The 55,892-nt window shown below is 43.3% G+C and overlaps 1 protein-coding gene across 1 annotated transcript; it reads right to left on the bottom strand.

The window, feature by feature from the left end:
- Positions 1–4,726: 4,726 nt before the first annotated feature.
- LOC100454559 (olfactory receptor 2V1) lies at positions 4,727–54,394 on the bottom strand. Its single transcript, XM_002832903.4, has 2 exons — positions 52,676–54,394; positions 4,727–6,928 (listed from the first exon to the last, which is right to left on the bottom strand). Exon 2 carries the CDS (start codon positions 6,905–6,907, stop codon positions 5,960–5,962), a length of 948 nt encoding a protein of 315 aa, XP_002832949.4. The 5' UTR covers positions 6,908–6,928; positions 52,676–54,394; the 3' UTR covers positions 4,727–5,959.
- Positions 54,395–55,892: the final 1,498 nt, after the last annotated feature.

Genomic DNA, 55,892 nt, shown 5'->3' with positions numbered 1-55,892 from the left:
CACTTTACGGTCAACACGGGCACGTCCACCCAATAGTGTGTGTCCGCAGGAGGCGCCAATGTGTGCTGCTGTGTTTTGTGTGTGATGTGCAAAGTACTGGTGTTTGAGGAGATGGGGGCTCATTTTTATTTTCTACAGCTGTCTTTTATAATCTAAGGAGAGGAAAGCTTCTGTTGATGAGCACATGTGGCTGCAGGAGGGTTGTGGTGTTGAGTGTGCTGGCTTTCTGCAGGGGCCGCCTGGGCAGGTCAGCTGCTCTGCTGGCTCTCAGGGTTTGAGTTTCACAAGTCCTGGAGGTCCTGGCTCCTCCTGTAGAATGGCTGTGTCCAAATTTCCTCTTATAAGGACATCAGTCAAATTGCATTTGGGCCCACCCTAGTGACCTCATTTTGGTATGATCACCTCTTTAAAGACCCTATCTCCAAATATAGTCACATTTTGAGGTCCTAGGGGTTGGAGCTCTAAGATGTGAATTTTGAGGGGGATGCAATCCAGCGCTAGCAAGGTCTTTCAGGCCTCAGGACTCCAGCTGAGCAGCAAGGCAGAGTCCAGACTGCAAAGGGAGGCTCTGGAGGCTTTCACAAGTGGGACCATCCTGTGGCACTTTAGGCAAAAGGTGGAAGGAAGTGATCTTCTGGGGCTGCTTGGCTGGTTGTTCCAATGAATCCAGGAGAAGCCACCAGGTTAGCTTTGCCTTTGCCCTTTGGCAATCCATTTGGATTCAGTTCCAGTGTTGCATGGGCCTGGAGGCTGTGCCAACGTGGGTCCTGGGCACAGTTTAGGGACCTGCTCTGTGACCACAGGCCAGCCACTCCCATCTCTAGCCTGTTTCACATCAACAAAATGAGAGGGTGAATGAGATGATCTCTAAGGTCCCTGCTCACCTGCAGTCGCAGAGCAGGTCTGGCATTCCATCTGGCAGCGTGCAGCTGTGGAGTGGGCGGGCTCTGTGCCGAGGTCATCCGTGCAGTGTCCACAGCAAGTGAGGTGGGCTCAGCTCTTCAAAGGTGCTGATGGTTGATGTGGGAAGGCAACGGTGTAGATGCCTTTTTCTCCTTGCGCCTCTGTAACCAGGTGGAGAGAGCAGTGGGATGTTCCAGTCCCTAATGTCATAAATGCGAAGTAATGAAGGAAAAAGCGGAAGGAGCCGTTTCTATCTGGTTTTGAACCAGGAACCTTTTGTGTGTGAGGCGACATGGGACTTTGTAATACTTGCTTCCCTTTTGTGTATGCTTGAAATTTTCTATAATAATGGTTTAAAATATTCACAGGCAAGTTTTTTTTTTTTTTCCAACTTCCTTACCAAATCCTTTCCCATCAAATTGTTCATTCAATTTATGGGGAGATTTTGCATCATACATGTGACAAATCTTCATTCCAATCAGGTGGTCAGTGTTTCCTGCCTGTGTGAATATGAAAAATTGCTTTAAGCCGGGCATGGTGGCTCATGCCTGTAATCCCAGCTACTTAGAAGGTGGAGGTGGGAGGATCACTTGAGCCCAGGAGTTTGATGCTGCTGAGAGCTATGACTGCACCACTGCATTCCAGCCTGGGCAACAGAGAAAGACCCAATCTGTAAAAATTAAAATATTTTAAATTTCAGCCGGGGAGGATGGCTCACACTTGTAATCCTGTAATTTGTTTGTTTGTCTGTTTTTGAGACAGGGTCCCGCTTTGTTACCCAGGCTGGAGTGCAGTGGCACAAAACCAGAATACTGCTTATCAGACAACTGTTTTCTCATTAAGACTCTTCACATCTCATGCCCACCAAGCCACTTCCAAGTTCTGAAGTCCAGATCCTAACACTCATACACATCTACCCTTGGTCTTCCACTTCTGAAATACTGCAGAATGTGGTCATGGTGGTGTTTACCTTTACTGCGTAAGGAATAAACTTGGTCTTGTTTGATCAGCAGGTTTTCCAGGTGGTTTTTTTTTGAAAAAGTCAATAGAGAATAATTTTAATTCCTAAAAGCTTTGAATATTTTTTCTTCTCCTATGCATGGTTGCTCTAGTAGATGATCACAGATGCATTTGGGTGAAGGTTGAGAAGACTTACTGTATATATTCATTTAAAAATAATTCTAAAATCAATTATCACCCATGACCCAGATGGAAAATTACTGTTCATTATTGTGCAGTTAATCAGACGGTGACTCTAACCACAGTGGCTGTTACAGATGTGGTCTTCCTTAGTGGAACAAATCAGCATAGCATTTTATACCTAATATTCAGATTTTTTGGTTTTTTTGAGATACAATCTCTCTGTTGCCCAGGCTGGAGTGCAATGGTGCACTCTGCTCACTGCAACCTCTGCCTCCCGGGTTCAAGCAATTCTCCTGCCTCAGCCTCCGGAATAGCTGGGATTACAGGCACCCGCCACCACGCCTGGCTAATTTTTGTATTTTTGGTAGAGATGGGGTTTCACCATATTGGCCAGGCTGGCCTTTAACTCCTGACCTTAAGTGATTCACCTGCTTTGGTCTCCCAAAGTGCTGGGATTATAGGCATGAGCCACCGCATCTGGCCCTAATATGCACTTATTGACATGAAAAAGTATTTTTCCTCTATAACAAGTTGTAAGGCCCACAAAAAGCAGCTGTGTACATTCCAGGGCCACAACAGTGCATCTCAACAATCTTGCCTCAGGACTCCATCGTTTCTCCTCCTGCATAATATAATCCACAGAGGTCTTAATCATCTTAACATGCCATAGAACACCATGTTTTGTGGAACAACTCGGATGCTTGCTCAATGGACTGTGGACAAAGTGGTTGCGGTTGTAGGAACAGAGGTTATGCATAGGTGCACCAACACGGATGTGTCCTTACCAAGCTCACCTGGTTACCACCACCACTGAGTGGCCAATCTTCCATCAGCAGAAACTCATTCTGGGCCCTAACATGGCACCTTTCCTTTTGCTACTAGCTTCCTAGAAGCAGGTTTTTAGATTGGATCCCTTTTGTCATGAACGGCATAGCAATTTGACTTCACTGCAATAGACGCCTTTTCTAGATTTGAATTTGCCTTCCCTGCCCAAGCACATCTGACAGCACCGCCATCTATGTGCAGAATGCCTCAGATACCCCAGAGTATTCTGCACAGCAGCTCTTCTGATCAAGGAACTTGTTTTCTAGCAGAAGAAGGGCAGTGATGGGCTTATGTCTGTGGAGCTGACAGGTCCTGTATTATTCCATCGCCCGGAAGCAGGTGTTCTCATTATGACACCAACTCTTTTACAGTGTCAGTTCAGAAACAAGACCCTGGAAAGACGGGGGCAAAGGACATAGGGAATCCAAAGTGAAGAAGAAGGTTCTAAATACCAATGATGTCTTCATGATCAATTACCATGTTGGGGTGTGTGTGCGTGTGTCCCTGTGTGGAAGCTAATTTGTCCTCCCCCCCCTCCTCTTATTGTTTTACATACCCCTGGTAGTGGAGGCTACCATTCAGTCAAGATCGTGACTGTACATGAGGGATGACAGTGCCCACAGGCGGTGCCACGGCTGCTGAAGGGCAGCGTGTGTGGACGCGGACACATTCTTAGGAAAAGCAAAATGTCCCTGCTGTTTAGTGGAAGTTCAGATGTGAGTGAAATGCTGTGTGGGCACTGAATGGCCACAGGAGGGACCTGCACCCGCTTTTAAGCAGTTGCCTCAGCCCGCAGCCCACACTCCTGTCCTCTGAGTTGTGATGCTAGGGCTGATTTGCTGTCAGGGCCCATCGGGCTCCGCCAGGAGGACACTACAAGGAGGCTGTCAGCCAGCAAGAGCGGAAAGAAACCAATCCTCATGACTTCCTGCTTTTTCCTGTCGAAATCGTCTCAGCAATGTTTCTTCATCCTGGAAGTTGGCTCCACGCTGCAGATTTTACTTTCACACTTCCGCACTCGTCTCATCCTGCCCTTAGAAAAACACGCACCAGCTGACTGGCCCCCACACATCAGCAGCCGGGACCTGAGGCCCTCCTCTGAACACCTAGAGTGTCAGGAGCAACCACACAGCAGCTGCTCCTCAGAAGCCTGGGCCCAGCTTTGGACGCCGCTTCTTCTCCCCCGCCGGCCCCCGTGCTCCGGAGGTACCACAAGGTAGGGCCAGGCAGCCCTCCAAAGTCAGGGAGATGCCTCTCCAGGGCCTCGGCTGAGCTGGGAATGCCATGGTCACTGCCTGCCCCCAGATGTTTGAGCTCCAAGGATCCCTAGTGTTCTTGTTTTGGCCATTCAGTTCTCTAATATCTGGTTAGCAATTCTGTTTAATTTTTGTGTTTTTTTAGACATGGGGTCTCCCTCTGTCACCCAGGCTAGAGTGCAGTCAGTGGTGCAGTTCTTTTACTGCAGCCTTGAACTCCTGGGCTCAAGCCGTCCTCCCTCCTTAGCCTCCCAAGTAGCTCAGACTGCAGTAGCTAGGGCCAGGCTGGTCTTGCACTCCTGGCCTCAAGTGATCCCCCTGCCTCAGCCTCTCAAAGGGCTGGCATTACAGGTGTGAGCCACCGTGCCTGGCCAGCAACTCTTTACGTTAAAATTTCTGTTAAAATAACTGATGTGATTTTGTTCCTAAATGGACCCTGACTGATATATAAGTTTCAAAATATTGGCTCAGTTTATCTCCTTATTTCTTTTCCAGTCTTCATCCTCCAAGAGAGATACAGTTTTAAACTGTTAAAGAACTTGAAGTACTAAAATGAATCACAGCTGCCACAGCAAATTTGACATGTGAACAGTGCTTTTAAAATGCTTCCATTTATATTACCTCACTTGATGCTCTCTTCTTGCATCCATTCAATAATGTTTTACTGAGCAACTGCTATTTATAAGGCACAGGGTCTGGTACTGGTAATACACTGTGAACCCCCAACATTTGAGACAGGTATCAGTTAATTTAGAAAGTTTATTTTCTCAAGGTTGAGGACGCGCACCCGTGACGCGGCCCTCCGGAGGTCCTGATGACACGTGCCCAAGGTGGTCAGGGCACACTTGGTTTTATATATTTTAGGGATACATGAGACATCGATCAATATATGTAAGAAATACACTGGTTCTGTCCAGAAAGGCGGGGACAACTCGAAGCAGGGAGGGGGCTTCCAGGTCACAGGTAGGTGAGAGACAAATGGTTGTAGTCTTTTGAGTTTCTGACGAGCCTTTCCAAAGGAGGCAATCAGAAGATGCATCTATCTCAGTGAGCAGAGGGATGACTTTGAATAGAATGGGAGGTAGATTTGCCCTGAGCAGTTCCCAGCTTGACTTTTCCCTTTATCCTAGTGATTTGGGGCCCAAGATATTTTCCTTTCATAACACACACAAAAAAACAAGATATTCCCCCTGCAAGGATAACTACTAAACTGCAGAGATTTATTTTTATTACCTAAAGGAGGTTTTATAAAGCCTCTAACTGAACATAGAAAAAGGCAAAGAACTGTCCAAGAAGAGTTATAGGGACTCAATTTCTGCCATTTAGAAAGTTTCCACTTAAGATATCCACGTGTTAATCTAAGTCAATTAAATAATTTAGAAAGAATAGAAAAGGAACAGGAACCTAGAACTTAGTAAGCATCCAATAAAAGACAGCTATTACCAAGAAGAATTAAGAAATATAGCATTAAAGAGCAGAAAAACACAAAAAATAAAATAAAGAAAATAAAAAATAGAGTAAATTTAGTCCAAGGATGTTATAAACAATCAACAAGGACAATAATAGCAAGCTATTGCTTCTTCATGGAGCTTTGGATTGACACATTGTGATCTTTACAAAATCCCTCAGAGCACAGGTGTCATGATTATCTTTTTTCCTTTTTTTTTTTTTTGGTACAGAAATGTTCATAATGGCTTTTCTTACAATGGCCAAAACCTATAAACCATCGAATGACCATCAACAGGTGAATGGAAACAGACACTCACAAAGGTTGAGTGACTTCCCAATGTGACACAGACAAGAAGTGGCACAGCAGGCACCACACTCTGGGTTCAGTGCTGGCTGCCAATCCTGCAGCGGTCCAGCCCCTTCCTCAGTGCCCCCATCACCTCCCGGTTCCTCAAGCTGTAAATGAGGGGGTTCAGCATGGGAGTAAGGACCGTGTAGAAGATAGAGGCCACCTTGTCATGGCTGGGGGCCCGGTAGCGCCTAGGCCTCAGGTAGATGAACATGGCTGCCCCATAGAAGAGGGTGACAGCTGTCAGGTGGGAGGAGCAGGTGGCCAGAGCCTTTTTCCAGGCCTGAGCAGAGCGTATTTGGAGCACAGCCCCTAGGATGCAAGCATAGGAGGCCACGATGATGGAGAAGGGAAGGAGAAGCATGAGGACACAGCAAGTAAAGAGAAGGGTGTCAAAAAGAGAAGTGTCTGCACAGGCCAGCTTCAATAAAGCTGGCACCTCACAGAAGAAGTGATCCACGCTCCTCGAGCCACAGTAAGGTAAGCTCATGGCTGCCACCATCTGAATCACTCCATCTATTATCCCAAAGGCCCAGGAGCTCCCAGTAATCTGGAGACAGACCTTCTGATTCATGAGGATGGGATAGTGAAGTGGGTGGCTAATGGCCACATAGCGGTCATAAGCCATGAGTCCCAGCAAGAGCCCCTCAGATCCCACAAGAGAGACAAAAAAGCCAATTTGTATGCCACAGCCCACAAAGGAGATGGACTTCCTGCCAGACAGGAAGTTGGCTGCCATCTTTGACACAATGTTACAGACTAACATGAGGTCCATGAAGGAGAGCTGGCTGAGGAAGAAGTACATGGGGGTGTGAAGTCCAGCGTCCATGTAGATGAGGAAGATGAGGAGGACATTCCCACAGAGGGCCACTGTGAAGACCACCATAACTACGGAGAAGAGGACAAGGTCAGTCTGGCTATGGGAAAAGATGCCCAAGAGGAAGAAGCCATCTGTGTAGGACTGGTTCATCCATCTTCCCATGGCTTAGTCATTCACTGTCACCTGAGAACATAAGAGAAATTATAAGATTGAGTGACATGTCTCTATTGTGCTCCAGATTCTTCAGTTCAAGAGCGTATGCTCTGAGACATGCAGGGGGACACTCTCGTATTCCTGTGACACAGATGACAGGACCTCTGCCAGCTCTGGAATTGGACTACACATTTGTATTCGTGCATATCCATACCCAGAGAGTGGAAATAGGATCATTTCATGTGCCCCAGGACTGTTGGACAATTCTCCTTCAGCCAGCAAAGCCCAGGCTTTCCACATGGCACTGCCTCTTAGCTGGGGTCACATGGATTTGGTCAACTGTCTCTAACAGGCCTTGGTCTATTTCATGCCCAAGAGATCATTTACATGTGTTACAAAAAGGAAAGATCAAGCTGGGCACGGTGGCTCACGCCTGTAATCCCAGCACTTTGGGATGCTGAGGCGGGTGGATCACCTGAGGTTGGGGGTTCAAGACCAGCCTGACCAACATGGAGAAACCCTGTCTCTACTAAAAATACAAAATTAGCCGGGCGTGGTGGCGCATGACTGTAATCCCAGCTACTCGGGAGGCTGAGGCAGGAGAATCACTTGAACCCAAGAAGTGGAGGTTGTGGTGAGTGGAGATTGTGCCATTGCATTCCAGCTTGGGCAACAAGAGTGAAACTCCATTTCAATAAAAAAAAAAAAAGGAAAAAAAAGGAAAGATCATGGCAACGTGAGATGTTCTTCAGTCTTTACTTTGTTCAGGTCAAAAATCCTGGGACCATTTTCAGCTTCTCTATTTCTTTAATTCCCTAGGTCCAAACCATCAGAAAAGCCCCTTGGCTGTACTCTCAGTGTTTCTCAGAATCTAATTCGCTCTTCCCACCTCCACCAAAACTACCCTGGTCCCAGCCACCCTCCTCTCTCTGATGGGTTCTTGTAGCCTCTTCCCTGGTCTCCCAGCTTCTATCCTTGAACCTTTGAGTCTATTGTCATAGCATTTGCAGAGAGTCTGCTAAAATGTAAGGCATTTGTGTAACCTCCTAGTGAAAGTATGTCAATGACATCCCAAATTACTCCAAATAAAGCCCAATGCTTACAGTGGAAAGTAAAGCCCTACATCACACACACACACTCACACACACAGACACACTAACACACATAGACACAGAGACATACACAGACAGACACTAATACACACACATAGACACACACACAGACACAGACATATAGACACACACGCAGACACATGGAAATATACACACACAGACACACACACATACACATGAAAATACACATGCAGAAACACATAGATACACGGAGGCACACACACAGCCATATAAACAAAGACACACACACACATGCACACCCAGAGACATACAGACATGGAAATATACGCACAGACACACACAGAAACACATAAGCACACATACATCCATATACAGGAACACAGAGACATACACACACACACACACACACACAGAGTCATACACAAATACAGACATATACACAGACACACATAGACACACTTACACACCCCGCACGTCTGGAAATACACACTCACCCCACACGTCCCTCTGAGGTCCCCTCGGGCCCCTCCCTTGCTCACAGAGCTTCTGGGGGTCTCCTGGGCCTGGTGCCCGCACCTCCGTCCTTTGCTCGTTTTCCTCGGTGGAATGCTCTTCCCCAGGTCTCCCTCCCTCCCTGCTTCCTGTCTTTCCTCAAATGCCGGTCTTCACAGAGAGGTGTTCCGTGGAAGCCGGATGAAAAAGCTGAATGTCTCGCTCTCCCAGGCCCCTTCCTGCTGCCGTTTCTCCACGGCACTGGCGCCATCTGACACGCACAGGCTCCCGTATTTGGACTGTCCCCGTCTGTGAGATCCGCCAGAATGAAAGCATATTTCTGTTCACCGTGACGTTGGCAGCCCCCAGAATGGTGCCTGGCTCATAGCGGGACCTCAACCCAGACGTGGTGACTGAATAAAATAATACGTGATGGAGTGACATGTGGCTGCAATTTCCGTTTTCTGCAAAAAGGCTCCCGCTTCATTGGCCTTGGTCTGAGTGTCACAGGAGTTTGCTGTGTGATTCGTTTCTACCAGGGACAGTGAGTGAAAATGGAAGAAACATCTTCAGATGCTTACAAAGACGAGGACCTGCTCCACACACGGGCGGCCGTTTATCTGTGAGGCCTCTGCGTGCTGGTGCATTCATGTCCACCTTACCTCACTGCAAGGCTAAATGAGGCTGCTCCACGGGACACCACGCTCTCTGTGCCAAGACCCCGGGGAATTTCCTAAACTTGGATGGGCCTGCCCAGGTCCAGGACCCTGGAGCTGGCTGCTTGATCTATGTCCCTAGGTCAGGGAACTTGTCCTGGTTCGTGCCCAGGAGGGCGTGCCCAGGGGTCCTTGCCACTGATGACCCCTGGAGTGATGTGGAGGGGATTTCTACAGGAGAGATCTGTTCCCACAGCGACCAAGCACCATCTCAGCCATACCAGCCGCAGGTTCCACCAAGCAGCGAAACAAACCAGGTCCCCCCAGATCCCCCAGCAGAAGAAAGGATGCCCAGCCAGCCCTACCACCGTGTCCAGAGGCACCAGCCACAGGCACCTCCCAGGACATGCACTCCCCACTCCCCCCCGCCCAGTCTCTTAAACTACGATACAGCATGGTTGACTGATGCCATTTCTCCCTCCATCCTGCGTGGTTCCCTTGCACTCAGACTCTTACACCCACTGTGCACTCAACGTCTTCCCTCAGCTGTCTCACGGGCTTGTTCCACCCGAAGTGGCCAAACAGACCACCTGCTCTTCCCTGGAGAAACGCCTGTTCTCCCCCTCTCAGCTCAGTGAGTGGCAGATCTGTCCAGATTCACAGGTCACAACACTTGCGTCATCCTGGACTCCTGTCCTCTCCACACACACGTCCCAAACTTCAGAAACCCCTGCTGGCTCCCCTTGCAAAACATACCTCCAGCCAGCACGCATCCCTGCCAGCTCCCACCTGGCCACACCACCTCTAGAGTGTCCCTGGAGGATGGCAACGGCCCTGACTGCATTTGCCTCCCAGTCTACCCTGGCACACCCCAGCCCAACCTGGTCTATTTGTCACATAGCCCTGGGGCGGACCCATCTCTGCAAGAATAAAGCCAAAGTACTTCCAGAGGAAATGCAAGACTCATCAGCAGCCCTCCACCACCACCCACGCCTTTCCTTCCACCCTCCCGGGATGCCCTCCATGCCGGTCTCCCCGCCTCCTGGAGCTGCTCCCACACAGCAGGACAAGGCCAGCTCCAGGGGGCCTGGACACTTTCTCTCACCTCCGTGCAGAAGGCTCTTCCCAGACTGGCCCTGCCTTGCTCCCTCACCTCCTCCTTGCCTTCTCAGCAAAGCCTTCCCTCAGCACCCATTTAGAGTTGAAATCCTTCTTCCTCTGCCTCCTTTCCCTGCCTTGGTTCCCACAGCAGGCAAATATGCAAGGCGGGCCCCAGGCTGCTCACGTGGGTGTCTGTTCTCTGCTTTCCCAACTAGAACCCGTGTTCCCCAGTGCCACGGGTGCTCGTGGTGGGATCCCTGGCTCCCGGAAGAGTGTCTGGCACATCTGTTATGCACTCAGTCAATATTTGTTGAATGAATAAAAATTTTGTTGGCCAGGTACCCTGGCTCACACCTGTAATTCCAAAACTTTGAAAGGCTGAGGCAGAAGGATAGCTTGAGGTAGGAGTTTGAGACCAGCCTGGGCAACATAAACGAGACTTCATCTCTATTCAAAAAACAGAAAATTAGCCAGGCTATCGTGGCACACATCTGTAGTGCCAGCTACTCAGGTGGCTGAGGTGGAAGGATCATTTCAGCCTGAAAGTTCAAGCTGGCAGCGATCTGTGTTCATGCCACTGTACTCCAGCCTGGGTGACAGAGTGAGACTTTGTCTCCAAAATAAAAATAAAATAAAACATTAGCTGGGCATGGTGGTGTGCACCTGTAGTTCCAGTTACTTGGAAGATCACTTGAGCCTAGGAATTTGAGGCTGCAGTGAGCTATGATCACGCCACTGCACTCCAGCCTGAATGACAGAGCTATGACATTGTGTGATTTGGAGGGGGTTTCTACAGGAGTAAATCTGTTCCCACAGCGACCAAGCACCCTCTCAGCCATATCAGCCACAGGCTCCACCAACCAGCAAAATACACCAGATGCCCCAGCAGAAGAACGGACTCCCAGCCTTACCACCATGTCCAGAGGCACCAGCCACTTGTGCCTCTCAGGACACAGACGGCAAGGTCCTGTCTCAGAAAAAAAAAAAATTGTATTATGAAATACAGCTGAATTTATTCTTGCATCTCATTGGCTCATTTTTCTGCTCTCTAATTTCAGACCTTTCCGTTGGGTGTTTAGTTAATGGCTTCACTTTTCTTTCTAGAAACCACAACACAGAAGAAGCCAGCGTGTCTGCAATGTTCTCCCCGGGACAGGAGGACCCCATCCCACATCAGCCCCCTCCTTCCTGCTCCTTCACCTTCACACTCCCCACACATCTGTCCTTGTCTTCCTGTTGTGGACTACTCTCCACCCAGAGACCCAGAGCCCAGTCTCCAACCCAGACAGAGGGAGAGAGAGAGGTGGGTCAAAGGAAGAGGACGAGAAGAAAGAGTGAGGAGAGACACCACACCAGAAGACAGATGCCCCTCCAAAAACCCACACAAAACAGTTACACCCTGATGGAGGCAGACAGTAGGAGGAAGAGCAAGTGCTGATGAACGAGACAAATGGGGACGTGAACCAGCAACAGGAGCAGGAGCTGCAGGGAAGAGAGAGGGGGCGACGGGACAAGACCCTCACTCACCTGTGGGTGGGTCCCCTCCAGGGGAGCAAACTCAGCAGAGTTGCCTGAGGAGGAGTTCCTAGCATCAGAACCACGCACTCATCCTCCTGTGTTTGCTCCCACTGGGTCCGGGGACAGGAGGAGCCCCAGCCCCAACCTCCTTCCTCAGCCCCCACCGACTCCTCATCAGGCTGTGGAGCCCACGGCACCCTCGGCCTCCGGTGGCCCCTCAGGCTCGGAGAGTGAGGCTCACACAGACCACAGCCTCCTCTCAGAGGGAGAAACAGGCTCAGGGAAGGAGCTCGTGCTGGCACAACTGCCTCCCAATACCCACAGGGCTACTTAATACAGACACAGTGTGAGGAGGGGGAGTTGACTTCAGACCTCAGCTCTCAGGGGACACCGCAGACTTCAGCCTCAAAGAAACAGAGCTCAGGAACAGGACTAGTACTAGGGCCACTGGGAATAGTGTGAGGAAACACAGGAAGGGAGGGGGCCACAGCGCCATCAGGCACAGGGATACACAAATGCATTGAAAGTTCCCTGGAACTCTGCCATCTGCTCTGGCAGTTGGGCTGCCTCCCCTCCCAATGTGCTGGGATTACATGATCCACCATGCCTGGCCTGTTTTTGTTTTTGTATTTGAGACAGGGTCTCGCTCTGCCGCTCAGGCGGGAGTGCAGTGGCGTGATCACACTTCACTGTCACCTTGACCTTCTGGGCCCCAGCTATCCTCCCACCGCAGCCTTCCAAGTAGCTGAGACCACAGGCACACACCACCACATCTGGTTAATTTTTGTATTTTTGGTAGAGACAGGGTTTCGCGATTTTGCCCAGGCTGGTCTTGAACTCCTGGGCTTAGGTGATCTGTCCTCCTCGGCCTCCCAAAGTGATGGGATTACAGGCGTGGGCCACTGCACCCAGTCAAGTCCATCTTTTTTATTTTTTAAGTTTCAAGTCTTTTAGATGACTAAACCCATCTTTTCCATTCAAAATTCCTTCCAAAACTCAATCCATGGTGACCTCAGCCTCCCATGAACCCCTGCAGACCTATCATCTATACCTTTGGAGACATGACGGCCTTGTGACAGCTCCTCTATTGACATCATTGTATTTTACAGGATGAACTTGACCATGTGCAAACAAGGAAACAACCCATACAACCGCTGTTTTTAAATATGATATCCTAATTCTTCTTTCTCCATCTTTTCATGGTATCTCATGCAGATTTAAGAGTTTTTTGGTCACTTTGAGTGGTAAGATCAAGGCTTATTTGTGTATTCTGAAGACCAGATCATTGAAAATTAAAACTTGGATTTCACATTCTATTCAACGTTTTTCTCCTTGACTCAGCCTAAATCAACACCACTTGGACTTTGGAGACCCACAGTAGGAAAAGAAGAGTCTATTAGGGACAATTATGTTGCTTATACCTTAAGATTTTAAAGACAGCAGAGGTATTTTTAGAATGTCAGCTTTTCACAAATAAATTACCAGGAAGTCTGAACTGATGCCTTCTTTTTATTTTGGAGACTACCTTGTGTAAATAGAGACATTCTGTTTTATTTTAATGTGTAAGTCTAATTAATTTTTTTGATTGGCTAATGGCATTCTAATTTTAGCAGTGTAATAAAAGCAGTAACTGTCAAAGAAATGTCTATGAGATGTCAATATTGATGTTTCTTTGTTAGAAATTATTTTTAATGCTCATCCTATTATTATTTTTATCTTTTAGAGACAAAACCTTCAAACTGTTTTTCACAATGATTGTACCAATTTACATCCTCACCAACAGTCTACAACAGTCCATTTTTCTCCATGCCCTTACCAACACTTGTTTGACTTTTTCATAAAAGGGCAAGGTGTTGTTGCATTGTAGTTTTCATTTGCATTTCTCTGATGATTTGTAATGTCGACCACCTTTTCATATACTGTTTAGCCATTTTTATTTCTTCTTTAGAGAAATGTCTATATGGGTCCCTGCCCATTTTTAATCAAGCTATTTGATTCCTTCCTATTGAGTTGTTTAAGCTTCTTATGTATTTTATGTATTAACCCCTTATGTAATGTATGGCTTTTAAGCATTTCATCTCAATCTGCTGGCTGCCTTTTCATTTTGTTGATGGTTTCTTTTGCTGTACAGAAGCTTTGTAATTTTGTGTAGTCCAACTTGTTTATGTTAGTCTTTGTCATCTACGCTTTTGGTGAGATATCAAAAAGTTCTTGCCAAGGGCAATAAGAAGAGCTCTCCCCCTATATTTTCTTCCAGAATTTTGATGGTTTCAAGTCTTATGTTTACGTATTTAATTCATTTTGTGTTGACTTTGTGTATGGTGTAAGATAAGGGTCCAATTTCATGGTTTTGAATGTGGATATTCAGTTTTCCCAGCATCATTTATTGAAGAGACTATCCTTTTTTCTCCGTGTCTTCTTGGTGGCCTGGTCAAAAATTAGTTGACCACGTATGCTTAGGTTAATTTCCAGGATCTCTATCCTGTTCCATTAGCTTATGTGTCTTTTTTTTTTTTTAATGCCAGTACCATACTGTATTGATCACTATTGTTTTGTGATGTAATTGAAAATCAGGAAATATGATGCCTCCAACTTTGTTTTTCCTTCTCAAGATCGTTTTGGCTACTCAGGGTCTTTTGTGGTCCCATACAAATTTTAGAATTGTTTTTTCTATTTGTGTGAAAAACACCATTGGAATTTTGATAGGAATTGCATTGAATCTGTAGATTGCTTTTGGTAGTATAAAAATTTTTACCTCATCTAGTTGGGTAGATGATGGTAAAAAAAGAAAACATGTATAAAACAAAACAAAAAAATATTTTTTACACAATTAATTCTTCCAATCCATGAGCATGGAATATCTTTCCATTTATTTGTGTCTTCTTCAGTGTATTTCATCAGGGTTTGAGAATTTTCAGTGTACAGTTCTTTCACTTCCTTGGTTAAATGTATTCCTAAGTATTTTATTATTTTTGATGGTTTTGCAAATGGGATTCTTTCTTGATTTATTTTTCAGATTGTTGTTAGTGTATAGAAATGCTACCAATTTTTGTATGTTGATTTTGTATCTTGCAACTCTACTGAATTCATTTATTTGTTCTAACAGTTTTTTAGTAGCATGTTTAAGGTTTTCTACATATAGGATTATGTCCTCGGCAAATAGGGATAATTTAATTCTTCTTTTCCAATTTGGATGACTTTTACTTCTTTTTCTTTTCTGATTGCTTCTACTAGTACTTTTCAGTACTGTGTTAAATAGAAGTGGCAAGAATGGGCATCCTTGCCTTGTACCAGATCTTAGAGGAAAAGATTTCAGTTTTCCTTCATTGAGTATTATATTTGCTATGGGCTTTTCATGAATGACTTTTTCATGTTTAGGAAATTCCCTTCTGTACCTATTTTGTTTAGAGCCTAAAAAAAAAAAATCATGAATGGGCCAGGCGCAGTGGCTCATGCCTGTAATCCCAGCACTTTGGGGGGCCAAGGTGGGCGGATCACCTGAGGTTGGGAGTTTGAGACCAGCCTGACCAACATGGAGAAACTCCATCTCTACAAAAATACAAAATTAGCCAGGCATGGTGATGCCTGCCTATAATCCCAGCTACTCGGGAGGCTGAGGCAGGAGAATCGCTTGAACCTGGGAGGTGGAGATTGAGCCGAGATGGTGCCATTGCACTCCAGCCTGGTCAACAAGAGCGAAATTCCACCTCAAAAAAAAAAAAATCATTAATGGATGTTGAATTTTGTCCAGTGCTTTTTCTGCATCAATTGAGATAATCATGTGGTTATAATGTTGTGTATCACATGGATTATCTTGCACATGTTAAACTAATCTTGCATTCCAGGGATAGATCTAACTTGGTTGTGGTGTGTAATCTTTGATATGTTTCTGAATTTGGTTTGCCAGGTTTTTTGTTCTTTTGAAACAGCATCTTGCTCTGTTGTTCAGGCTGAAGTGCAGTGGCACAAACATGTCTCATGGCAGCCTTGACCTCCTGGGCTCAAGCAATCTTCCCATCTCAGCCTCCCAACTAGCTGGGACTACAAGCATATGCCACCACATATGGCTTATATTTTTAAATTTTTTTGTAGAGACGGGATCTCACTATGTTGCCCAGGCTGGCCTCAAACTCCTGGCCTCAAGCAATCCTCCTGCCTAGGCCTCCCAAAGTGCTTAGAATACAGGTGTGAACCATTGCACCTGGCCTGGTTTGCTAGTATTTCATTGAGGATTTTTGCATATATGTTTTTCAGAGATATTGGCATGTAGTTTCCTTTGTGTGTGTGTGGAGTCTTTGTCTGGCTTTGGTATCAGAGTAATGTTGGCCTCATAAAATGAGTTTGAAAGTAGTTTCTCCTCTTTAATTTTTTGGAAGGGCTTGAGAGGGATTGGTATTAGTTCTTTAAATATTTGGTAGAAGCTGGCAGTGAAGCTATCAGGTTCTGGGCTTTTCTGTGTCTTTGATGGTAGACTTATTACTGACTTAATCTCCTCACTTGCTATTGGCCGGTTCATATTTTCTATTTCTTTATGACTAAGACTTAGTACATTATATGTTTCTAGGAATTTGTCCATTTCTTCTAGGTTATTCAATTGATTGGCACTCCCATGTACATTGCAGCACTACTCATAATACCTAAGATAGAAAATCAACCTCCATGTCTATTGTAAGATGAATTAGTTTTAAAAAGTGATGTATATATACACGATAGAAAACTATTCAGCCTTAAAAAGAAGAAAGTCCTGTTATTAATAACTACATGAATAAACCTGGAGGATATCATGTTAACTGAAATAAACCAGGCACAGAAAAACAAATACTGCATAATCTCATTTACATGTGGAATGTAAAAAAGTCAAACTTATAGAAGCAGAGAGTACAAGAGTGGTTATGTGGGGTAGGAGGTGGGGTTGTGGGAAATGAGAACATATTGACCAATGGGCATAAAGTTTCAGTTAGACAGGAGGAATATATTCAAGAGATGTATTATACAACATGATGACTATAATTAATAACAATATATTATATACTTAAGAATTGCTAAGAGAGTAGATCCTAACTGTTCTAACCACCAAATGAAGATAAATATGTGAGATTATGCATATGTTAATTCACTTGATTTAGCCATTACACAATGTATACCTATATCAAAAAATCATGTTGTATACCATAAATACATACAGTTTTATTTGTTAATTTAAAAACAAGTGGCTGGGCACAGTGGCTCACACCTGTAATCCCAACACTTTGGTCTCCCCTTCCAAATACTAACCAGGCCTAACCCTACTTAGCTTCAGGAGATCAGACGAGATTGGGCACATTCAGTGTAGTATGGCCATAGACATCCCAGCACTTTGGGAGGCCTAGGCAGGTGGATCGTCTGAGGTCAGGAATTCAAGGCCAGCCTGACCAACATGGTGAAAGCCTGCCTCTACTAAAAATACAAAATTAGCTGGGTGTGGCAGTGCATACTTGTAACCCTAGCTACTTGGGAAGCTGAGGCAAGAGAAGTGCTTGAATCCAGGAGGCAGAAGTTGCAGTGAGCCGAGATCGCACCACTGGACTCCAGCCTGGGCAACAAGAGTGAAACTCTGATTAAATCATCAGAGAAATGCGAATAAAAAATGCAATGAGACACCATCTCATGCCAGTCAGAATGACTATTATTAAAACATCAGAAAACAACAGTTGCTGGAGTGGCTGTGGAGAAAAGGGAATGCTTATACACTGTTAGTGGGAATGTAACTTAACTTAGCCACTGTGGAAAGCAGTTTGAATATTTCTCGAATAACTTAAAACAGAACTACCATTTAATCCAGCAATCTCATTACTTGGTATATATACAAAGGAAAATAAATCATTCTGTTTAAAAGACAAATACAATTGTATGTTCGTCACAGCACTGTTTACAATAGCAAAGACATGGAGTCAACCTAGATGCCCAACAACAGTGGGTTGGATAAAGAAAATGTGGTACCTATACACCATGGAATGCCATTCAGCCATAAAGAATAAAATCATGTTCTTTGCAGCAACATGGATGGAACTGGAGGCCATTATCCTAAGCAAATTAACACAGGAACAGAAAACAAAATACTGCATGCTCTCACTTATAAGTGGGAGCTAAATATTGGGTACACGTGGGCATAAAGATGGGAACAATAGGTACCGGAGACTACTAGATGGGGGAGGGAAGGACGAGGGTGAGGGCTGAAAAACTAGCTATTGGGTATTATGCTTGCTACCTGAGTGATAGGATCAGTCATACCCTAAACCTCAGCATCATGTAATACACCCATGGGACAAACCTGCACGTGTACCTCCTGAATCTAAGATAAAAGTTAAAATTATTTTAAAAATAAAGTAAATCAAACAGAATCAAAAGATTTTTTAAAAATGAAAATACCTGTTGAATCAAAGGTAACAGAAATTTTAGCCTGTGCTTTCCTGTAAGAATTTTATAGTTTTGGCTCTTAAATTAGGTTTAGTACCCACGTGGAGTTTATTTTTTCTATATAATGTGGGGTAAGAAATGAGATTCTTTTTTCCCTGGGAGGTTTTCTGTTGTCATTTTTAAACATCATGATTGTGTACTGAATTTTTTCAAATTCTTTTTATGCATAAACTGATATGAACATATGATTTTTTCTTATCTATCCTACTAATATGATGAATTACATTGAGTGATTTTGAAATATTGAGCTAGTCTCTTATCTTTGTAATAAACCCCACTTGGTTATCGTATATAAAACTTTTTGAATATTGCTGAGTTCTATTTGCTAACATTTTGTTTAGAATGTTTACATCCCATCCATATTAATTAGAAATACTGGTTTATTGTCTCCTTTTTTTCTACTTTCGTTGTATGGCTTTGGTATCAGGTGTTCATAGAATGAATTGGAAGGTGTTCTCCTCTACTATTTTCTAGAAGACATTGTATAGAATTGGTGTTATTCCTCTTTGAAATTTGGTAGATTTCTCCATAGAAACCATTTGGGCCTGGGGATATCTGTTTTGGAGGTTTAAAATTATGAATTTAATTTTTAAAATATATTGTTATTAAAATTATCTATTCCACCTTTGGTAAGCTATGGTCACTTGTACCTTTCAAGTAATTGATCCACTTCATGTAAGTAGTTAACGTTATGTATGTAGAGTTGTTTGTAGTACTCCCTTAATTCAGTAGCATTCCTTTAATTATTTTGATATCTGCAGAATCTGTAGTGATACAACCTATATTAATAATTTGTGTCTTTTTTTCTTTGCTGCAGATTTGTCAATTTTATTGATATTTTCAAAGAAACACCTTTTAGTGTTATAGATTTATTCTTTTTCTTGTCTACAATTTCATTGATTTATTCTCTTTAATACTCTATCCTTCCTCTTAATTTAGGTTTATTTTTGTCTTTTGCTTCTAGTATATTGAGGTGGGAGATTAGATTACTGATATGAAATTTTTACTTCTTTCTAATGCAAGCAGTTAATGACATAAATTGCTCTTTTGCCACTGCTTTAGCTGTGTGGCACAAATTTTAATGTATTTTCATTTTTATTCATATATTTTTGAATATTCTTGAGACTTCCTTTTGAACCCATGAGTTATTCAAAAGTGTTGTTTAGTTTCAAAGTGTTTGCCGATATTCCTCTTGGTTTTTAAATTATTATTATTGGTTTCTAGTTTAAATCCACATGGTCAGAGAACATCCTGCATGTGAATTCACTTTCAAATTTTTTGAGGTTTAGGATGTGGTCTATCTTGGTATATATTCCATGGTTACTTGAAAAGAATGTGTGTTCTGCTATTGTTAGGTGGATTATTCTATATATGCCAATTAGATCCTGTTCACTGACAGTATTTTTGAGTTTTATGTCTTTGCTGATTTTCTGATGTGTTCTTCTATCAACCTTTTTTTTTTTTTTTTTTTTTTTTTTCAGATGAGTTTCCCTCTTGTTGCCCAGGCTAGAGTACAATGGCACAATCTCGGCTGACTGCAACCTCCACCTCCCCGGTTCAAGTGATTCTCCTGCCTCAGCCTCCCAAATAACTGGGATTACAGGAATGCGCCACCATGCCCAGCTAATTTTTGTATTTTTAGTAGAGACAGGGTTTCACCATGTTGGTCAGGCTGGTCTTGAACTCCTGACCTCAGGTGATCTGCCCTCCTAGGCCTAGAAGGGTGTTAAAGTCTCTTACTATAGTTGTGGGTTTATCTATTTCTCCTTCTAGTTATCAGCTTCTGCTTTACATATTTTGCAAGTCTCTTGTTTGCTGCATACACATTTAGGACAACCATGTCTTCTTGGTGGCAGGACCCTTTTGTTATAAGGTAATGTCCCTGTCTGTCCCTGGGAATATTTTTTGCTTGCAATCAACTTTATATGATGATAATATACAGCCACTCTTCTTTTCTTTGGATTAATGTTTTCTGCACGGTCTATATTTTTTCATCTGTGTAGTAAAGCAGTAAACTTGCTCAAAGAGAGGCTAGGCCTTTGCTTTCAGCTCCTGGAAGGAGGTTATCTCTAAGTCCTTGGAATGTGCTGCCTAATAAAAGTGTCTTTGTTTATCTGTGGGCTTTAAGCCACACCAGATTGTCTATGTTAACAGTATGATTTATGGTGGACACTTTGGGCCACAGTGGATAATCTGTGCCCAACAGTAGGAGATGCCTTGGGCCATGCAGTATCAGGTCAACCTCTGGAGGGTCTGGAGACTATGGTCAGCCATGTTTGTGGTCAATCATGAGCGTGCAACCAAGCCCCTGTAAAAACTCTGGAGCAATGCTTGAGTGAGGTTTCTGGTTGGCAATATCTCAGTGTGTATTGTCACATGTCATTGCTGAGAGGAGTAAGCACTGTCTGCGCAAACCTACCAGGGGAGGACAAGTGGAAGCTCCATGCTTCAAACTCTCCTGGATCCTGTCCTATGTGTCTTTTCTCTCTGTTGCTTTTACAGGTTCATATCAACCATAACCAAGAGTATAATGGCTTTACTGAATTCTTTTAGAAAATTATCTAACCTGATGGTAGTCTAGGGAATTTCTGAACTTGGTATCAGAAGTGAGAGTGGTCCTGCAGACTCTCAATCTTTGTAACATCGTTTTACTTTCAACCTTACTCTTAAATATTTATATTTGAAGTGATCTTCTTGCAGACAGCATATATTTGGGTATGCTTCCTAATTAACTTTGCCAATCTTTTCCTTTTGTTTGGTACATTTAGACTCCTTATATTTAATGCACTTATAATATTTTAAAGCTTAACTTTGACATTTTATTTTTAATTTTGTTCTGTTTTTTTTTCATGACTCCTGTGGACTTTTTTTCTTTTTAAAAATAGAACCATGGTTGGACACAATGGCTTATGCCTACAATCCCAGTGCTTTGGGAAGTTGAGGCAGGAAAATTGCTTGAGGTCAGGAGTTGAGACCAGCCTGGGCAACACAGTGAGACATCATCCCTACAAAATAAAAAATAAAAACAAATTAGCACATGGCAGCAGGCAATGCCTATAATCCTAGCTACTTGGGAGGCTGAGGTAGGAGGATCATTAGAGCCCAGGAATTCAAGGATACAGTGAGGTATGATCACACCACTTCACTCTAGCCTGGCAAGACCAGAGCAAGACCCTGTCTCTATGAAAAAAGAAAATAGAACCATGGCTTACAGTCTCCTGTGGATTTCTTGAACATTATTTTAGAATTTCATTTTGATTTATCAATGATATTTATGAGTAATACCTTTTTGCATAGCTTTTAAAGCAGCTCCTCTACGTATCACATTATATATACAGGGCTAGTCAAATTCTACTGATACTGACATTTTATTAGTTTGAGTAATTGTAGAAACTTTACTTCTCTTGATGTCCCTTAACCCACTCCATTTATAATTGCCTCAGATATCTCCTGTATATTCATTGAGAACCACTTCAATGTAATAATTTTTTCTTCATGTCAAACATAATTTATAAAACTAACAAGAAAAAAGGAAGTCTTCCATATTTACCCATACTTGCGCTCATTCTGTATTCTTTATTTACAAGATTATTTCTTGTATCATTTTCTTTCCTTCTTTTATTTTTTAATTTAATGAATTTTAAGGTATAATTGACAAAAATTGCATACATTTACAGGGTACAATGTAATCTTTTGATAAATATATATATATACATACACACATTGTGAAATTATTAAATCAAGCTAATTATTATATCCATCACCTCACATGTGTATTTTCTTCCTGTTCAGAGAGCTTCTTTTAGCTATCCCTTTAATATCCATCACCTCACATGTGTATTTTCTTCCTGTTTAGAGAGCTTCTTTTAGCCATCCCTTTAAGGCAGGTTTTCTAAGAACAAATTATTTTAGTTTTCTTTCACCTGAGAATATTTTCATTTCCCATTTTTCACTAAAATATATTTTTATTAGATACAAAATTCTGGTTGACAATTTTTTTTTCAGCACTTGAAAATGTTGTGCCACTTTTTTTCTGGCATCTAATCTTTCTGATCAGAAATCCACCATCATTTGTGTTGTTTTTCCATGTAGGAAATGTGTCATTTCTCACTCACTCACTTTCAAGAAATTTTCTGTCTTTAGCTTTCGGAAATTTGGCTATAATATCTTGGCATAGATTTCTTTGAGTTTATCTTGTTTAGAGTTACATAGCTCCTTATCGGGGGAACCAGTCCCCAATATTTCAATGTAGATTCTTTTCTATTTTCCCTAAGTGTCAGCTGGTCTGAGAAATAAAGAGAAAGAGTACAAAGAGAGAAATTTTATAGCTGGGCCTCCGGGGGTGACATCACACATGGGCAGGTTCCGTGATGCCCCTTGAGCCACAAAACCAGCATGTTTTTATTAGGGATTTCAAAAGGGGAGGGGGGTATGAACAAACAGTAAGTCACAAAGATCACATGCCTGAAAGGACAATAAAAGATCACAAGGGCAGAGAGGCAGAGTAAAAGCACAAGGCCAGGGTGAAATTACAATTACTGATGAGGTTCCATGTCCCGCTGGGCACACATTGTCACTGATAAACATCTTAACAGGAAACAGGGTCGAGAACAGACAACAAGTCTGACTAGAATTCACCAGCCTGGAATTTCCTAATCCTAGCAAGCCTGAGGGTGCTGCAGGAGAGCAGGGCATATTTCATCCCTTATTTTCAACTGCATAAAGCAGACACTCCCAGAGCGGCCACTTATAGACCTCCCCCTGGGAATGCATTTCTTTCCCAGGGTTATTCCTTCCTGGGAAAAGAATTCAGCGATATTTCTCCTATTCACTTTCTGCAAGAAGATAAATATGACTCTGTTCTGCCCAGTCCCGCAGGCAGTCAGACATTATGGTTATCTCCCTTGTTCCCTGAAAATTGCTGTTATCCTGTTCTTTTTTAGGACGCCCAGATTTCATATTGTTCAAACACACATTTTACAAACAATTTGTACAGATAACGCAATCATCACAGGGTCCTGAGGTGACATACATCCTCAGTTTACGAAGATGACAGGATTAAGAGATTAAAGCAGGCATAGGAAATTATAAGAGTATTGATTGGGGAAGTGATAAATGTCCATGAAATCTTCACAATTTATGTTCAGAGATTGCAGTAAAGACAGGCGTAAGAAATTATAAAAGTATTAATTTGGGGAACTAATAAATGTCCATGAAATCTTCACAATTTACGTTCTTCTGCCACGGCTTCAGCCAGTCCCTCTGTTTGGGGTCCCTGACTTCCCACAACAGCTCCTTGAAACTGTAGGCTTGTCTTTTGCATGTATATGCTACATTTGGTGAGTTTTCAACATACAAAAAACCTGATTCCTTTGCATACTTTTCGAGTCCCGCCTTCTTTCACCTCTCCTTCAATTCTGATAAAATGAATGTTGGTCTTTTTTATAGCCTTATATGTCCCTGAGGCTCTGTTCATCTTCTTTCCAGTCTAAAATTTCTTCTGTTGTTCAGATTATATAGTTTCTCTAGCTCTATCTTCCAGTTCACCAATTCTTTTCTATGTCCTCTCCATTTCTCTCTTAAGCAGAACCATTGAGTTTTTAAATTTTGGCTATTTTACTTTCTAAAACATACACTTGGCTCTTCTTTATACTTTTTTTTTTTTTTTTTTTTGCTGAGACTTTCTATTTTTCATTTGTGTCAAGTATATTTATGATTGCTTGTTGAGGCATTTTTATGATGGCTTCTTTAAGCTCCTTGTCAGAGGATCTTAAAGCATTAATTCTGGTATCTCGGTCATCTTGATGTTGTCTTTTTTCATTCAGTTTGAGCTATTCCTCATTATTATACGATGAGTGATTTTTGATTGAAATTTGGACTTTTTATGCTATGTTACAAGATTGTGAACTTATTTAAACTTCATGCTTTCACAGGTCTTCTTAGACACTGTTCCACTGGGCAATGGGCAGAATGGGAGACAGAGTTGCCTCATTAGTGTCAGGTGGGTGTGGAAGTTCCTATTTTCTACTCAGCCTCTAATGACACCTGGGGCTGGGGGTGGGAGCTCCTTGTTTATCTTTTTAGTGAATTTATACTTTCATTATTGTGAGATAAATACCTTTGTTTCTGGTAACATTTGTTTTCTAATAGTTTTCTGATATTAATATAGGCTCACCAGATTTCTTATTTGAAAGGTATGTCTTTTTCTTTTTCTTATTTACATTTTTATTAATTGGATGGGGGCAGTGGCTCATACCTGTAATCCTAGCACTTTGGGAGGCTGAAGCAGGAGGATTGCTTGAGGCCAGGAGCTCAAGACCAGCCTGGGCAAGATAGCATGACCCCCATCTCTACAGAAAATATGAGAATTAGCCAGGCATGATGGTACATGCCTGTAGTACAAGCTACTCAGGAGGCTGAGGTGGAGGAATCACTTGAGCCCAGGAGTTTGAGGTTGCAGTGAGACAATCATGTCCCTGTACTCCATCCTGGGCAACACAGTGAGATGCTGTCTCAAAAAATAAATAAATTTTATTAATTGACAATGATTATTGATATTTGTGGAGTACAATGTGATATTTTGTTACATGGATACAATGTCGAATTATTATATAAAACTAATTAACATATCCAACACTTCACATATTTACCAATTTTTTTGTAGTAAGAATATTTAAAATCTATTCTTTCAGCAATTTTGAAATATACAATACATTTTATTATTTATGATCAGCTTGCTGTGCAATAGATCTTGGAAACATTCCCCTTGTCTAATCGGAACTTTGTACCATTTGGTCAACATCTTTCCATTCTCCAACCTGTTCCCACTCTTTCCTCTAGTAGCCACTATTCTACCCTCTTTTTCTGTAAGTTTGAGTTCTTGAGATTTCACATATAAATGAGATCATACAGTATTTGTCTTTCTGTGTCTGGCTTATTTCACTTAACATAATGCCCTCCAGTTTTATCCATGTTGTCTCAAATGACAGAGTTTTTTTCTACTTTTAAGGCTCAACAGTATTCTATTGTGTATGCATACTGCATTTTCTTTATCCATCCATCCATCTAACCATCAATTGATAGACACTTAGCTGATTCTATATCTTGGCTATAGTAAATAATGTTGCAATGAACATAGGAGTGCAGATGTCTCCAATGTACTGCTTTCAATTTTTTTGGATGTATATCCAGAAGTGAGATTGCTAGATCATATGGTAGTTCATTTTTAGTTTTTGGAGAAACCTCCATACTGTTCTTCACAATGGCTGTATTAATTTACATTCCCAGCAACAGTGTACCGACTTTCCCTTCCTTCAGATCTTCATCAATACTTGTCTTTTTGACAACTGTCATTCCAACAGGTGTGAGGTTATTCGTCAATGAGGTTTTAATTTGCATTTCCCTGATGATTAATGATGTTGAGCATTTGATAATAAACCTGTTGGCCATTTGTATGTCTTCTTTTGAAAAATGTTGTATTCAAGTTCTTTACCTATTTTTTAATCAGGTTATTTATATCTTACTACTGAGTTGTTTGAATTACTTGTATATTTTGGATATTAACTTTTTATCAGATGTATCATTTGCAAACATTTCTCCCTTTGTGAGGTTGTCTCTCACTCTTTATTGTTTCCTTTGTCGTGCAGAAGCCTTTTCATTTGATGCCATCCCATATTTCTGTTTTTGCTTTTGCTGTCTATGCTTTGGTGGTCACATCCAGAAAATTATTGCCCAGAGCAATGCCTTTGAGCTTTTCCTGTTTGTTTTCTTCTAGTATTTTTATGGTTTAAGGTCTTACATGCAAGTCTTTAATCTATTTTGAGTTGATTTTTGCATATGATGTGAGATAAAGGTCTAATTTCCTATTTTAACACATGGATAGTCAGTTTTCTCAACACTATTTATCGAGGAGATTGTCCTTCCCCATTGTGTGTTCTTGGCACTTTTCTTGAATATCAAATGTCTGTTGCTATGGCTTGAAAGTCTCCCCCTTGCTACATGAAAGATTAAAAAAAATTTAAAAAATAATAAAAAAGAAGGTCTCCCCCAAGTTTCATGTGTTCAAAACTGAAGCTCCAGTGCAACTGTGTGTAGAGCAGAGATGTTAGAGAGGTGATTAGGTAATGAGGGCTCTGTTTTCATGAATGGATTAATGCTGTTACTGTGAGAGAGGGTTACTTATTAAATGAGTGGGTTCCTGATAAAAGGATGAGGTCAGCCTCCTTCTCCCTCCTCTCTCTCATGTGCTTGCTTGCCCTCTCTCATCTTCTTGACTTCCACCATGAGATGACATAGCAAGAAGGCCCTGGTCAGATGTGGGCCCTTTGACCCTGGACTTTTCAGTCTCCAGAGCTGTAAGAAATAAGTGCCTATTCTTTATAAATTACCTAGTCTCAGACATTCTATTATGCAGCACAAAACAGACCAAAACAACTACACACGCTTAGATTTACTTCTGGGCTCTGTATCCCATTCCATCCGTCAATGTGCCTATTTATATGCCAATGTCATGCAGTTTTGAGTACTATAGCTGTACAGTATACTTTGAAATTAGGTAATATGATGCCTCCAACTTTGCTCTATTTGGTCAGGATTGGCTATTCAAGGTATTTTGTGGTTTCATATTCATTTAAAACTGTTTTTTTCTACTTGTGTGAAAAATACCATTGGAATTTTGATAGGAATGGCATTAAACCTGTAGACTGCTTTGGGGAGTATGGACATCTTACCAATATTAATTTCTCTAATCCAGAGACCTGGTGGGAGCCCTGCCCCTTCTGAGTTGGAACTGGAGCTCCCCACGCCCATACCGCAGCTGCAGACCCAGGCCTCCTGCTCTATGGAGCAGGCAGGGAGGGGGCTATAGCCGCCCAAACTGCAGCTGTGGATTCGAGTTCCCCTGTGCTCTTGGGGGAAGGGCCAGCAGCAGGCACGGTCCGCCTTCCCTGGTGCGGCTGCGTCTGTCCTCCTAGGTGCTGCAGCTGCCCTCTTACCTGCAGGACCCGGCCATCTCTGCTTACCCGCAGGACCCGGCCATCTCTGCAACCTGCACCCTCGGGGGCCCCAGGAAGAACCCCTTGTTTCCCTGCTTCTGTTCCTGTAGTCTCTGGGGCATCTGCTCCCACTACCTGGCCTCTCTCCACTCCTGGCGACTGCTCTGATCTTGGAGGGATTCGGATTTGGGGCCGAGCCCTGGGGGCCTTGAATGACCACAGGAGGCAGATGGAGTCCTTGGCGGAAGGGGGAAGGTCCCCAGTAAACGTCCCACTTCCAGGTCAGGGCTGGCCTTGAAGGCTGGGCTGCCAGTCCTGCGGACCTGAGTGGGGACTCGTGGTGCCTCTTCTGGACCCGCCCATGGCCACACATGGACCAATCGGCATGCACTTCCTCCCCTCTAAGGTCTATAAAAGCACAGGGACTAGCCACAGCCGGCGAGAGAACGACCAGAGAACAGAAACGGTAGAAAGAGGGCTAGACAGACGATCAGCTGGAGAGAAAGCCGCAAAGACTTGCCGGCAGAGAGGAGCTACTGTCTCTGCTGACAGCTTCAGAGACCTGCTGAGATATCCAAGTGATTTGCCTGTGGAGAGGAGCTATGCAGGGCCTCTTTTCTGCAGCGAGCTAAGCACTCCACGGCCAGCCAGCCTACAGGGAGGACCTACCCACTCTGAGCTGTTCTAACAAAAATAAACCTGTTCTTTATTCTTTACTAGGCATATCTGTGGGTTGAGTTTCGTTTGCTAGTATTTGTTGAGAATTGTTGCATCTATGTTCATTGGAGATATTGGCCTGTAGTTTTTTTAATGGTGTTTTTGTGTGGCTTTGGTATCAGAGTAAAGCTGGCCTCAAAAGTCTGTTTGGAAATTCTATTTCCACTTAAATTTTTTGGAAGAGCCTCAGAGTATTAGTTCTCCTTTAAATGTTTGGTAGAATTCAGCAGTGAAGCCATCAGTTTTTGAGCTTGTCTTTGGTGGGAGACTAATTACTAATTCAATCTTCTTACTCATTTATACTTATTATTATTTATATTTTTAATTTCATTTTTCTTTTTTCTTTTTTTTTTTTTTTTTTTGAGACAGAGTCTTGCTCTGTTGCCCAAGCTGGCGTGCAGTGGCACAATCTTGGCTATGCAACCTCTGCCTCCTGGGTTTAAGTAATTCTCATGCCTCGGCCTCCCAAGAAGCTGGGATTAAGGCATGTGCGTTGACACCCTGCTAATTTTTGTATTTTAGTAGAGATGAGGTTTTCCATGTTGATCAGGCTGGTCTTAAACTCCTGGCCTCAAGTGATCCACTCGCCTTGGCCTGCCAAAGTGCTGGAATTACAGGCATGAGCCACCACACCCAGCCTATGCTTTCTATTTCTTAATGATTCATACTTGGTATATTATATGTTTCTAGGAATTAATCCATTTCTTCTAGATTATCTGATTGGTTGCCATTCGTAGTAGTTTCTTATGATCTTTTTTACTTCTGTGGTGTCGGTTGTAATGTTTCCTCTTTCATTTCTGATTTTATTTGAGTCTTCTGTCTTTTTTTATAGCTTAGGGAAAGGTTTGTGAATTTTGCTTATCTTTTCAAAAAATCAAATTCTCAATTGTATTGATTTTTTCTGCTGTTTTTCTAGTCTCAATTTCACTTATTTCTGCAATGATCTTTATTGTTTCTTTTATTCTGCTCACTTGGGGTTTTAGTTTGTTCTTTCCCTAGTTGCTTGAGATGTAAAGTTAGGTTGCTATTGCGGGATCTGGCCAGCAGCCTGCAATGCAACAGGGCTCTCTCTTTGTTCCCAGGCGGATTGGCAGGTTGAGAAATAATAGACACACACAAGATAGTGAAAGCTGGGTCCAAGGGGGTCACCACCTTCTGGTCCCACACTGCCAACAATGCACTGGAGATACCAGCATTTATTATTAAGTTTAGTGAGGGCAGGGGTAGGTTAGTGAGGGATTTAGGGTCATTTGATTATGAGGTGAGATGGTCACATGGGGATGAAGTAATTCTTTAACATAACATTTGTATGTAGAAGTACAGCACATTTGTATGTAGAAGTACAGTATACAGAGATAAGAATTTACAATATAGTGTGTGCGTCAGTAATTTCTAACAGAGCCTTAAAACAGAAACACAATCTTTCCATAACCTATGATTAGCAAGATATTAATCAGCAGTAACAATTGCAACAAAAGCTGGTTACAAACAATCCATGGAAAGAGGACATGAAGCTAGACAACCGGTTAGACCAGAAATTCTCAGAATGGAGTATGCCTTAACCCTAAAGAGGCCTAGAAGAGCTGTGGCAAGATGAGGGCATTTATAGCCCTATCTTATCTATATGGACAGGCGCCCCCCATGCATCCATTTATAGGCTCTCCCCGTGGGTGGCATTCCATTCCCAGAATTATGAACATCTGCTTTTCTGGGATAGGAATCTTGGTGATGTGGAACCTCCCTGACTGCACGTCCATTCATAGGCTCTCTGCAGGGGGAAGCACATCATGCGCTGTTGGCTCGTTCTGGCAGTCCAACCTGGCATTGTCTTTACACAATCCTGCATGCAATTTTGTATTTACAATAATCAGGAGCATTTCATCTTTTATTCCGTAGCAATAGTTTCAGGGGGTCTCCCTACAGGTTGCTCCTTGTGATTTTTCCATTTTCATATTGTGTTATATTTCCATTTTTATTTGTCCCAAGATGTTTTTGTTTCCTCTGTGATTTCTTCTTTGGTTCATTGTTATTCAGGAGCAGGTTGTTTAATTTCCACATATTTGTGCATTTTGCAAGATTTCTCCTGTTATTTTCTAGTTTCATACCATTGTGATTAGAACAGACACTTGATATAACTTCAGTCTTCTTAACTTATGTTGTGCTGTAGCATAGAATCTATCCTGCACAATGTTCCATGTGCTCCAGAAAAGAATGTGTATTCTGTTGCTGTTGGATGAAATGTTCTGTATATATCTATTAGGTCAATTTGGTTTAAAGTCCAATGTTTCCTTTTTGATTTTCTGTCTGGATGTTCTATTCCTTGTTGAAAGTGAAATATTGGCCAGGCTTATGCTGGTGACTCACACCTGTGATCCCACTTTGGGAAGCCTAGGAGGAAGGATTGCTTGAGGCCAGGAGTTCAAGTTGACCAGCCTGCACAACATATCTAGACCCCATCTCTACCAAAAAAAAAAAAAAATTGTCAGGCATTGTGGTGGCACATGCCTGTAGTCTAGCTACTTCTGAGGCTGGAGGCAGGAGGATTGCTTGAGCTCAGGAGTTCAAGGTTACAGTGAGCTATGATTGTGTCACTGCGCTCCAGCCCAGGCAACAGAGTAAACCCTGTTTCTATACAAAAATTTTTTTTAAAAAAGTATTAAAGTCATCTCCTACAATTGCATTTTAGTTTATCTCTCCCTTTAAATTATTTTAAATTTGCTTTATATATTTAGGTGCTCTAATTTTGGGTGCATATATATTTATAATTGTTATATCCTCTTAATGTATTGAAATATTATTACATAATGACTTTCTTCATCTCTTTTTACAGTTTTTGACCTAAAGACTATTTTGTCTGATACAAGTATAGCTAACCCTGCTATCTTTGTGTATCCATGCACACGGAATATCTTTTTGCAAAGGTGGATCTTTTTCTATTACTTTACTGTTTCATCAATTCTTTATTTTTAAAGTGAGTTGTCAATCTCTTCTTTTTAATTGAAGTGTTTATTCTGTTTGTAGTCATTATAGCTATCTCTCTGGTAAGGTTTAAATCTAACATTTGCTTTTTGTTTTTTACATATCTGTACCCTTTTCAAAAAACACAGTTCCTCCTATTTGCATCCTATTGGACTAATCAAAATTGTTTGGTATTTTATTTTATGACCTCTATTGACTTTTTCAGTATAAATCTTTGTCTTTTGGCATTTTTTTAAACTTCAGCATTCACACTATGCAGTTGCCATATACTGCAGTCTACCTGGATTTGTTGTAACAATTTACAGATGACATAGAAAATTGAAAATATTACAAATCTTTTTCTGGAAACTTTGGCTATTGTGCCCTTGTCATATATTTATTTCTAACTGTGACTAAATCTCCAATGCAATTTTCGTATTTTTGTTTTTAAAGGCAACGGTATTTTAACCCATTTAAGAAAATATAGTGTTATATGTATTTATAATTTCAGGTGTTTTTCATTTGTTGTGCTTTCATCTTGTATCATTTCCCTTTAGTCTGCAAACCTTCCTTTAACAAGTCTGGTTGCTTACATTTGCCAGAAATGACCTCTCTAGCTTTTCTTTGTCTAACCATGTTATCATTGATTATAAAATTCTAGGTTGGACTTTTTTTTGTTTTTTTTTTTCAGTTCTTTAAGTGTCTTTCTGGCTGGGTGCAGTGGCTCACGCCAGTAATCCCAGCACTTTGGGAGGCCAAGGTGGGCAGATCACGAGGTCAAGAGTTTGAGACCAGCCTGGCTAATATGGTGAAACCCCATCTCTACAAAAAATATAAAAATTAGCCAGGCATGGTGGCGCACACCTGTAATCCCAGCTACTCGAGAGGCTGGGGCAGGAGATTTGCTTGAACCCAGGAAGCAGAGGTTGCAGTAAGCCAAGATTGTGCCACCTCACTCCAGCCTGGGGTGACAGAGCGAGACTTTGTCTAAAAAAAAAAGAAAAGAAAAGAAAAACTTGCTTTACGAATCTGGGTGCTCCTCTATTGGGTGCATATATATTTAAGATAGTTAGCTCTTTTTGTTGCATTGATCTCTTTATCATTATGTAATATCCTTCTTTGTCTTTATTGATTTTGTTAAAGTCTGTTTTTTTATTATACTTTAAGTTTTAGGGTACATGTGCACAATGTGCAGGTTAGTTACATATGCATACATGTGCCATGTTGGTGTGCTGCACCCATTAACTCATCATTTAACATTAAGTATATCTCCTAATGCTATACCTCCCCCCTCCCCCCACCCCACAACAGGCCCCGGTGTGTGATGTTCCCCTTCCTGTGTCCATGTGTTTTCATTGTTCAATTCCCACCTATGAGTGAGAATATGCGGTGTTTGGTTTTTTGTCCTTGCGATAGTTTGCTGAGAATGATGGTTTCTAGCTTCATCCATGTCCCTACAAAGGACATGAACTCATTCTTTTTTATGGCTGCATAGTATTCCATGGTGTATGTGTGCCACATTTTCTTAATCCAGTCTATCATTGTTGGACATTTGGGTTGGTTCCAAGTCTTTGCTATTGTGAATAGTGCTGCAATAAACATACGTGTGCATATGTCTTTATAGCAGCATGTTTTATAATCCTTTGGGTATATACCCATTAATGGGATGGCTGGGTCAAATGGTATTTCTAGTTCTAGATCCCACAGGAATCACCACACTAACTTCCACAATGGTTGAACTAGTTTACAGTCCCAGCAACAGTGTAAAAGTGTTCCTATTTCTCCACATCCTCTCCAGCACCTGTTGTTTCCTGACTTTTTAATGATCGCCATTCTAACTGGTGTGAGATGGTATCTCATTGTGGTTTTGATTTGCATTTCTGTGATGGCCAGTGATGATGAGCATTTTTTCATGTGTCTCTTGGCTGCATAAATGTCTTCTTTTGAGAAGTGTCTGTTCATATACTTTGCCCACTTTTTGATGGGGTTGTTTTATTTTTCTTGTAAATTTGTTGGAGTTCATTGTAGATTCTGGATATTAGCCCTTTGTCAGATGAGTAGATTGCAAAAATTTTCTCCCATTCTGTAGGTTGCCTGTTCACTCTGATGGTAGTTTCTTATTGCTGTGCAGAAGCTCTTTAGTTTAATTAGATCCCATTTGTCAATTTTGGCTTTTGTTGCCATTGCTTTTGGTGTTTTAGACATGAAGTCCTTGCCCATGCCTATGAATTAATTTTTGTATAAAGTGTAAGGAAGGGATCCAGTTTCAGCTTTCTACAATGGCTAGCCAGTTTTCCCAGCACCATTTATTAAATAAGGAATCCTTTCCCCATTGCTTGTTTTTGTCAGGTTTGTCAAAGATCAGATAGTTGCAGATATGCGGCATTATTTCTGAGGGCTCTGTTCTGTTCCATTGGTCTATATCTCTGCTTTGGTACCAGTACCATGCTGTTTTGGTTACTGTAGCATTGTAGTATAGTTTGAAGTCAGGTAGCATGATGCCTCCAGCTTTGTTCTCTTGGCTTAGGATTGACTTGGAAATGTGGGCTCTTTTTTGGTTCCATATGAACTTTAGTTTTTTCCAATTCTGTGAAGAAAGTCATTGGTAACTTGATGGGGATGGCATTGAATCTATAAATTACCTTGGGCGGTATGGCCATTTTCACGATATTGATTCTTCTTACCCATGAGCATGGAATGTTCTTCCATTTGTTTGTATCCTCTTTTATTTCCTTGAGCAGTGGTTTGTAGTTCTCCTTGAAGAGGTCCTTCACGTCCCTTGTAAGTTGGATTCCTAAGTATTTTATACTCTTTGAAGCAATTGTGAATGGGAGTTCACTCATGATTTGGCTCTCTGTTTGTCTGTTATTGGTGTATAACAATGCTTGTGATTTTTGCACATTGATTTTGTATCCTGAGACTTTGCTAAAGTTGCCTATCAGCCTAAGGAGATTTTGGGCTGAGACGATGGGGTTTTCTAGATATACAATCATGTCATTCTCAAACAGGGACAATTTGACTTCCTCTTTTCCTAATTGAATACCATTTATTTCCTTCTCCTGCCTGATTGCCCTGGCCAGAACTTCCAACACTATGTTGAATAGGAGTGCTGAGAGATGGCATCCCTGTCTTGTGCCAGTTTTCAAAGGGAATGCTTCCAGTTTTTGCCCAGTCAGTATGATATTGGCTGTGGGTTTGTTATGGATAGCTCTTATTATTTTGAGATACGTCCGATCAATACCTAATTTATTGAGAGTTTTTAGTATGAAGGGCTGTTGAATTTTGTCAAAGGCCTTTTCTGCATCTATTGAGATAATCATGTGGTTTTTGTCTTTGGTTATGTTTATATGCTGGATTACGTTTATTGATTTGCGTATGTTGAACCAGCCTTACATCCCAGGGATGAAGCCCACTTGATCATGGTGGATAAGCTTTTTGATGTGCTGCTGGATTTGGTTTCCCAGTATTTTATTGAGGATTTTTGCATCAATGTTCATCAGGGATATTGGTCTAAAATTCTCTTTTTTTGTTGTGTCTCTGCCAGGCTTTGGCATCAGGATGATGCTGGCCTCATAAAATGAGTTAGGGAGGATTCCCTCTTTTCTATTGATTGGCATAGTTTCAGAAGGAATGGTACCAGCTCCTCCTTGTACCTCTGGTAGAATTTGGCTGTGAATCCATCTGGTCCTGGACTTTTTTTGTTGGTAAGCTATTAATTATTGCCTCAATTTCAGAGCCTGTTATTGGTCTATTCAGATATTCAACTTCTTCCTGGTTTAGCCTTGGAAGGGTGTAAATGTCGAGGAATTTATCCATTTCTTCTAGATTTTCTAGTTTGTTTGCATAGAGGTGTTTATAGTATTCTCTGATGGTAGTCTGTATTTCTGCAGGATCGGTGGTGATATCCCCTTTATCATTTTTTATTGTGTCTGTTTGATTCTTTTCTCTTTTCTTCATTAGTCTTGCTAGTGGTCTATCAATTTTGTTGATCTTTTCAAAAAACCAGCTCCTGGATTCTCTGATGTTTTGAAGGGTTTTATTGTGTCTCTATTTCCTTCAGTTCTGTTCTGATCTTAGTTATTTCTTGCCTTCTGCTAGCTTTTGAATGTGTTTGCTCTTGCTTCTCTAGTTCTTTTAATTGTGATGTTAGGGTGTCAATTTTAGATCTTTCCTGCTTTCTCTTATTGGCATTTAGCGCTATAACTTTCCCTCTACCCACTGCTTTGAATGTGTCCCAGAGATTCTAGTATGTTGTGTCTTGGTTCTCATTGGTTTCAAAGAACATCTTTATTTCTGCCTTCATTTCGTTATGTACCCAGTAGTCATTCAGGAGCAGGTTGTTCAGTTTCCGTGTAGTTGAGCGGTTTTGAGTGAGTTTCTTAATCCTGAGTTCTAGTTTGATTGCACTGTGGTCTGAGAGACAGTTTGTTATAATTTCTGTTCTTTTCATTTGCTGAGGAGTGCTTGACTTCCAACTATGTAGTCAATTTTGGAATAGGTGTGGTGTGGTGCTGAAAAGAATGTATATTCTATTGATTTGTGGTGGAGAGTTCTGTAGATGTCTATTAGGTCCACTTGGTGCAGGGCTGAGTTCAATTCCTGGATATCCTTGTTAACTTTCTGTCTCGTGGATCTGTCTAATGTTGACAGTGGGGTGTTAAAGTCTCCCATTATTATTGTGTGGGAGTCTAAGTCTCTTTGTAGGTCTCTAAGGACTTGCTTTATGAATCTGGGTGCTCCTGTATTAGGTGCATATATATTTAGGATAGTTAGCTCTTCTTGTTGAATTGATCCCTTTACCATTATGTAATGGCCTTCTTTGTCTCTTTTGATCTTTGTTGGTTTAAAGTCTGTTTTATCCGAGACTAGGATTGCAATCCCTGCCTTTTTTTGTTTTCCATTTGCTTGGTAGACCTTCCTCCATCCCTTTATTTTGAGCCTATGTGTGTCTCTGCATGTGAGATGGGTTTCCTGAATACAGCACACTGGTGGGTCTTGACTCTTTATCCAATTTGCCAGTCTGTGTCTTTTAATTGGGGCATTTAGCTCATTTACATTTAAGGATAATATTGTTATGTGTGAATTTGATCCTGTCATTATGATGTCAGCTGGTTATTTTGCTCATTAGTTGATGCAGTTTCTTCCTAGCCTCTATGGTCTTTACAATTTGGCATGTTTTTGCAGTGGTTGGTACCTGTTGTTCCTTTCCATGTTTAGTGCTTCCTTCAGGAGCTCTTTTAGGGCAGGCCTGATGGTGACAAAATCTCTCAGCATTTGCTTGTCTGTAAAGGATTTTATTTCTCCTTCACTTATGAAGCTTAGTTTGGCTGGATATGAAATTCTGGGTTGAAAATTCTTTTCTTTCAGAATGTTAAATATTGGCCCCCACTCTCTTCTGGCTTGCAGAGTTTCTACCAAGAGATCAGCTGTTAGTCTGATGGGCTTCCCTTTGTGGGTAACCTGACCTTTCTCTCTGGCTGCCCTTAACATTTTTTCCTTCATTTCAACTTTGGTGAATCTGACAATTATATGTCTTGGAGTTGCTCTCCTTGAGGAATATCTTTGTGGCATTCTCTGTATTTCCTGAATTTGAATGTTGGCCTGCCTTGCTAGGTTGGGGAAGTTCTCCTGGATAATATCCTGCAGAGTGTTTTCCAAGTTGATTCCATTCTCCCTGTCACTTTCAGGTACATCATCAGACGTAGATTTGGTCTTTTCACATAGTGTCATATTTCTTGGAGGTTTTGTTTGTTTCTTTTTATTCTTTTTTCTCTAAACTTCTCAATTCATTTCATTCATTTGATCTTCCATCACTGATACCCTTTCTTCCAGTTGATCGAATCAGCTACTGAGGCTTGTGCATTTGTAACGTAGTTCTTCTGCCATGGTTTTCAGCTCCATCAGGTCCTTTAAGGACTTCTCTTCATTGGTTATTCTAGTTAGCAGTTCGTCTAATTTTTTTTCAAGGTTTTTAACTTCTTTGCCATGGGTTCAAACTTCCTTCTTTAGCTTGGAGTAGGTTGATTGTCTGAAGCCTTCTTCTCTCAACTCATCAAAGTCATTCTCCATCCAGCTTTGTTCTGTTGCAGGTGAGGAACTGCATTCCTTTGAAGAAGGAGAGGTGCTCTGATTTTTAGAGATTCTAGTTTCTCTGCTCTGTTTTTTCCCCATCTTTGTGGTTTTATCTACCTTTGATCTTTGACGATGGTGACGTATAGATGGGGTTTTGGTGTGGATGTCCTTTCTGTTTGTTAGTTTTCCTTCTAACAGTCAGGACCCTCAGCTGCAGGTCTGTTGGAGTTTGCTGGAGATCCACTCCAGACGCTGTTTGCCTGGGTATCAGCAGCGGAGGCTGCAGAACAGCAGATATTGGTGAACAGCAAATGTTGCTGCCTGATTGTTCCTCTGGAAGTTTCGTCTCAGAGGGGTACCTGGCCCTGTGAAGTGTCAGTCTGCCCCTACTGGGGGGTGCCTCCCATTTAGGCTACTCTCGGGTCAGGGACCCACTTGAGGAGGCAGTCTGTCTGTTCTCAGATCTTCAGCTGCATGCTGGGAGAACCACTGCTCTCTTCAAAGCTGTCAGACAAGGACATTTAAGTCTGCAGAGGTTTCTGCTGCCTTTTGTTTGGCTATGCCCTGCCCCCAGAGGTGGAGTCTACAGGGGCAGGCAGGCCTCCTTGGGCTGTGGTGGGCTCACCCAGTTCGAGCTTCCCAGCTGCTTTGTTTACCTACTCAAGCCTCGGCTATGGCGGGTGCCCCTCCCCCAGCCTCGCTGCTGCCTTGCACTTTGATCTCAGACTGCTGTGCTGGCAATGAGTGAGGCTCTGTGGGCATAGGACCATCTAAGCTAGGTGCGGGATATAATCTCCTGGTGTGCGGTTTGCTAAGACCATTGGAAAAGCACAGTATTAGGGTGGGAGTGACCTGATTTTCCAGGTGCCATCTGTCACCCCTTTCTTCAACTTGGAAAGGGAATTCCCTGACCCCTTGCAATTCCTGGGTGAGGCAATGCCTTGCCCTGCTTCAGCTCATGCTTGGTGTGCTGCACCCACTGTCCTGCACCCACTTTCAGACACTCCCCAGTGAGAGGAACCCAGTACCTCAGTTGGAAATGCAGAAATCACCCGTCTTCTGCATCGCTCATGCTGGGAGCTGTAGACTGGAGCTGTTCCTATTCGGCCATCTTGGCTCCACCCTCTAAAGTCTGTTTTATCAGAGACTAGGATTGCAACACTGTTTTTTTTTTTTTCTTTCCATTTGCTAGGTAAATATTCCTCCATTCCTTTTTTCTTTGAGCCTATGTGTGTCTTTGCACGTGATAAGTCTCCTGAACACAGCACACCAATGGGTCTCGACTCTTTATCCAATTTGCTAGGCTGTGTGATTTAATTGGGGCATTTAGCCCATTTACATTTAAAGTTGATACTGTTGTGTGTGAATTTGTTCCTGTCATCATGATGCTAACTAGTTATTTTGCCCGTTAGTTGATTCAGTTTCTTCATAGTGTCAATGATCTTTACAATTTGGCATGTTTTTGCAGTGGCTGGTACTGCTTTTTCCTTTCCATATTTAGTGCTTCCTTCAGGAGCTTTTGTAAGGCAGGCCTGGGTGGTGACAAAATCTTTCAGCATTTGCTTGTCTGTAAAGGATTTTATTTCTCCTTCGTTTATGAAGCTTAGTTTGGCTAGATATGAAATTCTGGGTTGAAAATTCTTTTCTTTAAGAATGTTGAATATTGGCCACCCCTCTTTTCTGGCTTGCAGGGTTTCTGCAGAGAGATTTGCTGTTAGTCTGATGGGCTTCCCTTTGTGGGTAACCTGACTTTTCTTTCTGGCTGCCCTTAACATTTTTTCCTTTGTTTCTACCTTGGAGAATCTGAAGATTATGTGTCTTGGGGCTGCTCTTCTTGAGGAGTATGTTAGTGGTGTTCTCCTTATTTCCTGAATTTGAATTTGGCCTGTCTTGCTAGGTTGGGAAAGTTCTCCTGGATGATATCCTGAAGAGTGTATTCCCACTTGGTTCCATTCTCCCCATCACTTTCAGATACACCAATCAAACCTAGGCTTGGTCTTTTTACATATTCCCATATTTCTTGGAGGCTTTGTTTGTTCTTTTTCTTTCTTTTTTCACTAATCTTGTCTTCATGCTTTATTTCATTAAGTTGATCTTTTATCACTGATATCCTTTCTTCTGCTTGATTGATTTGGCTATTTATACTTGTGTATGCTTCATGAAGTTCTCGTGCTGTGTTTTTCAGCTCCATCAGGTCATTTATGTTCTTTAAACTGATTATTCTAGTTAGCTGTTCCTGTAACCTTTTATCAAGTTTCTTAGCTTCCTTGCATTGGGTTAGAACATGCTCCTTTAGCTTGGACGAATTTGTTATTACCCATCTTCTGAAGCCTACTTCTGTCAATTCATCAAACTCATTCTCCATTCAGTTTTTTTCCCTTGCTGGTGAGTTGTGATCCTTTAGAGGAGAAGAGGCATTCTGGTTTTTGGAATTTTTAGCATTTTTGCACTGTTTTTTTCTCATCTTCGTGGATTTATCTACCTTTGATCTTTGATGATGATGACCTTTGGATGGGGTTTTTGCATGGATATCCTTTTTGTTGATGTTGATGTTATTGCTTTCTGTTTGTTAATTTTCCTTCTAACAGTCAGTCCCCTTTTCTGCAGGTCTGCTGGAGTTTGCTGGAAGTCCACTCCAGACCCTATTTTTCTGGGTATCACCAGCAGAGGCTGCAGAACAGCAAAGATTGCTCCCTGCTCCTTCCTCTGGAAGCTTCATCCCAGAGGGGCACCTGCCAGATGCCAGACAGAGCCCTCCTGTATGAGGTGTCTGTTGACCCCTGCTGAGAGTTGTCTCCCAGTCAGGAGGCATGGGGGTCAGGACCCACTTGAAGAGGCAGTCTGTCCCTTAGCAGAGCCTAAGTCCTGTCTTGGTAGATCCGCTGCTTTCTTTGGAGCCAGCAGACAGGAACATTTAAGTCTGCTGAAGCTACACTCACAGCAGCCCCTACCCCCACGTGCCCTGTCCTAGGGAGACAGCAGGGAGGCATGGCTGGGGCTGCACACTCCAGCATTCACACTATGCAGCCTCCCTATACTGCAGTCTACCTGGATTTGTTGTAACAATTTACAGATGACATAGAAAATTGGAATGTTATATATCTTTTTGTGGAAACTTTGGCTATTGTGCCCTTGTCATATATTCATTTCTAACTGTAACTAAATCTCCAATGCAATTTTAGTATTTTTGTTTTATGAGGCAATGGTATTTTAACTCATGTAAGAAAATATAGTGTTATCATGTAAGAAAATATAGTGTTATATGTATTTATAATTTCTGGTGTTTTCATTTCTTGTGCTTTCATCTTGTATCATTTCCCTTTAGTCTGAAAACCTTCCTTTAACAAGTCTGATTGTTTACATCTGCCAGAAATGACCTCTCTAGCTTTTCTTCGTCTAAAAATGTTATCATTGGTTATCAAATTCTAGGTTGACAGTTTTTTGTTTTTTTTTTTTTCAGTTCTTTAAATGTCTTTCTGGCTGGGCGCAGTGGCTCACGCCAGTAATCCCAGCACTTTGGGAGGCCAATGTGGGTGGATCATGAGATCAAGAGTTTGAGACCAACCTGGCTAATATGGTGAAATCCCATCTCTACTACAAACAAAAATTAGCCAGGTATGGTGGTGCATGCCTGTAATCCCAGCTACTAGAGAAGCTGAGGCAGGAGACTCACTTGAACCCGAGTGGTGGAGGTTGCAGTCAGCTGCAATCGCACCACTGCACTCCAGCCTGGGCAACAGAGCAAGACTTTGTCTAAAAAAAAAAAAAAAAAAAAAAGCAAAGCAAAGCAAAGCAAAACTTGCTTTATGAATTTGTGTGCTCCCATATTGTGTGCTTGTTAATTTTCTGTGTTGTTCACCTGGAATGACAGGAATGTTTAAGTCTGCTGAAGCTGCACCCACAGCAGCTCCTTCCCCCAGGTGCTGTTTCCCAGGGAGATGGGAGTTTTATCTATAAACCCCTGACTGGGGCTGCTGCCTTTCTTTCAGAGATGCCCTGCCTAGAGAGGAGGAATCTAGAGTCAGTCTGGCTACAGCAGCTTTGCCAAGCTATGGGGGGTTCCACCCAATTTGAATTTCCTGGTGGCATTGTTTACACTGTGAGGGGAAAACCGCCTACTGACTCCTCAGTAATGGTGCATGCCCCTCCCCCAACCAAGCTCCAGTGTCCCAGGTCGGCTTCAGACTGTTGTGCAGTGAGAAATTCAAGCCCATGGATCTTAGCTTGCTGGGTTCCATGGGGGTGGTACCTGCCAAGCCAGACCACTTGGCTCCCTGGCTTCAGCCCCCTTTCCAGGGGAGCAAACAGTTCTTTCTTGCTGGTGTTCCAGGTGCCACTGGGGTACAAAAAAAAAAAAAAAAAAAAAAAACTCCTGCAGCTAGCTCAGACTCTGCCCAAATGGCCACCCAGTTTTGTGCTTGAAGCCCAGGGCCCTGGTGGTGTAGGTGCCCAAGGGAATCTCCTGGTCTGCGTGTTGCAAAAACCATGTGAAAAGCATAGTATCTGGGCCAGATAGCACCATCCCTCACAGCACAGTCCCTCATGGCTTCCCTTGGCTAGGGGAGGGAGTTCCCCTACCTGGGAAAGGCACTTCCTGGGTGAGGCAATTCCCCACCCTGCTTCTGCTCTCCCTCCGTGGGCTGCACCCACTGCCTAACCAGACCCATTGAGATGAGCCAGGTACCTCAGTTGGAAATGCAGAAATCACCCACCTTCTGTGTTGGTCTCGCTGGGAGCTGCACACTGGAGATGTTCCTATTCAGCCATCTTGCCAGATCCTCTGTTCTGTGTGTACATATATTCCTAGAGACAAAATGCTCTTTTTTTTTTTTTTGAGACGGAGTTTTGCTCTTGTTGCCCAGGCTGCAGTGCAATGGCATGATATCTGCTCACCACAACCTCTGCCTCCAAGGTTCAAGCAATTCTCGTGCCTCAGCCTCCCAAGTAGCTGAGATTACAGGCATGCGCCACCACACACAGCTAATTTTGCATTTTTAGTAGAGATGAGGTTTCTCCATGTTGGTCAGGCTGGTCTCAAACTCCTGACCTCAGGTGATCAACCTGCCTCAGCCTCCCAAAGTGCTGGGATTACAGGCGTGAGCCACTGCACCGGGCCAACAAAATGCCCTTTCTTCTGTGAGGAAGCTGGGATGAGCTGCTGATCACTTAGAACCCACGATTAATAGAGCTGAGTTGGGATGGGGCCAATTTCAATTCCCTTTTGGTTTAAAATGAGATTATTGCCCTTCAATCCCACTCTCAGTTTCCTGTATTGCCACTCCCACTGAGGATCTTCTTTATTTGATTCTTTCAGGATTTGACCTAGAAGGGGTTTGGAGTTCACCTCTATTAGCATTCACTTCACTTCTACATTCACTTCCAGCAGGGCCCTGGCTGTAGAATGATTGGAGCTCTTCTAGCTCCATCCCTACTGCCAGTTAGAAAAATTTCTCTGGAGAGGAACTGTTGGCCAAGAGATTTATATTTATATTTGGCACTTTTGCAGGTTCTAATCTGTCAGCCAGTCCACATTGCCACTAACAGTTCATTGAATTTCTCCTGCGTTTGGTTTGAAAACTAACAGAATACAGGTTGGGGAAATATCTCTGAGGGTCAGCTTTTTCCCCTTGTAAAGACTAACTCCTTGCTCTGTGGCATGCTTTTTAAAAAGTGCATAATAAATATGAGAGTTGCATTGTTTCTAGTCAATGACCATGAAGTCATGAGCATGAATCCACCCGATTGACTGAGCATCAATCCCACCTGCGTGGTGCTTCATTTATCTCCTGTCGCATACTCATCACTTACAGCCTGTGATATATGAGTTGTTGCCCCAGTTTAACAAATGAGGAGATTGTGACATAGGTGCATAATGCCTTCTTGCAGTGACTATAGAGAGAAAGCACCAGAGAGTAGCAGGCTTCCATGGATTTGAGCACTTGTTGCATGCCAGGTATTTCACATGTGTTATTTCATTCCTAACCGCTGTGTAGTCTATATATATATGTGTGTATATGTATATATACTTTAAGTTCTGGGGTACATGTGCAGAACGTGCAGTTTTGTTACATAGGTATACATGTGCTATGGTGGTTTGCTGCACCCATCAACCCGTCACCTACATTAGGTATTTCTCCTAATGCTATCCCTCTCCTAGCCCCCCACCCCCTGACAGGCCCTGGTGTGTGATGTTCCTCTCCCTGTATCCACGTGTTCTCCTTGTTCACCTCCCACTCATGAGTGAGAAAATGTGGTGTTCGATTTTCTGTCCTGTGATAGTTTGCTGAGAATAATGGTTTCCAGATTCATCCATATCCCTGCAAAGGACATAAACTCATCCTTTTTTATGGCTGGATAGTATTCCATGGTGTATATGTACCACATTTTCTTTATCCAGTCTATCATCGATGGACATTTGGGTTGGTTCCAAATTTGCTATTGTGAATAGTGCCACAATAAACATATATGTGCATGTGTCTTTATAGTAGAATGATTTATAATCCTTTGAGTAGGTACCTAGTAATGGGATTACTGGGTCAAATAGTATTTCTAGTTCTAGATATTTGAGGAATCACCACACTGTCTTCCACAATGGTTGAACTAATTTATACTCCCACCAACAGTGTAAAAGTGTTCCTATTTCTCCACAACCTCTCCAGAATCTGTTGTTTCCTGACTTTTTAATTCTAACTTGCATGAGATGGTATCACATTGTGGTTTTGATTTGCATTTCTCTAATCACCAGTGATGTTGAGCATTTTTTCATATGTTTTTTTGCCACATAAATGTCTTCTTTTGAGAAGTGTCTGTTCATATCCTTTGCCCACTTTTTGATGTTTTTTTTTTCTTGTAAGTTTGTTTAAGTTCCTTGTAGATTCTGGATATTAGCCCTTTGTCAGATGGCTAGATTGCAAAAATATTCTCCCATTCTGTAGGTTGTCTGGTCACTCTGATGATAGTTTCTTTTGCTGTGTAGAAACTATTTAGTTTCATTAGATCCTATTTGTCAATTTTGGCTTTTGTCGCCATTGCCTTTGATGTTTTAGACATGAAGTCTTTGCCCATGCCTACCTGAATGGTATTGCCCAGGTTTTCTTCTAGGATTTTTATGGTTTTAGGTCTTATGTTTAAGTCTTTAATCCATCTTGAGTTGACTTTTGTATAAGGTGTAAGGAAGGGGTCCAGTTTCAGTTTTCTGCATATGGCTGGCCAGTTTTCCCAACACCATTTATTAAATAGGGGATCTTTTTTCTTTTGCTTGTTTGTGTTAGGTTTGTCAAAGATCAGATGGTTGTAGATGTGTGGCATTATTTCTGAGGCCTCTGTTCTGTTCCATTGGTCTATATATCTGTTTTGGAACCAGTACCATGCTGTTTTCGTTACTGTAGCTTTGTAGAATAGTTTGAAGTCAGGTAGCATGATGCCTCCAGCTGTTCTTTCTGCTTATGATTGTCTTGGCTATACGAGCTCTTTTTTGGTTCCCTTTGATGTTTAAAGTAATTTTTTTCCAATTCTGTGAAGAAAGTCAGTGGTAGCTTGATGGGGATAGCATTGAATCTATAAATTTGGGGCAGTATGGCCATTTTCATGATATTGATTCTCCCTATCAATGAGCCTGGAATGTTTTTCCATTTGTTTGTGTCCTCTCTTACTTCCTTGAGCAGTGGTTTATAGTTGTCCTTGAAGAGGTCCTTCACATCCCTTGTAAGTTGGATTCCTAGGTATTTTATTCTCTTTGTAGCAATTGTGAATGGGAGTTCACTCAAGATTTGGCTCTCTGTTATTGGTGTATAGGAATACTTGTGATTTTTGCACACTGATTTTGTATCCTGTGACTTTGGTGAAGTTGCTTACCAGCTTAAGAAGATTTTGGGCTGAGATAATGGGGTTTTCTAAATATACAATCATGTCATCTGCAAACAGAGATAGTTTGAATTCCTCTCTTCCTATTTGAATACTTTATTTCTTTCCCTTGCCTGATTGCCCTGGACAGAACTTCCAATACTATGTTGAATAGGAGTGGTGAGAGGGGGCATCCTTGTCTTGTGCCAGTTTTCAAAGGGAATGCTTCCAGTTTTTGCCCATTCAGTATGATTCTGGCTGTAAGTTTGTCATAAATAGCTGTTATTATTTTGGGATACCTTCCATCAATATCTAGTTTATTGAGAGTTTTTAGCATGAAGGGGTGTTGAATTTTGTCCAAGGCCTTTTCTGCATCTATTGGGATAATCATGTGGTTTTTGTCATTAGTTCTGTTTATGTGATGGATTACATTTACTGATTCATGTATGTTGAACCAGCCTTGCATCCCAGGTAAGCTGTGTAGTCTTTATCCCTATTTGACAGATAAGTGAAACTGAAACTCAAAGAGGTAGGGCAACTTGCACAAGAAACTTGCTAAAGCTTGCTGTATGAGAAGCAGCTCAGGCATGATTTATGGACAACTGTCCAAAAACCTTGCCCAGACCTGTGAAACAGGACCATCTGCCTCTGCTCTCACGGACGAGCTTGATTTGCAGTATTAGTTCAGCTATCCATTTCTCAATTTTCAGAATAGGAGAAGGAAGGGCATTTTTCAATTTTCTAGCCCTCATTTTCAAAAACATCTTTTGTTTTTGTTTTTGTTTTTGTTTTTGAGACGGAGTCTCGCTCTGTTGACCAGGCTGGAGAGCAGTGGTGCAATCTCGGCTCACTGCCAGCTCTGCCTCCCTGGTTCACGCCATTCTCCTGCCTCAGCCTCCTGAGTAGCTGGGACTACAGGTGCCCACCACACCTGGCTAATTTTTTGTATTTTTAGTAGAGATGGGGTTTCACCATGTTAGCCAAGATGGTCTTGATCTCCTGACCTCATGATCCGCCCGCCTCGGCCTCTCAAAGTGCTGGGATTACAGGCTGAGCCACCGCACCCAACCAACATCTCATATAATTTTATGGATCTCTTCTGGCCAACTATTGTGATTTCGAGTTTGCCCTCGAGGCCTGAGAGCAAGGATGAAGATTTTTCTTTCCTTGGAAGATCCAGGTCTCCTTACATGTTGATTTTGTGTCAGATAAAAGAGCCTGTTTTCAGGGTCCTCTGGGAGTGACAACAGGATAGGAAACCACCTTTACATCTTGGGACTATTAACGGAGGAAGAAAGTCCTGAAGTCCCCAAGAAGAGCTGACCCATCATCCTTCTTGTTTGCTGACCTGGTAACAACAAATGCCTACGTGTAATGAAGGATGGCCATGTCTAATGAAGAAATAAACATGGTCAGGTGATGGTACCCACCTGTGCTAGGTTGAACATTTGTCCCAAGAGTTATCTGCATCCCAGTCCTCAGAACCTGTGAATGTTAACTTATTTATGGTATGGATTGAATGGCATCTCCCTGTCTCCCAAAACATATACGTAGAAATCTCTCAGCACCTCAGGATGAGACCTTATTGCGAAATAGGTTTCTTGAAGATGATCACCTAAGATGAGGCCATTATGGCAGGCCCTAATCCACTGTGACTGGTGTTTTTACACAAAGGGGACATTTGGACACAGAGACAGATACACAGACAGGCAAGATGATATGAGAACAAGGGTAGCATACCATCTACAAGCAAGGAAATGCCTGGGACTGCTGGAAGCCAGGAGAGAGGCACAGAGCAGATCTTCCCTCACAGCCCAAAGACACCTCCATCCCAGACTTCAAGTCTCCAGAGAGGAGACAATAAACATCAATTGTTTCAAAAAGTACCACGAGCCATCAAGTTCTTAGTACTTTTGTTTATAGCTGCCCTAGGAAATCACTACAACTTTGCAGATATTGATTGAGATAAAGATTTTGAGATGGGGAGATTGCCCTGGATTATCTGGCCCTAAATATTATCACGAGTCGTTATAACAGGAAGAGAGGAGGAAACTTGACTATAGGAAATAGGAGAATGAAAAGAGAGAGAGCTCTGAAGACGCTACACTGCTGGCTTTGAAGATGGAGGAAGAGGCCACAAGCCAAGGAACACAGGCAGTCACCAGAAGCTAAAAAGGTGCAGGAAACAGGTTGTTCCCTCAGAGCCTCCAGAGGAAACCAGGCTGCCCACACCTTGATATTAAACTAGTAAAACTGATTTTGTAACTGCACCAGACCAATTTGGTTTATTTATTTATTTATTTTTAGAGGCAGAGTCTTGCTCTGTTGTCCAGGCTACAGTGCAGTGCATGATCATAGCTTACTGCAGCCTCCAACTCCTGTGCTCAAGTGATCCCCTTGCCTCAGCTTACCAAGTAGGGATTACAGGTGTGTGCCACAATGCCCTGCTAATTAAATTAAAATTTTTTTTTTTTTTTTTTTTTTTTTTTTTTTAGAGATGGAGTCTTGTTATGTTTCCCAGGCTGGTCTTGAACTCCTGGGCTCAAGCAATCCCCTGCCTCAGCCTTCCATAGGGCTGGGATTATAGGCATGAGCCACCACACCCAACCTGGTGCTGAGGGACTCAAAATACACACAGATAATGGCTAGACCACATATAAAAATAGAACTCTGACCCACAGTCTGCAGCAACCTGCTCTGGAAACCAATCACCTTATTTATAATAAACAGCCTAGGAGGCCAGCCTGCTCTTAATCAGACTGCTAGCAAGTCAGATCGCTAACTTTAGGAACAATCCAGGAAGTTAAACAATTTGTGCAACAATCTGCACACAATGGCCAGGACTCCATTAATAACTGGCAGATTTCCTCATTTGTCTTACTTCCAACTTAGGATCAGCCAGAGAAAGCCAAATGTGTCCCTCGCAAACCTCGTTGATGGCAGTGGCTGCTGCCACGGAGCCAGCTGCAGCAGGGAGGCACAGCTTGGGCTGCACACTCCATGGAGTGGGTGGGAGCCCCGCCCCTTCTGAGTTGGGAGGGGAGCTGCCCTGTGCAGCTGCAGCTGCCCAACACAGCTGCAGTTCCAGGCCTCCTGCTCTATAGAGCAGTCAGGATCCCCACCCTCCTGGGCGGGGTGACAAACACCCAAACTGCAGCTGTGGATCCAAGCCTCCCTGAGCTCTTTGGGAAGGGTTGGGAGCAGTCAGGATCTCCCTTCCCGGTGCAGGTGTGGCTGCAGCCGCCCTCCTAGGTGCAGAAGCCGGGTGTCTCTGCAGCCTGTATCCTTCGGGGCCCCAGGAAGGATCCCCTATCCATGCAGGCTCAGGAGTGTCTGCCTGGCCTCTCTCCACTCCCAGTGCCTGCTCTGATCTCAGAGCGGGTTGGGGCCAAGCCCCAGGGCCATGAATGGTGGCAGGAGGCAGACAGAATCCTGGGTGGAAGGGGGCATGTCCCCAGTAAGGCCCCACCCTCAGGCCAGGGAGCACCTGAAGCCTGGGGCCTGGGCTGCCAGTCCAGCGGACCAGAGCAGGGACTTGTGGTGCCTCTTCTGGGCCCAACATGGCTGCCCATGGACCAATCAGCACACACTTCCTCCCCTTTGGGGTCCATAAAAGCCCTGGGCTTATCCAGAGCAGGGTAGAGGATGGCTAGAGAAGGAAGAGGGAAGTGAGACCAACGATGGAACTGACGACTGAGGACTGGCTGCAGAGAGGAGTACCCTCTCTGCTGAGAGCTTTGAAGATGTGCAGAGACATCATGCCTGTGGAGAGGAGAGGAGCCATCCTCTCCAGGGCCACCTCTCTGCTAAGAGCTGAACACATGGCTGGATGACCTGCCTACAGAGAGGAGCTACTCACTCCCCTTGAGGTGTTCTAACACCAAATACAACTCTTCTTCACCCTTCATTTGTCTGTGTATCTCATTCTTCCTGGATGCAGAACAACTCCTGCGAAAGCTCCCATCGCTCATTGACACCCCAGAGATCCCATAACATGGTGGGACACCCTGCTCCCAGTTAGCCCACCTCCAGCACCCCCACAGCCACAGCCTCCTATCAGACCACATCTGAGGCTTCTTTTCCCCCTTGAAAGCTTTTCCTCTTCTCTGACAAAGTACAAGTGGCAGTGGCTGACTCCTTTACTATAGCAAACTCTGGGTAAACAGCCTTTGATTTTCTTATTTGGTTGGTCTTCATTTATTTCCACAGTGCTCAGTAAGTATTTGTTGAATGAACAGTGAATAACCAACGATTGAGTGCCTAAAAGTGTGGGCCATCAACTGGGGACAAGGGCCACAGAACAACTGACTGCACTGCACTTCCTGTCAGTCATGCATTAACAAAACTCCGAGTGTCGGCAGATTCTCACCATGACACTCAGTGGGGTCCTGTTCCCTCACACCATCCATGAGCAAGGTGAGGGTTGCAGGGGAGAAAAAAGTGGCTTCCCTCCACCTTCCTAGGTTCTCTGTCTGGGCTTCAAGTTAAATTGACATATGACAGATTAACAGGAGGAAAAATATATTTAGTTATATACACATGGGAGATTCACAAAACATGAGACTCAAAGATGGGTCAGATGATTGAAGCTTACACATCCTGAGCTACAGAAAGGAATTGGAGTGTGGGGCTGTCTTGGAGACAAGTTATGAGAGGGTGATGATGTGGTAGGTGTTAAGAAATTATTTTAGGCAGATAGAGAGGAAAAGAGGTCCTTGGAAAGTTTTTGTTTTTAACTCAGCTCCAGAAACATTTCTTGTCTACCTAAAAAGCCCTGGCTCTTAGAGCTGGGCTGGCAACTTTGATATGCAAATGCCAGCCATTAGAAACTGGTCCACCCAAATATGGCGATTCCCGCGGCCCTCTTGCCCTTGCCCCGACAGTGCCTGGCAACATGGCCACGCCCACATATTCCCACAGGCGTAGAACATCAAGATGCCCTGCATTTGCATATTAAAAGGCTGGGGTGGGACGGCCAGTTTTTTCGTGGGCTACATGAATGTCATGCCTGGTCAAACCAATCCCTTGAGCCCTGTGCAAATCAGACACCTCCTTCAGCCTCTACATATATCTCGCTGGTTTCTACCCCACTTGGGGTCTCCTCTTTCAGCTTTGGAGCCCCCCTCCCTCTGTCTCTGTATGGGGGAGCTTCTTCCTTCTTTCTTGCCTGTTACACTCTCTGCTCCTTAAAACCACTCCACATGTTTCCGTGTCACTTTATCTAATTCTACTCGAGACAAGAGGCCTGGTGTTCCTCCACTCATTGGAGCCATATCATTTTGGTGCATGGGACAGGAAAGGAAATTCATTCAACAGACTGGTGAGTATGGAGCGGACCTCAACTTTAAATCTGTCCTTTCATCTCAAGGCTCTCTTCCACCTACCCTGTCACCAAACTTTCTTTCTCTTTCTAACCACAGTTGCCTACCCTCTTTCTGTGTGTCTAACGTGCAGGAATCTTTGCAGTTCAGGGAAACAGGTCTGTTAGAAAGGGTCGCAAATTGCAGCAGGCAGTAACTCAATAAATGGTCTCTCTCTCTCCAGTTTCCCTGGTAAGCACGTGGTATTTCCAAGCCACCTAGTAGAAATCAGGCTCTAGGCCTCTTCTGGGAACAGGAAGTTTCTGCCTTTAGCAGTTAGGAGTAAGATGTCTTCCACAGTCAAATTTCAGTCTCGATATTGTCCCACTGGCAGGAAAACAGCCATTCAGTTCCTACATTCCTTTAGGGCTTAATTAATAAAGGAATTTTAAGTCCGGAAGTTAACCAGGACCATTTTTCTACAGGTAAATGTTTTAGCATGGGCCATAATAGGATATAGAGTTCAATCTGGCATGGCCCCTCCGTTAAAGGGGCCTTGCCCAATTACGTGGTTTTTCTTGGAATCCATTTTTTTGGAAGGCACACAGGCCACACAACTCTAGGAGGTCAAAGGGAAATAAAAGGCAGAGGACTGACTGCTTAGGGACAGCGTGACTAAGGCTCAAAAGTTCAGTTCCTCTGGTGCCATGGCTTGGAGGGTCATACCTGCAGTCATGGGTGGCACATTTAAACGTGTGCCAGGAATCCAGGAACCACAGAGAAAAAATAGTTGGGGGATGCCCTCTACTGTTTTCATCTCCATCCTGGACCACATACCGAAAGGAAGGAGACTAAAAGTACACTTTTATTCTCACTTTTCTTTCTAAATGGGTAACAGATAACATGCACTCCCCTGGAGTGTATTTTGAAGCACTGGGACTCCTTCGACCTTGAAACTTTGAAGAAAAAGTGACTTATTTTCTTTTGCACAAGGGTATGGCCTTTTAACTAGATCTTTGCCAGTGTTGCAAGATCAACCCAGCTGTTTTAGCAACAACATTGGGCAGGCCCAGGTAAAACAGTTCCTCCAAATTAAAAAAGTAACTTTCAGGGAAATCATCAGAGGATACCCCTTATTTGGGGCCCCTTCAAGTTCCTTTCTTATTGCAGGACCTTAGGCAAAGTAAAGGGAGACCTAGGCCAATTTTCTTACGACCCTGATAGGTATATAGAAGCTTTCCAAAATTTAACGCAGGTATTTGACCTCTCATGGAGGAATGTTATGCTGCTCCTAAGCCAAACCCTAACTGCAGCTAAAACAGGCCACTCTGCAAGCAGAAGAGAATTTTGGAGATGAGCAACATGTCTCCTATAGCAGGCCAAAGGGAAAAGAGATAATAGGGAAGGCAAAGAAATAGGGGAAACACCATTCCCTTAAAATGCTTGGCTTAGAGTTGAGCTAGGGGAAAGGGAACCCAGAAGCCTAACAGGCTGGCAAAAGGGTAAAAATTTCTTACCAGTTTGGCTTTTGGCTTCTCTCTCCCTGTGCAAACCAGTAAAAGGAATAATAAGGATCATTGTTTATATTCTCTGTAAATTTATAATTAATGAAAAAGGATTGGCGAGGTTGGTCTTAAGCTGTAAACAATCTGGTGTGCTTTGCATGTCTTTCTGTATGGTGCTGTCCAAGAAAGGGTATCTTAGGTTAGGATGCAGGCCCAGAACCCCATAAACCTGCTGTTCAAGCCAACCCAACAAACCCCTCAGTAACAAACTTGGCTACAGGTCTCCATCTTGTTTCATGTCCTTGGAACATGACCTGCAACCGCCCGGCAATACTTTTAGTCTCCGCCATTTTACAGTGGTGGCTGTCTTCTTGTGCTAAGTCAGTTCCTGGGTGAGGGCCACAAAATCAGATAAGCCAGTTTGTCAATCTGGGTGGTACCAACTGATCCACCAAGGGCAGAGTTTACAAAATATCTTAAGCACTGAGCTTGACAGCAGTTTAGGGAGGGTCAAAAGCTTGTAGCCTACAGCTGCACGACTCCTAAGCCATGGTTTCTAATCTTATGGCTAGTTTCTTGGTCTGGTCCCCAGGCAAGAGGGAAGCATATCTTAAGAAGGGGCTGTTATCATCTTTGCTTTAAACTATAAACTATAAACCAGGCTCCTCACAAAGTTGGTTCAGCCTAGACCCAGGGATGACCAAGAACAGCTTGGGGGCTGGAAACAAAATGAAGTTGTTTGGGTCGGATCTCTTCCACTGCCTCAGTCACAATTTTGCAATGATAGTTTCAAAAGCTGTCTATCACTCCTTTGAAAAAACCTCATACACTTGCGATTAAGTCATAACCTAAGGCTCACTGGTTTCACCTGTGAGGTTACTTTTCATGAAGCTGAAAAGCCAAAAATCTTAACTACTAGGCGAGTAATCAGGAATTTAAAAGGATTTTCTTAAAGAGTGTTCAGCTTAATTAAAAGTGGATATCCAAGTTATAGGTATATTTTAAAGGCCTTTATGTTTGTCCCTTCTTAAATCTTTTCTGGAAAAAGGCTCTTTTCTTCTTGAATTATTTTTCTACACTTTTTTTTGTCTTACCACTTTTCACTTTTTTTTTTTTGGAGATGGAGTCTTGCTCTGTCGACCAGGCTAGAGTGCAGTCACGCGATCTCGGCTCACTGCAACCTCTACCTCCCGGGTTCAAGCGGTTCTCCTGCCTCAGCTTCCCGAGTAGCTGCAATTATAGGCATGCGCCACCATGTCCGGCTAATTTTGCATTTTTAGTAGAGCTAGGGTTTCTCCATGTTGCCCAGGCTGGTCTGGAACTCCTGACTCCAGGTGATCTGCCCGCCTCGGCCTCCCACAGTGCTAGGATTATAGGCATGAGCCAACATGCCCGGCCTGCCTTGCCACTCTTAGTGCATGCCTGAGAGGCCTTAAGATAACTTCTGGTAGCATGGGACTCCTTGAGAAAAACAGAGGAGGCGCGGCAGACCCCGTTTTGGGAAAAAACCTCTGAGAAGAATCAGGTTTGTTTCCCGGCTGATGAGCTGCGGGGTAAGCCGCGCTGTGTCCGCTCCCACCGCAGGGCCCTGGAGCCCCACCCCGCCCACTCGGGCCTGTGGGCGGCTCACACCCGACTGCCTCCTCTCCTGCTGGGCTCCCCGGCTCCAGGCCCGCAGCGCTGTCTTCCTACCGCTCCCTGGCGCCCCTGGACTACCTCAGCGGCCTAGTGCACCCCGACGGCGGCCGCCTGGCTGCAGGACCGCAAGCTCGTCTCTCCCGCGGAGGCTGCAGCGCGGGTCTAACCGGCGGTCAGGTGGGAGGCGCCGGGTGTTTCCTCCTGGCGGCCGTGGCTGTAACCGCCACCTGGCACTGCGCCATCCTCTTTGGCACCCGGCACGCGCGGACCCCGAGGCGGCTGGCGGGTGGACTGTGGCGTGGTCTTCAGGCCCCCCACCCAGGCACACTGGAGGCGGACCGCTTCCTGGAGGTCCGCGCCCTGCTGCACCTCTCCTGTGCGGCCCCTAGCTGTCTGAGGAGCTGGTACCATGCTGAGTGGTCGCGCCGCCGCCACGGCTGCACCTCGGGGTCATCGTGGGGTTACGTCGGGGTCATCGTGGGGTCACGTCCGGCTCGCCGCTGTGATGAAGGTGCCGTCAGCCCAGGCGGAGTGGAAGGTCCTGACCCGGTGCTTCTCCCACCCAGCTGTGGTGGGCCTCTACTACAGGGGACCCAGCGAGAGACCTGGCCACCTCCATCTTCTGCAGTGTCCTTGCCCCATGCTCAGCCCACTCATTTACAGCCTGAGGAACAGAGAGGTAACATGGGCTCTGCAGAAGGTGCTGGAGAGATGGGGGCTGTAGGCGCCCGCCCCCTAGGGCTTCCTCTCTGCTCTGTCCCTTCCTCTGCCCAGGCTCCCCGCTGCTCCTGCTCCTCCTGTCTGCTCTTACTGGGCCTCTGGGTGGTTAGGGCAAGGCTGTGAGCTGTGTAAGCTGCAAACATTTAGGATATGGGTGTGAAAGTTGACAGAACCAAAATGGGGTCACTGGTTTTAAAAACCCTGACAAATACAGCTGGGGAAGGCCAGGGAGGGAGAGTTCTTATGAACAAATACCTGATAACAGAAACTACCACAAAAGACTGCAAAGCCACAACCTTGCACAAATGCCATTACAGCCTACACACACGAAACAGGTCAGCTGCCCAGCAACTGCCCGTCCAAACTTCAACTGGTACTACCCTTGTTATTGATCCTTGGAGCCAGAATTACTTCAAAACAATTATGTAACCTGTCTCATTTTTTTCTTTAAAAACCTTTGTGGTTTTTTACGTCTCCGAATGCATAGTTTACTAGGGAACATATATTCCCATTGCAATGCTCTATACCCGAATAAACATTTTCTTTTAGAGTGTCTCCCTCTCTGCTTCTTAGTTTGGCACTTGGAAGGAAGATGCCAGGGTAGCCGATGGTACTTAATCAATGAATCTTCTCCCCACGAAGAACCACTATTTCCAAGGAATCAAGACCCATTGCAAATCTAAAACCTAGCAGATATATTACTTACATTGGAAATAAGAGGGTTGGAAGGCACAGCGTCTTTTCTGGATTGCATGTTAAAAGTGGACCAAGAGGCTGGGCGCGGTGGCTCACGCCTGTAATCCCAGCACTTTGGGAGGCCGAGGCGGGCGGATCACGAGGTCAGGAGATCGAGACCATCCTGTCTCTACTAAAAATACAAAAAATTATCCGGGTATGGTGGCGGGCGCCTGTGGTCCCAGCTACTCAGGAGGCTGAGGCAGGAGAATGGCGTGAACCCGGGAGGCGGAGCTTGCAGTGAGCCGAGATTGTGCCATTGCACTCCAGCCTGGGCGACAGAGCGAGACTCGTCTCAAAAAAAAAAAAAAAAAAAAAAAAAAGTGGACCAGGAGTGGAAACTGATTTTGATCATTGTGCACTGAAATGAGAGTGCTCGTCTGACATGCGGGAGCTGTGCGACCTGGGGCAAAGTTATTTCTTTTCTGTAGCATCACAACTACTGGCAAAGTTAGGTCCCACATTTCTTGGCACTCACTAATTACTAATTACTTTCTGTAACACAGACTCCATTTGTATGTGTCTTACGTTATTAAGCAACATTCAGAGTTTTGTGCCTTCTCAAAATTGTACTTTAAATATTAATACAGGTATCAAGGTGTAAAATCTCAAAATAGCCAGAACGTTTTTATTATTTTCAGCTTTATTGTGGTATAATTAACAAATAAACATTACATATATTCAAAGTGTACAATGTGATGTTTTGGTATGTGCATACATTGTGAAATGATTGTCACTGAATGTAGTAATCTCAAAACACCAGAATGTTTTGATAGTTTTCCTGTAAGCATTAACATGGTAGAAATTACAGAGGATACAAATGCCTCATTCCATGCAATCATTATTCTTTATTCTTGACACCATTGGGAGTGAGGTGTGAGGAAGAGACAATGGCGAGGATTGGCTTCCATCAGGATTCCATCATGGGCACCCTGGAGGGACTTGGGAAATAATCTTTTGTTCAATGTCTTCTATAAATATCTCTTTGAAAATGCTGGACCAAAATCTCCACTCAGTCGCTCCATCAGAAGAGACCAGCATCACTTCCTGAGAGCCCATGAAATATTGGGTACCAAGTGGGCATGGACACAAAATGGTGAAGGACTGAGCATGGTCCAGCCCTGGGGAGTTTGGAATCTGATACTGATATGGAACCAGCCACGCACAGCAAGCCAATCACTGACAACAGGTTTTGCAAAAGAGAAATAATTTATTCAG

Source organism: Pongo abelii, chromosome 4 (genome assembly GCF_028885655.2).
Source record: "Pongo abelii isolate AG06213 chromosome 4, NHGRI_mPonAbe1-v2.0_pri, whole genome shotgun sequence".
NCBI lineage: Eukaryota > Metazoa > Chordata > Mammalia > Primates > Hominidae > Pongo > Pongo abelii.
The sequence above is the reverse complement of the archived record's forward strand: the minus strand, read 5'-3'. Positions and strand labels throughout refer to the sequence as shown.

What these genes read in the sequence shown, in the direction of transcription:
- LOC100454559 (XM_002832903.4), bottom strand. Translation starts at nt 6,907, where the DNA reads ATGGGAAGATGGATGAACCAGTCCTACACAGATGGCTTCTTCCTCTTG.